This window comes from Nicotiana tabacum, chromosome 4 (genome assembly GCF_000715075.1).
Source record: "Nicotiana tabacum cultivar K326 chromosome 4, ASM71507v2, whole genome shotgun sequence".
In the NCBI taxonomy this organism is placed as follows: Eukaryota; Viridiplantae; Streptophyta; class Magnoliopsida; order Solanales; family Solanaceae; genus Nicotiana; species Nicotiana tabacum.
The window spans coordinates 56,205,390-56,277,478 of record NC_134083.1 but is presented as its reverse complement, the minus strand read 5'-3'; the positions used below and the strand labels follow the sequence as shown (position 1 = coordinate 56,277,478).

Genomic DNA, 72,089 nt, shown 5'->3' with positions numbered 1-72,089 from the left:
CATCTCCGCTGACGCAAATTAAGATCCTTGTGCTTTAACAGATAGTGCAGACTCTGGTGATCAGTATAGATATCACAATGAACCGCATACAAATAATGATGCCAAATCTTCAAGGCGTGAACAATGGCTGCTAACTCAAGATCATGGACAGGATAGTTCTTTTCATGGGTCTTCAACTGGCGCGAGGCATATGCAATCACCCTACCCTCCTGCATCAAAACACAACCAATGCCTATCCTCGAGGCATCACAATACACGGTGTAAGAACTTGAAGCTGATGGTAGAACTAACACTGGAGTTGTGGTCAAAGCAGTCTTGAGCTTCTGAAAGCTCTCCTCACATTCATCCGACCACCTGAATGGAGCACCCTTTTGGGTCAATTTGGTCAAGGGCGATGCAATAGATGAAAATCCCTCCACAAAGCGACGGTAGTAACCCGCCAAACCAAGAAATCTCCTAATCTCCGTGGTTGAGGACGGTCTGGGCCAACTCTGCACCGCCTCTATCTTCTTCGGATCTACCTGAATACCCTCACTGGACTCCACGTGCCCCAAGAAGGCTACTGAACTGAGCCAAAACTCGCATTTGGAGAACTTTGCATAAAGCTTCTCCTCCCTCAATCTCTGTAATGCAATCTTTAAATGCTGAGCGTGTTCCTCCTAGCTACGAGAGTACACCAGGATGTCATCAATGAATACAACAACGAATGAGTCCAAATAGGGTTGGAATACACTGTTCATCAAATGCATGAACGCTGCTGGGGCATTGGTCAGCCCAAAAGACATCACCAAGAACTCATAATGGCCATATCGGGTTCTGAAAGCTATTTTGAGAATATCTTAATCCCGAATCTTTAGCTGGTGATAACCGGACCTCAAATCAATCTTTGAGAACACCCTCGCTCCCTGAAGCTGGTCGAATAAATCATCAATGCTAGGTAAAGGATACTTGTTCTTGACTGTGACCTTGTTCAACTACCTGTAATCAATACACATTCTCATGGAACAATCCTTCTTCTTCACAAATAGAACCGGTGCACCCCAAGGTGACACACTAGGCCGAATAAACCCCTTATCAAGGAGTTCCTGAAGCTGTTCTTTCAATTTCTTCAACTCCGCCGGTGCCATACGATACGGTGGAATAGAAATGGGCTGAGTTCCCGGCACCAAATCAATATCAAAGTCAATATCCCTGTCAGGCGGCATGCCCGGTAGGTCTGCAGGAAACACATCCGGAAAATCACATACCACCGGAACAAAATCAATGACAGGAGTCTCTGCACTAACATCCCTCACAAAAGCCAAATAAGATAGGAAACCCTTCCCAACCATGCGCTGAGCCTTCAAATATGAAATCACCCTACTTGGTACATAATCTACAGAACCGCTCCACTCAACCCTCGGAATTCCTAGCATAGCCAACATTACCGTCTTAGCGTGACAATCTAGAATAGTATGACATGGAGATAACCAATCCATACCCAATATCACATCAAAGTCAACCATACTGAGCAACAATAGATCCACTCGGGTCTCCAGACCCCCAATAGTCACCACACATGACCGATATACGCGGTCCACAATAATAGTATCACCCACAGGAGTAGATACATGTATAGATAAAACTAAGGACTCACGGAGCATATCCAGAAAATGGGCAAAATACTAGGAAACATATGAATACGTAGAACCAGGGTCAAATAATACTGAGTCATCTCTATGGCAAACTGAGACAATACCTGTAATCATAGCATCTGAAGCAATAGCATCTGGTCTGGCAAGGAGAGCATAGAAACGGGCCTGACCACCCCCTGATCTGTCTCCCCCTCTAGGGCGACCCCTAACTGACTGACCTCCACCCCGAACTGACTGGGCGGGTGGTGAGGTAGCTGGTGCTGTAGTTGGAGGCTGACTCCTCTGTTGAGATAGACCTCCATGATGACGAGGACACTGCCTCCACATATGCCCAAGCTCCCCACACTCAAAACAACTCCCCGATGCTGGCGGCGGAAACTAAAGGGAACCCCTAGCACCGGGATGACTGGTAGAAGAACCTGGCATGGAAGAGCCCTAAACAGGTGGAGCACGGGATGAACTCTGAACTGGAAGGGCACTAAGTGATGAGTGGCCTTGATGAGAACTGTGAGAACTATGGCCAGATGATGCACCCCGATGAAATGGCCGAGCTGACTAAGCATGTCTGAAATGATGACCTCTACCGTGCTGAAACTGACCCCCAAAAGGAGCACCGCTGAATCCACCCAGACCATGAGGCCTCTTGGCCTCCCGCTCAACCCTCTCTTGACTGCGAACCATCTCAATCTACCGAGCAATATCGATAACCTCATCAAAGGTAGCACCCGAAACCCGTTCCCTGGTCATGAGCAACTATAGCTGATAAGTGAGGCCATTAATAAACCTCATGATCCTCTCTCTGTCCGTGGGAACCAACCAGATAGCATGACGAGCCAACTCAGAGAACCGCATCTCATACTGCATCACAGACATATCACCCTGGCGAAGCCGCTCAAACTGTCTACGCAGCTCTTCTCTGCGAGATCGAGGCACGAACTTCTCCAAAAAGACCACGGAGAACTGCTGCCAAGTAAGGGGTGCTGCGCCAACAGGCCTACGCCTCTCGTAAGTCTCCCACCATCTGAGAGCAGCCCCAGAAAACTGAAAGGTAGTGAATGAGACCCCACAAGTCTCCAAAATACCAGCAGTACGAAGTATCCTCTAACACCTGTCCAAATAGTCCTGAGCATCCTCTCTCTCTTTGCCACTGAAAGGTGGTGGCTGAAATCTCCCAAACCTCTCCAACTTGCGCTGATCATCCTCAGGCATAGCAGGAACCACATAATCCTGAGCAACAGCAATCGGCTGGGCTGGTGGTAGCTCTGGTGTCTGAAGTCCCTGAATAACCTGCTCAGGTGTGTGAGCGACGAGAGTCTGAGTGCCTCCCCTGGATTGAGAAGTGGTTGCGGCCGTCGAAATAGAGACCACCTGAGCAAGGCCAGTACACGCTGTCAGAATCTGAGCTAGGGCCTCGTGAAGGCCTGGAATCACAATAGGGCACATGTGGTGCCTGAGCTGGTGCATGAACAACTAGAACTTGGTCCTAATCTGGGACAACTGGTGGATCTGTAGGTACTGCCCCAACTGTTGTACGGGCTGCACCTCTGCCCCTACCACGGCCTCTACCGCGGCCTCGGCCTCTCGCGGCCCTGGCTGGTGGTACTAGTAGCTGGCCCTCCTGACCGGTAGCACGAGTCCTCACCATCTGTGAGAGAAGGAAACAGCATATGTTTAGTTACTAGAATCAACAGATTCGCAGGACAAGAATTCAAGAATGTGGAGTTTCCTAAAGGTTTTGCAGCCTCCTGAAGATAAGTACAGACGTCTCCGTACCGATCCGCAAGACTCTACTAAACCCGCTCATGACTCGTGAGACCTATGTAACCTAGGCTCTGATACCAATCTGTCACGACCCAAAACTAACCCCTGTTGTGATGGCGCCTATCGTGGAACTAGGCAAGCCGACTCATTTCCAAAACAAACTGATATTTTCATTTCAAAGATAATTTCAAGTTTATTTAACATAAAGCCTCCATTTAAAGAGTTCAAATTAAAGAAAAATAGAAGTACGGAAAAAAAAGCCCGACATCGGGATGTCACTAGTCATGAGCATCTTCTACAATCTGTCTAACAATATCAAGGCCAATTCAGCCTGGAAAATAGCTAAATACAACTAGAGGAAGATAAGAGGGAGAAGAGCAGGGGCTGCGATCGCCAAACAACTACCTTGCTATCTCCAAGAAAATCTGCAACCAGAACACTCAATAACCGCTACCGTATCCAGCTACACCTGAATCTGCACACAAGGTGCAGGGAGTAACGTGAGTACGCCAACTCAGTAAGTAACAACAATAAATAAAGACTGAGCAGCAGTGATGAGCAATAAAGCATATAACGTTCATATCAGAAAATCTCAGTAAAATACCACATGCTTTTAAAAATCAGGATTTGAATCAAATTATCTAGTTTAAACCGAGTTCCAGTAAAAATCATTTAAAGACGTTTTTCCAATAGTTTTTCAAATAAAGGCTCAATGCAAAGGTGAGCAAAAATGATGAAATCATAAACAGCCCCTCGGGCAAACCTCACAGTCACTCGGGCCACTCGGGCATACCTCACAATCACTCATGCCTCCCAGTCACTCAGCACTCGGCACTCACACTCAGTAGGTACCTGCGCTCACTAGGGTTGTGTACAGACTCCGAAGGGGCTCCTTTACCCCAAGCGCTATAATCTGCATGGAAAACTCACGTGCTGCACGAACAACTCACGTGCTATAATAATAAAGTATGCTGCAGGCGGGCAGCCCTGATCCACACTCTACCTCACGAATCAGGCCCTCGGCCTCACTCAGTCATAAATATGCTACAGGTGGGTAGCCCCGATCCACACTCATCCTCACAAATTAGGCCCTCGGCCTCACTCAGTCATAAATCTCTCAAGCCACTTGGGCATTTCAGTAAAATAGGGCATTCGGCCCAAAACATTTATATGCATCAAAATAGAGTCATACAACTGAGTTATGCGGTAAACAAGTATAAACATGACTGAGTATAGATTTTCAATCGAAAACAGTGAGAGGATGGTAAGAAACAACCCCTAAGGGTCCAAACAGCATTGGCGCAAGGCCCAAACATGGCATTCAACCCAATTTACAGAAATTCTTTCTAAAACATATAAGTATCAAATGGTTTCAACAAAGTATGCAACTTTACAGTTGCTACGGGATGGACCAAGTCACAAGTCCCCAACAGTGCATGCCACACGCCCGTCACCTAGCATGTGCATCACTAAGAATAGTAGAATGATACAAAATCCGGGGTTTCATACCCTCAGGACTAGATTTACAATCGTTACTTACCTCAAACCGGTCAAATCTCTACCCCGCAATGCTCTTGCCTCTGGACTCGGCCTCCAAATGCTCCAAATCTATTCACAATCATTATAATACCATCAATATACGCTAATGGAATGAATTCCACAAGAAAAGCTTCAAAATTAGACCAAAATCCAAAATTGGCTCAAAAATCACATGTGGGACCCACGTCTCGGAACCCGACAAAAGTTACAATATCCGAAATCCCATTCAACCACGAGTCTACCCATACCAATTTTACTAAAAATCCGACCTCAACTCGACCCTCAAATCTACAAATCTTATTTCCAAATTTCTAAGTTACAATCTCCGATTTACACCTCAAGATCATGTAATCTAGTGGGATTATTCGATGATAATTCAATATTATGGAGTAGAAATGATCACAAGGGACTTACCTCAAGTTTTCCTTGAAAATATATCAAAAATAGCCTCTCCTCAAGCTCCAATTTGTCAAAAATGGCAAATGGGACGAAGTCCCTATTTTTATAATTATGCCTAGACAACCTCGGTTCTGCCTCGATCTTGGCCTTCGATCGAGGTCCTCGATCCTGGTCCTTGATCCTGGCCCTCGATCCTGGTTATCGATCCCAGGCCTTCGATCATGGTTCTCGATCCTAGGCCTTCGATCATGGTTCTCGATCCTAGGCCTTCGATCATGACCCTCGACCCTGGGCTCGATCATGGCTTCGATCGTGGCCCTCGATTCTGGGCTCGATCATGGCTTCGATCGTGGCCCTCGTCCCTGGGCTAGATCATGGCTTCGATCGTGGCCCTCGACCCTGGGCTCGATCTGGGCTCGAATCTGGCAGAAGAAATTTCCAACATAAGGAAATTGCAGCAGCTGTTGTAGTTCAATTTTTGATCCGTTAACCATCTGAAACTCACCCGAGGCCCTCGGGACCTCAACCAAATATACCAACAAGTCCTAAAACATCATACAAACTTAGTCGAATCCTCAAATCACCTCAAACAACGCTAAAACCATGAATTACGCCCCAATTCAAGCCTAATGAACTTTGAAATTTCTAATTTCTACAAACAACTCCGGAACCTATCAAATCACGTCTGATTGACCTCACATTTTGCGCACAAGTCCTAATGACATAACAGAGTTATTACAATTTTCAAAATCGGATTCCGACCCCGATATCAAAAAGTCAACCCCCCGGTCAAACTTCTCAAAAATAAAACTTTCGGCATTTCAAGCCTAATTCCTCTACGGACTTCCAAATAATATTTCGGACATGCTCCTAAGCCCAAAATCACCATACGGAGCTATTGAAATCATAAAAATTCAAATCCGAGGTCGTTTACACTTAGGTCCATATCCGGTCCACTTTTCTAACTTAAAATCTTCAATTATGAGACATAGTGTCTCATTTCACTCCGAGTTCCTTCCGGACTCGAACCAAATAACCCGATATAACATAATATAGCTGAATAACACAAAAAGAAGTAGGAATAGAGAAAACGAGGTTATAACTCTCGAAACGACCGGTCGGGTCGTTACAACTCCCTTTCCTCGTCTAACACACCCTCAATCTTCCTTGCAATCTCCACTACTTGTTGAAATGGAGTATCAGTTTACAACTCTCGAGCCATGCATATTTTAATATCATAATAGAGCTCCTCAATGAATCTGCGGACCCATTCTCTAACTGTAGGAACAAAGATAGGTACATGACGGGCTAATTCAATGAACCTGATAGCATATTCTATCACTGTCATAGTGCCCTGATGCAACCGTTTAAACTTTGGTGGTGTTACATCGGCTGATCTATCTTCTTCATAGATTTGCCACAATCGATACGCTGCGCCTAGCAGTTGAAATATAGTAAAGGAAACTCTGCTCACTTCCACAATACCCATGGTGCGGAGAATACGGTGACAATTTTCTAGAAATCCTTGGGCATCCTCTGTAGTTGTGCCACTGAAAGTAGGTGGACTATACCTCTTAAACCTTTCAAGTCTCTTTTGTTCTTCTTTTGATGCCTCTGGCCTGAGCTCAGGCCAAACCGGAATAACAGGTTGTACCGGTATTGTACCCGAAGCCTGACCAACATGAACCTGCTACTCTAGAGTTGTGGTAGGAGTCTAAGCTACTCCCCCAATCTGCGAAATATTTGGTACAACATAGATCAATCCTGCCTGAGTTAATGTACCAAACATACTCAGGAACTGTGCATAAGTCTCCTGAAGTCCGGGGGTAACAACAGGTACTTCTGGTACCTGTCCACCAACTGGAGCTACTGGTGGCTCCTCAACAGTTGTTCTGACAGGTGCTCTAGTCGCGGCACGTGCCCTTCCTCGACCTCTACCTCGGCCCCCGCCTCTTGCAGCCCTAGCAGTATGTGCGGATGCCTGGAATAGAAATACAAAGGCTCAAATTCCAAATTCAACAAATTCGCACGACAGGAATGAAAGATGTGAAAATTTCCTAACAGTTCAATAGCCTCTCGAAAATAAGTACAAACGTCTCCGTACCGATCCACAAGACTCTACTGGACTCGTTCGTGACTCGTAGAACCTATGAACCTAGAGCTCTGATACCGACTTGTCATGACCCAAAATCTCACCACATGCGTCGTGATGGCACCTAGTCTCTAAGACTAGGTAAGCCGATTTCTATTACTTTTTGAAGCCATTTGTTTTTGAATTAAATAAGTAACCAAAACTAACAGCGGAATAAATATGAATATACAACCTCCCAAGGCTGGTAGTACTGAGTCATGAACTCTAACTGAATACATGAAATGATCACGAAGACCGAATATACAATACTGTTTGATTAAAAATTAATAGTACAATGAAATGAAAAGACTCCAAGGGACTGCGACGACCAAGCAGCTCTACCTTGAATCCTTACGATCCCGCTTTAACTTTGCTCAAGTCCGAAATCTCCAATATCTGGCTCTGCACAAAAATGTTCAGAAGTGTAGTATGCGTACACCACGGTCGGTACCCAGTAAGTATCAAGACTAACCCCAGTGGAGTAGAGACGAGGTACAATCAAGACACTAACAAGTCTAATAGCCTGTGCAATATAATATACAAAATAATAGGAAATAAATAATAATAAGGGCAACATAAAACAACCAGTGATATGCACAGCAGACAACAAGAACACCATTAATATCGCTCAACAATTGATACCCAGATAAATCAAGTTCTTCAATTAAATATCTTTCACATATAATTCTTATGAATAAAATTCTTTTTCAAATATAATTTCCTCAAATAAACATCTTTTAAATAAAAACTTCTTTCACTAAATCTCTTCAAATATAATTTCCTCAAATAAATATCTTTCAAATACAATTCTTTCATATAATATTTTCTAAATAAAAGTCCTTCCAAATAAATATTTTGAATATAATTCTTTCAATTAAAAAGTCATCCTGTGATACCTCATTTCATAATCTTAAAAATGCGTGTCTCAGCCCATTTTCATATATTTCCATGGCACTTCGTGCCCATAATTAAATCATCATATTTCCCCGCTACCTCGTGCCCTCAGTTCATATCACAACTGCACGGACAACTCACGTGCCAAATATCATTATCATTTACTCACAGCACTTTGTGCCCACATTTCATATCACAACCGCACGGACAATTCACGTGCCAATATCCTCATTATTTACTCACGGCACCTCGTGCCAACATTTCATTTTATAATCTGTATGGCAATAGCCACAGGCTCTCAATTTCAACATAAATCAGAATTTTTATCAATTTACCAACAACAAGACAAATTGCACGAGGTATAAAAATAAACACAAGAATATCACAACATCACATGAAAATCACCAACACCACAACTCCACATCATCACATATCGTCCCTGACAATAGCCACCCTTATCTCTCCTATAGCCACCCTTATCTCTCCAATAGCCACCCTTATCTCTCCTATAGCCACCCTTATCCCTCTGCCATGACAATATCAATAGTCACCATTATCGCTTTTATAGCCACCCTTATTGCTCCTATAGCCGCCCTTATCGCTCCGCCTAAACAATATTCCAACAAACACAATAACAATGAAATGCCACCCTTATACCCACATAATATCAACAGTGAAATGCCGCCCTTATCTCCTCAAAATAATAACTAACACAACACAATAATTTACACGGAAAATTATCACGGCAACATAACAAAATCGATTCATATCACAATTTGCCCAATTGCCACAACCAAAAATTTCAAAGATACAACCAATCAATTAATTTCACAACAAATAGCCGAAGGCTCCACACAATGTGTATAACACTCCAAAAGCAATCAAGAGAGATAGAAATTACTCAACATAAAGCAAAGCCTTCATTGATCCAAATTTAGATAATTATATTAACACTTCTTTTAAACTTTCTTAATTAATTATTTGCATAGGAAAAATTCATATTGGAATTAATTTTCAAGAAATATTAAACCAACAATACTCACAAAATTTCATAAATATTTCAAGTAACAATCATATCTAATTGTCATATAAAAATAAATTCAACAATAAGGATTTAGGCATGGCAAACAGAAGATTCAATAAATGTCCACAATTACCCAATTTAATACACAATAATGCCTAATACTTTAATCCAATAAAATTTGCACATATAAGCCCGAGTACGTACCTGTCACCTCGCGCACACAGCTTTTCACATTTCACAAATTGCACATAAGACTCAATGCCTAAGAAGTAATTCCCCCACTCGAGGTTAAGCAAGACACTTGCCTTTTTGAAGTTATGCCGATATTCCAAAAGCGCCTTCTTGCTTGAATTGACCTCCGGACCGCTCAAATCTATCCAAATTAATTGTATAACTTCATTAAAATTCATCGGAAATAATTACGGATAATAAAACATCGACTTAAAAAGTTATTCCAAAAAGACAACAAAAGTCAACTCGGACTCGCCTTTCGGAATCTGGCATAATTTTCACGAAATCCGATCACCCATTCCGATACGAGTTCAACCATACTAAAATTATCAAATTCCGATGTCAAATGGACCTTCAAATCTTAAATTCGTGGTTTATAAAGTTTCTACAATTTTTCCCAAATTTCCATCTCAAAGTACTAATTAAATGATGAAATCAGTTATAATCGCTTACCCCCGATGAATTTCTTGAAAAACCCACGAAAAACCGTCTCAAACCGAGCTCTCAAAGTCCAAAAATGAAATAATAACCTAAACCTCAGATATATAGAACATCCTCTGAACTTCCAATGTGCGGTCCGCACAAAAATGGGGCGGCCGCACATCCCCAGCTTCTGCGGTCGTATAAAAATGATGCGGCCGCACTCTCTTGGAACTGCACTGCCAGGCTTTAGTATTTTGGCCATAACTTTCTCTACCGATGTCCAAATTCTAACTTCTTTACGTTTCTGAAAACTAAACACGAAGGGCTACAACTTTTGTTTTTTAATTATCTCACAATTCCTTGTGTATCAAAAGATATAAGCTTTCGAATTTGGGCCATCAAATCTGAGAGTTCTTGAGTGCGGCCGCACACCAAACTGTACGGTCCGCACACTCCTCTGCGGACATGAGTGCGGCCGCACCAAAATTGTGCGGTCCGTACAACTCCCTTGAGGTCCGCACTTCCCTTTTTGCCTCAGCACTCCTGAAACTCATCCGGAACCTTCCGGACACAAACCGTATATGAATTTCAATCATAAAACACGCTACAGACCTGCTCGCGCACTCAAAACACTGAAAAGAGGTCGTCTTGACCCGATATTGACCATGGCCAAACTCTCAAATTTCTTAACTTTACTAATCTCTCAATCAATAATCCAAAAATACACCCAAGCCCCTCGGGACCTCAACCAAATATACCAATACGTCCCAAAATACAATACAATACAAACTTACTGGAGGCTTCAAATCTCGTCAACAACGTCAAAATTACGAATCGTGCCTCGAATCGAATTATGAGTTTTTGAATCTCCCAACTTCTATATTTTGCACCTAAACATATCAAATCAATCCGGAATGACTTTAAATTTTGCACACAAGTCAAAATTGACGTAATGGAGCTATTCCCATCATCGAAATTCCATTTCAGTCGTTTGCTCAAAAGTCAACTCTCTGGTCAACTCTTTCCATTTAAGCTTCTAAATAAGAATTGTTCTTTTAATTAAATTCCGAATCTTTCGAAAAGCAAACTCGACCACACCCTTGGGTCATAATACTTATTACGAAGTTGCTCGAGACCTTAAGTCATTGAACGGTATGTTAATTTTTAAAATGACAAGTCGGGTCATTACACACACAACGTAGTATTTAACCGCGCTATGCTTCGCGCGTTAAAGATTCTTTCGGGTACAATACAACTTTTGCAGGCAGACAGCTTTTCAGGTCGACAAGACAACACACAGAACATAGTATTTAACCGCGCTATGCTTCGCGTGTTAAAAATTCTTTCGGGTACAATATATCTTTTGCAGGCGGGCAGCTTTTCAGGTCGACAAGACAACACACATAACATAGTATTTACCTGCGCTATCCAATTATATACGGGAATAGGACTAATCATATATATTCACATAATTATCAAACATCTTCCTCCTCCGACAGTGTAGTTTTCTAATAATTTTATATTGAAATTCGAAAGTCAACGTAATAAGTTTGGTTTTCTAATCCAATACTATTTTTGATAACATGAACGGGAGGGAGAAATTCATTAATTTACTCCACTGATAGTGTTAAATATCAATAAGATTTAACAATAATGGAAACATAATTTTATTTGATACATTTTGCAACATAAACAAGTACATACACTTATTACAACCACATTATGGAAACAAAACACTACGTGTACCCTGGATAGTTAGGCACATTAGATGAACTTCCACCAGGAATTGGATTACCACCGCCACCCAAACCAGCTAAAGGACACATTTACGACGGTCGTGTCCTATTTGTGAGCATATACCATATTTGCGCGCATAAACGGTATCACCAACATCTATTTGGTTCCGTATACGCGTTCTTTTTTGCACATGTCGCTGATGCAAAAACTCCTTGTTACATACCATTTTAAATGGTTCCGGTGGCCAATAATACGCAGCACCCACTGGCTGCAACTGCCCACTATAGGTGTTTAAGTATGCAGCAACACTATATTGTTTATAAACGTAGTTGGTTGGCCCTAAACCTGTATGTTGAAAGCACTTGATGGCTTGTGAGCACGACATGTGGTAGATGGACTATTTCTCACAAGAGCATAACCTTCTAGATTTATTTATGGTGTGAACACTATTCCCCTGGTTTTGATGGATAGCGGTGCGAACTTCAAAACTATTTCGGTCGTGATCATACTTTAAAAATGAGTGCCAATGTGCTCGTTGCCTGTATTTCTCAAATCTTTTCATTAGTAGTGGCATAAATTCAACACCCTTTTCCATCAATGATGTTGCAGCTGCAGCCCTTTAAAAAAACCTCTCCGCCATCTGCTTGAATGACATTCGCACCATGGCAGTGACATGCAATCCTCGTGCAGACTTCAATAACCCGTTGAAAGACTCTGATACATTTGTAGTCAGAATTCCCCATCTTCTGCCACTATCCACGTGCAAAGTTCACTTTTCAGGCTTATGTCGCATCAACCAATGATAGGCTGCCTCGTCTTCCTGCCTGATAAATTCCATGTGCCTTCGGAATTTATGCTCTTGGTGATCTGTTGTTGTCATCCATATTAAATCATGCAAATCCTTGTTGGGATGTGCCTTCTGGAAATTGGCCTTCAGGCGCCTCACACAGTAACGGTGGTAGGCATACGATTCTTGCCATGCGGGCAAATTCTCTACAGAATTTATAATACCACCATGCCGATCAGATATTAGACAAACACCTGAACGCTGTTTGACAACGTGCTCTTTCAAGCGGTTCAAAAACAGTGTCCACGTCTCTTGGCTTTCATTGGCACAAATAGCAAAAGCTAAATGAAATATACTTCCATTAGCATCTACTACAACGGCGATCAACAGCTTAATATCATACTTTCCATAGACATGAGTGCCGTCTATGGATATTACCTGTCGGCAATGCAGAAAACCATCAATTGCTGGTTTAAATGCCCAGAACACATATTTGAATATATATTCTGGTATTCCCGGACTCCGCTCAAGTTTCCATTCAACAACAGTCCCGAGGTTCAAATGTTGCAATGCGGCCATGTACTTGGGTAGAGCTGCAAATGACTTATCCTAGTTACCATAAACAATTTCAAATGCACGTTTGCGCCCGAGAAATGCCTTTCTTTTAGTAATGGTACAACCATATTCCTGGTGGACGGATGTAATGCACTCTTTGATCTTGTACCTTATGGACGCTTCAATGTGTGGAATCAGGACAAGAGAAATCAAGTCAACATCCAAGTTGAAGTGATTCCTACTGAATGTATCCATTTCATAAGTGTGGGTACCAATGTATTTACCCACTTTCCACATACCGATTTTCTTCTTGCTCGCACGCAGCATCCAATGACAACCCGTAAACCATCTACGACAAACAACCTTGTATACATCCGGAGTTGACTCCCATACCGTCATCTCACGATATTTTTTTATGCTGTACATTTTCGCCACCCTGCTTAGGCGCATTTTATCAGGAAAACGCATGCCCTTTGCCAACACCGTTGGTCTAGACTCATCCCACATTGATGTCCAAATTTCATCAGTATCCCTTGTGAGGGCATCCACATCCGGCATACTTGGAAAATGATCAAGGTAGGGAATCTCCCTTGAATGAAACGACACTTGAGACTCGTACACTCTTGGTCTAACGGGGGGTGGAGCATGCTCTCTCATCAAATCAGGTCCAGCATTCTCTTCCTCCTCATCACCATCCTCATCAGGGAAGGGTGTGTCATCTCCGGACTCATCAGCATTGTTGTCATAATCACTGTTCTCTTCCTAACTCTGTGCATCTGCCAGATCCCGATTAAATATGTAGTCTTCGAGAAATTGATTCAGGGCAGGAGGTTTAACTTGCTCGTTTTCACTGCACAAACAATAAAATAATGAGCTACTCAAATTGATAAATACTTTACATATAGCTATATCACTTCACTTACAAGTCGTAATGTGTCGACATCCCATGATGGATATTATCCTATTGGTGATGACTCCCGGATGGACCACCATGATCCAACACACCAGAACTACGCATATTCCAACTGGGCATGGGTTCATAACTTGTAAAATTCATATCTGGCCGGTACCCCCTGTGGAATATATGAGTGCTAATATAAATTCAATACAACAAAAATAAACATCGTAACACAAAGAAAAATTGAAGTTTACCACTCGTCTTGTGGATTATGTAAAGTAAGAGAGAAATTATTTCCTCGCTCCTCATTCGCCCGTGGAGATAAGTTTAAATCAGGCCAAACTCTTTCAGCTGGAACCTGTTCGGCAAAAACTGCTCCAGAATAACCACCTGATGAATGAGGGTTATCCCCACTTTGCGCAACCTCATTATTGTGAACGTCTTCAACCTTCACGTACATTTCCAACATTTTTATCAAAATAAATTCCCGGTATTCATCCGAAGTCCTCAAAAAATAACTCAAAGTTTTATCATCCTCGATGTTAAACTCAGCGTAACAAGAAACCCCTTGCGGAGTGACAGAATACGGATATCTTCTGGTTACTTTAAGGTTCGCCGAATGTTTGCTCACACTCATTTTGTTACACAACAACGATACCAGTCTATCGTACTCTATTGTAAGTAGCAACTTAACATGACATTGTGGAGATAAACTATAGCTCACTGAGTTATTCTCCACCACAATCTCATCTCCCCCCCCTCCCCCCAATATAATGAAACCCTTACTTTTCGCTTTTCAGACATTATGATGAAATGCTTGAGAATTTAACAAGAAGAAAAATTTAACAGGAGTTGAGAATATTTCTGAATGGATTTTTGTAAAATCCTTAACGCCTTCAAATAAGGCAATGCCCAATCTGGGGGGTCAAATATTTTGAGGTATAGTGCCCTTTTAAAGGGCGCTATACCCATTTGAATTATTGTTATGTCAGTTAAGCGCAGAAGAGTTATTAGTGGGCCCACAAAATATGTATTGAGCCGTTTATAAAGGCGCTATACCTCGCAGTCTTGTTAAAGTCAGGCCATAGCACCTTTATAAAAGGCGTTATACATATAGCGCCCTTTAAAGGGCGCTATATATAGTTTGGTCACAATGTTTTGTTTTCACTCATTTCGGTTATTTGAGTCCAAAAAGATCACATTTAGGTTCCGGACTCCGCATAAACATCTTCCTAACTTAGATCCTAATCTCCATCATTCAAGAGATCTTACTAACCTTTCCTCGGTAGCCTTTGCTAGGATAAGCCAAACTAAAACATTCCTATTCTATATTCTCTTTTCTTTGGTGATTATCTTAGACAATATCGGATATACATCAAATTGTCAATAAAAAATAATAGAGCAAAACAATAAAAAAATAAAGAGAACAACATGGTACAATATAGTCATTAGTGCGAACATATACATTGAAGTCACATAATGAATTATAGAAATAAAATCTTACTTGACTTTAAATTCTTAATTATTAGGGTTCTCTACCTAATTCAAATAAGAAAATATTTAATGGTCAAACTTTAGTTAGTTTCAAAATTCTAAAATTAAGAAAGCAATAAAATTTTAATTAATGTTGCAATTGACGTCTTGCGATTAGTACAATTTGTTTTAAAGGAAACAATTGTTTTTAATGAATTTGATGATTGACGCTAAAATTCCTAAAAGTTAGGAGATTATACACAGTTCAAATAAGGAAAATATCAAATAGTCAAAACTCTAATTTTAATGTCCTAAATATTAGGAAAATAATTTAAATTTATAGTTTTATCCAATGTGAAATCTATTTTTAACGGGTAAAAAAGGTGAACGATATTTTGCTAAGAAGTTTCGTTCTTTTACTATAGTATAGATAGATATAAATAGATAGATAGATATAGATGAAGTTTTCACGTGGATACCTATAATCACCGAAATGTAGTAAGGCCTCCTTGTTATAAATAGAATTGTATTTAAGGTGAATGTCTATATTTTAGAGAGACTTTAGGGATTATTACTTGGTGGCTAGGTCACTCTTTCCATATAAATAGAGGGGTTCCATTCCATTGTAAATCATCCCAAATCAATAAGAATTCTCTCTCCCTACTTTTCTCTACAATATTCTTCTTCTTCTTTTATTGTTTTATAACACGTTATCAGCACGAGACTCTAATCAATTGAGTAGAGGACGGTTGTTTTAATTTGTAGATATACTATTAATTAGTTGTCTAGCGTTTGAGAAATTAAACCCCGTGGAGAGAAGATATAGGAATTTGTGTGAGACTCTAGGGTGAATACATTGATATTCCTATACTAGAAATCTGCTTCGGTCACTAGGCTTTGGGATACGTGCATGGTGCTCAACCTGTACATAATATTGAGCATAATGATTGACGATTGTTCCATAAATTTCCTTCAGGAATAAATTCTGAACTTAAGGTAAGTATTTTGCCTTATTTTTCTCTTTTAAATTCTTGAAATTCTATAATTTATTTTTAATTACAAGCAAAGACAATAAATTTTGCTTATAACTCTAATAGAGTTTGTAATAAATTATAACCACATGAAGTGGTAAAAGTTTTATGCCTTGCCATGATCAAATTCATGTATAATTGTGGGCAAAAGAGGTGGAAACATGTCACATTGAATTTGCTTCATTCTCATTCCCTTAAGATAATGTGATAGCAATATGTAATAAGTCTGAAAGAAGATAAAATTATTATCGTGAAGGTACAAATGGATGTGGACGTGTCAATAGACGAAATTATAATCGTCATCATTGTGGTAATGAGAACAATAAGGATTCTCAAAATAATCCTTCACTCTGTGAAAGTAATATTTTACATCGATTTGACATGAGATTTTGTAAAGCACACATATAGATGGTTATGGCTCATTCATGATGTGAAATTGACAACATGTGATTTATGAATACATGTTCATTTTTGGAAGAATACGAACGTGCTAGTGGTAGTGAATATACCACACTCACCTCTAGAAGGAGGTTTGAGATGAAATAAGAAAATAATATCATTATTATGGTATGAATGGTCATTGGTTAAGTACCTATTGTATGCCAAAATATTTTGGCAATGTGATAATTAAAGGACAACAGTAATGCAAGAAAATTCTTGCATATAATTTTCACCATAACCATAATGGTACAATTTTATCTTTGAAAGAGATATTCACCATATGGATGTTGATGAATATGTGGTAGTACAAAATTAATTGAGAGCTCTGGAAGAGACAATTATCACTATTTTGGAGAAATAAAATTGATTATCAATAAGGTATTGTGTGATAGTGTAACGACCCGGCCGGTCGTTTCGAGAGTTATAGCCCTGTTTTTCTCATTTCTGCTTCTTTTTGTGTTACTCAGCTATATTGTGTTATACCAGGTTAGTCGGTTTGTGTCCGGAGTGATTTTGGAGTGAATTGAGACACATAGTCTCTTAATTGAAAGCTTAAGTTGGAAAAGTTGACCGGAAGTTGACTTATGTATAAACAATCTCGGATTTGAATTTTGATGATTCCGTTAGCTCTGTTAGGTGATTTTGGACTTGGGAGCACGTCCGGAATGTGATTTGGAGATCCCTGGTAGAATTAAGCTTGAATTGGCGAAAGTTAGAATTTTGGTGATTTTGGCCGGCAGTGAAAATTTTGATATCGGGGTTGGATTAGATTTCCGGAAGTTGGGGTAGGTTTGTGGTGTCATTTCTGACTTGTGTGCAAAATTGGAGGTCATTCGGACGTGGTTTGGTAGGTTTCGGCGTCGCTTGTGGAATTCGAAAATTTCTAAGTTCATTAGGCTTGAATCCGTGTGTAATTTGGTGTTTTGATGTTGTTTTGAGTGATTTTAAGGTTCGACTAAGTTCGTATGATATTATGGGATGTGTTGGTATGTTTGGTTGAAGTCCCGAGGGTCTCGGGTGGTTAACGGAAAAATTATAGCCTTTGAGAGTTAGTTGATCTGTTGGTTTTTGCTGTTGCTGGTTTCCTCTTATGCATTCGCGAGGTAGGTCTCGCATTTGCGAAGACTATCTTGAGATTGAGGAAGAATTGTTCTTCACATTCGCGAAGTAAGGGATGCGTTCACGAAGGTTTAGGAGTAGAGTGCATCGCGGACGCGAGATGAGTAACGCATTCGCGAAGAAGAGAAGAGACAGTGGGGACCCCATTCATTTGGTCTATGCGTTCGCGAAGAGAAGGTTCAGTAAAGGTTTCGTTCGCGTAGAAGGGATTTCTGCGCAAAGGCAGTTGTGCTTCGCGAACGCGAGGGTACTTCCACGTTCGCGAAGAAGGAAATCTGGGCAGTAGTGTTAAATTTCAAAATCGAGAGTTTGAACCCATTTTTTATATTTTGAGCTAGAGACCACGGATTTAGGCAATTTTTGAAGGGATTTTCAGGGATTTAATTGGGATAAGTGTTTCTCACTTGGTTTTGGTTAAATTCCTTTATTATATCTTGATTTTTATCATCTAAATTATGATTTGGGGTGAAAATTTGGGGAAATAGTGGAAGAGTTCTTGAGATGGAATTTTGAGGTTTTGAAGGGGATTTTGTTGTCGAATTTGATGAATTTCATATGATTAGACTCGTGAGTGAATGGGCTTTCGGGTTTTGTGACTTTTGTCGGATTCCGGGACGTAGGCCTGGGGGCCGGGTTTGAGCCAATTTCGGGTTTTGAGTCTAATTTAGTAGTTTACTTGTGGAATTGACTTCGTTAGCATATATTAATGGTATTGTACTGCTTGTGGCTAGATTCGAGACGCTCGGAGGCCGATTCTAAAGGCAAGGGCATTGTAGAGTAGAGATTTGCTCGGATTAAGGTAAGTAACGGTTGTACATCTAGTCATGAGGGTATGAAACCCCGGTGTTTTATGTCATGTGACTATTTGGAGGTGACACACATGCTAGGTGATGGGCGTGTGGGCGTGTACCATTGGGGATTCATGACTTGGTCTGTCCCGTAGCAATTGTAAAGTTGAATAACATGTTGTAGCTATATGATCTTTATGTGCTTTAGAAAGATTTACTGTAAATCATGCTAGATACCATGTCTAGGCCTTATGCCGTATTGCTTGGACCCTTAGAGGTCGTTTCTTGATGTCCTCTCACTGCTTTAGTTGATATCCCGTACTCAGTCATATTCATGCATTCTTACATCATAACTCAGTCTCTGTTATTCTATTTGTTGCATCATGTTAATATTATTTGGGCTGATTTCTGAGAGCCCGAGAGACTGGAGAGGTTTATGACTGAGTGAGACCGAGGGCCTGTTTGTGAGGTATTGTACCTTAGCACGTGAGTTGTCTGTGCGGATTCTAATATGATATTATAGCACGTGAGTTGTCCGTGCAGCACGTGAGTTATCCGTGCAGATTAAAGCGCTTGGGTTGTAGGAGCCCCTCCGGAGTCTGAACACCCCCAGTGAGCGCAGGTACCTACTGAGTGCGAGTGCCGAGTGCTGAGCGATTGTGAGGCATGAGTGATTGTGTGGCTTGAGTGATTGTGAGGCTTGAGTGATTGTGAGGTTGGAGTGATTGGGAGAACTGAGTGATGTTAGCCCGAGGGGCAGTACATGTTTTAATCATCCATGCTCATAGTTGCTTTGTGTCCTTGTTTGAGAACTGTTGAAATATATTTCTGATTGTCTTACTTGAACTTGATTTAAACAAACTGATTCGACTTAAACTCTGGTTGCATAGCATGTCGTACTTTACTAAATTCTTGTGATATGAACGGTACCTGCATTTAACTCGTCACTACTTCTCAGCCTTTATTTACTTATGTTGCTTACTCAGTTGGTGTACTCACGTTACTCCTTGCACCTTGTGTGCAGATCCAGGCATTTTTGGTCACAGTAGCGGCTGTTGATATTCCTGTAGCTGATCATTGGAGTTAGCAAGGTAGCTGTCTGGCGATCGCAGCCTTGTTTTCTTCTTCTTTATCTTCCCATTAGTTGTATTTTGGATTTTTCCCAGACTATGTTAGTCTTGTTGTCGGACCAGTTTTTAGTAGTTGCTAATGAATCAGTGACACCCTGATGTTTGAGGCTTTTCATTCCGCATTTATATTTTTTTGAGTTCAACCCTTGTTTTTTTTATGAAATTCTGCTATACAAGACGCCTTTTGGCATATCTTTGAATGAATTATTGTAGTATTGTGGGAGTCGATTATCCTACTACCATCGATAGGCGCCATCACGACAGGTTTGAGTTTAGGGTCGTGACAAGTTGGTATCAAAGCCTAGGTAACATAGGTCTTATGAGTCATGAGCGGGTTTAGTAGAGTCTTGCGGATCGATACGGAGGCGTCTGTACTTATCTTCGAGAGGCTGCAGAACCTTTAGGAAATCTCACATTCTTGAATTCTTGTCGTGCGAATCTGTTAATACGGTAACTAAACTTCTGTTGTTTCATTCTCTCACAGATGGTGAGGACTTGTACTATCGGTCAGGATGGACAGCCACCAGTACAACCAGCCAGGGCCGTGAGAGGCCGAGGTCGTGGTAGAGGCTGTGGTGGGGGCAGATGTGCAGCCCGCACAGCAGTTGGGGAAGTACTTGCAGACCCACCAGTTTTCCTAGATCATGATCAGATTCCAGTTGTTGATGCACCAGCTCAGGCACCACATGTGCCTATTGTGATTTCAGGCCTTCAGGAGGCCCTAGCTTAGATTTTGGCAGCGTGTATCGGCCTTGCTTAGGCGTTCTCTATCTCGACGGCCACAGCCACTTCTCAGGCCGGGGGAGGCACTCAAACTCCCACCGCTCGTACACCCGTGCAGGTTGTTCAGGGACTTCAGACATCGGGGGCACCACCAGCCTAGCCGGTTGCAGATGCTCAGTACTATGTGGTTCCTGCTATGCCTGAGGATGATCAGCTTAGGTTGGAGAAGTTTGGGAGACTCCAGCCTCCACCTTTCAGTGGCACAGCGAGAGAGGATGTCCAGGACTTCTTGGATAGGTATTAGAGGATACTCCGTACAACTGGTATTCTGGAGACTTGTGTTGTGGGGTCTCATTCACTACTTTTCAGTTTTCTGGGGCTGCACTCAGATGGTGGGAGACTTACGAGAGGCGTAGGCCTGTTGGCGCAGCACCCCTTACGTAGCAGCAGTTCTACGTGGTTTTTTTGGAGAAGTTCGTGCCTCAGTCCTGTAGAGAGGAGCTACGCAGACAGTTTGAGCAGCTTCGTCAAGGTGATATGTTTGTGATGCAGTATGAGATGCGATTCTCGGAGTTGGCCCGTCATGCTATCTGGTTGGTTCCCACAGACAGAGAGAGGATCATGAGGTTTATAGATGGTCTCACTTTTCAGCTACGGTTGCTTATGACCAGAGAGAGGGTGTCTCGTGCTACCTTTTATGAGATTGTCGACATTGCTCGGCAGATTGAGATGGTTCGCGGTCAGGAGAGGATTGAGAGGGAGGACAAAAGGCCTCGAGGACAGGGAGGATTCAGTGGTGCTCCTTTTAGGGGTCAATTCCAGCACGGTAGAGGTCGTCATTTCAGACATGCTCAGTCAACTCGGCCATTTCACGGTGGTGCGTCATCTGGCCATGGTTCTCACAGTTCTCATCAGGGCCACTCATCACTCAATGCCCTTCCAGCCCAGAGTTTGTCCCATGCTCCATCAGTTCAGGGCTCCTCTATGCCACGTTCTTCTACCAGTTATCCCGGTGCTTGGGGCTCCCTTCAGCCCCCGCCAACAGCACCAAGGAGTTGTTTTGAGTGTGGGGAGTTTGGGCATATGTGGAGGCAATGTCCTCATCGCCATGGAGGTCTATATCAGTAGAGGAGTCAGCCTTCAACTTCTGCACCAGTTACTTCACCACCCGCTCAGTCAGCTCGGGTGGAGGTCAGTCAGCTAGGGGTCGCCCTAGAGGGGGAGACAGATCAGGGGGTGGCTAGGCCCGTTTCTATGCCCTCCCTGCTAGACCAAATGCTATTGCTTCAGATGCTGTGATTACAGGTATTGTCTTAGTTTATCACAGAGATGCCTCTATACTATTTGACCATAGTTCCACTTATTCATATGTTTCCTCGTATTTTGCTCATTTTCTGGATATGCCCCGTGAGTCTCTAGTCTCGTCTGTTCATGTATCTACTCTGGTAGGCAATACTATTGTTGTGGGCCACGTGTATCAGTCATGTGTGGTGTCTATTGGGGGTCTGGAGAACCGAGTGGACCTTTTGCTAGTCAGTATGGTTGACTTTGATGTGATATGGGCATGGATTGGTTATCTCGATGTCATATTGTTCTAGATTATAACGCTAAGACCGTGAAGTTGGCGATGTCGGGATTTTTGAGTGTTGAGTGGAGCGGTTCTATAGATTATGTACCCAGTAGGGTAATTTCATATTTGAAGGCTCGGCGTATGGTTGAGAAGGGTTGCCTATCTTATTTGGCATTTTGAGGGATTTTAGTGCAGAGAATCCTGCCATTGATTCTGTTCCGGTGGTATGTGATTTTCCGGATGTGTTTCCTGCAGACCTGTCGGGCATGCCGCCTGACAGAGATAGTGACTTTGGTATTGATTTGGTGCTGGGCACTCAACCCATTTCTATTCCACCATATCGTATGGCACCGGCGGAGTTGAAGGAGCTGAAGGAACAGCTTCAGGAACTCCTTGATAAGGGGTTTATTCGGCCTAGTATGTCACCTTGGGGTGCACCGGTTCTATTTGTAAAGAAGAAGGATGGTTTCATAAGGATGTGCATTGATTATAGGAAGTTGAACAAGGTCACAGTCAAGAACATGTATCCTTTGCCTCGTATTGATGATTTAGTCGACCAGCTTCATGGAGCGAGGGTGTTCACCAAGATTGATTTGAGGTCCGGTTATCACTAGCTAAAGATTCGGGATTCGGACATTCTTAAGACAGCTTTCAGGACCCGATATGGTCATTATGAGTTCTTGGTGATGTCTTTTGGGCTAACCAATGCCCCAGCGGCGTTCATGCATTTGATGAACAATGTACTCCAGTCCTATTTGGACTCATTCGTTATTGTATTCATTGATGACATTATGGTGTACTCTCGTAGCCAGGAGGAGCATGCCCAGCACTTGAGGATTGTATTGCAGAGATTGAGGGAGCAGAAGCTTTATGCAAAGTTCTCCAAGTGTGAGTTTTGGCTCGGTTCCGTAGCATTCTTAGGGCACGTGGTGCCTAGTGAGGGCATTCAGGTGGATCCAAAAAAAATAGAGGCGGTTCAGAGTTGGCCTAGACAGTTCTCAGCTACAGAGATTCAGAGCTTTCTTGGTTTGGCTGGTTATTACTGTCAGTTCGTTTAGGGTTTTTCGTCTATTGCATCGCCCTTGACCAAATTGACCCAAAAGGGTGCTCCATTCAGGTGGTCGGATGAGTGTGAGGAGAGCTTTCAGAAGCTCAAGAATGCTTTTACCACAGCTCCAGTGTTGGTTCTGCCATCAGCTTTAGGTTCTTACACCGTGTATTGTGATGCCTCAAGGGTAGGTATTGAATGTGTTCTGATGCAGGAGGGTAGGGTGATTGTCTATGCCTCACGCCAGTTGAAGACCCATGAGAAGAACTATCCTGTCCACGATCTTGAGTTAGCAACCATTGTTCACGCCTTGAAGATTTGGTGTCATTATTTGCATGGGGTTCATTGTGAGATCTATACTGATCACCGGAGTTTGCAGCATCTGTTTAAGCAGAAGGATCTTAATTTGCGTCAGCGGAGATGGTTAGAGCTTCTCAAGGACTATGATATCACTACTTTGTACCATCCGGGGAAGGCCAATGTGGTGGCTGATGCTTTGAGTGGCCAGGTAGAGAGTTTGGGAAGTTTAGCATATCTCCCAGCAACAGAGAGACCCTTGGCATTGGATGTTCAGGCCCTAGCGGGCTAGCTTGTCAGATTGGATATTTCGGAGTCGAGTCGGGTATTGGCTTGTGTGGTCTCCAGGTCTTCTCCTTATGACCGTGTCAGGGAGCGTCAATATGATGGCCCCCACCTGCTCTTTCTTCAGGACAGGGTTCAGCGAGGTGATGCAAGAGATGTGACTATTAGTGATGATGGCGTGTTGAGGATACAAGGCCGGATATATGTACCTAACATGGATGGGCTTCGGGAGTTGATTCTTGAGGAGGCCCACAGCTCACGGTACTCCATCCATCAGGGTGCTGCGAAGATGTACCAGGATTTGAGACAGCACTATTGGTGGAGGCGGATGAAGAAGGATATAGTTGGGTTTGTGGCTCGGTGTCTCAACTATCAGCAGGGTAAGTATGAATATCAGAAATCAGGTGGCTTGCTTTAGAGGTTAGAGATCCCAGAGTGGAAGTGGGAGCAGATCACCATGGACTTCATAGTTGGGCTCCCACGAACTTCGAGGAAGTTCGATGTTATTTGGGTTATTGTGGATCGGTTGACTAAGTCCGTGCACTTCATTCCAGTTGGCACTACTTACTCTTCAGAGCGGTTGGCTGAGATTTTCATCCGAGAGATTGTTCGCCTGCATGGCGTCCCAGTTTCCATCATTTCAGATAGGGGCACTCAGTTTACATTGCAATTTTGGAGGGCCGTGCAGCGAGAGTTAGGTACTCAGGTTGAGTTGAGCACAACTTCTCACCCTAAAATGGACGGGCAGTCCGAGCGCACTATTCAGATATTGGAGGACATGTTACGCGCTTGTGTCATTCACTTTGGGGGTTCATGGGATCCGTTTCTGCAGCTCGCGGAGTTTGCATATAAAAACAGTTATCAGTCGAGCATTCAGATGGCTCCGTACGAGCTTTATATGGGAGGAGGTGTAGATCTCCATTAGGATGGTTTGAGCCGGGTGAGGCTAGGCTCTTGGGTACAGACTTGGTCCAGATGCATTAGTTAAGGTGAAATTGATTCAGGAGCGGCTTCGCATGGCGCAGTCTAGGCAGAAGAGCTACGCGGGCAGGAAGACCTGTGATGTGTCTTTTATGGTTGGGGAGAAGGTTTTGCTAAAGGTATCACCCATGAATGGTGTTATGAGGTTTGGAAAGAGGGGTAAGTTGAGCCCCCGGTTCATTGGGCCTTTTGAGGTGCTTCAGAGGATAGGAGAAGTGACTTATAAGCTTTCCTTGCCACCCAGCTTGTCGAGTGTGCATCCAGTGTTTCATGTTTCCATGCTCTGGAAGTATGTTGGCGATCCATCCCATGTTTTAGACTTCAGCAGGGTTCAGTTGGAGGGTGATATGACTTATGATGTGGAGCCGGTGGCCATTTTGGATCGCCAGGTGCGAAAGTTGAGGTCAAAGGATATAGCTTCGGTGAAGGTGCAGTGGAGAGGTCAGCCTATGGAGGAGGCCACCTGGGAGACCGAGCGGGAGATGCAGAGCAGATATCCACACCTATTTGAGACTCCAGGTATGTTTCTAGACCCGTTCGGGGACGAACGGTTGTTTAAGAGGAGGAGGATGTAACGACCCGGCCGGTCGTTTCGAGAGTTATAGCCCTGTTTTCCCCATTTCTGCTTCTTTTTATGTTACTCATCTATATTGTGTTATACCGGGTTAGTCGGTTCGGGCTCGGAGTGGTGTCGGAATGAATTGAGACACATAGTCTCTTAATTGAAAGGTTAAGTTGGAAATGTTGACCGGAAGTTGACTTATGTGTAAACGACCTCAGATTTGAATTTTGATAGTTCTGTTAGCTTCGTTAGGTGATTTCGGACTTAGGATCGCATCTGGAATGTGATTTGGAGGTCCCTGGTAGAATTAGGCTTAAATTGGCGAAAGTTAGAATTTTGGCGACATTGGCCGGCAGTGAAAATTTTGATATCAGGGTCGGATTGGATTTTCGAAAGTTGGGGTAGGTTCGTGGTGTCATTTCTGACTTGTGTGCAAAATTTGAGGTCATTCGGACATGGTTTGGTAGGTTTCAGCGTCGTTTGTGGAATTCGAAAATTTCTAAGTTCATTAGGCTTGAATTCGTGTGTAATTTAGTGTTTTGATGTTGTTTTGAGTGATTCGAAGGTTCGCCTAAGTTCGTATGATGTTATGGGACATGTTGGTATATTTGGTTGAGGTCTCGAGGGTCTCGTGTGGTTAACGGACCAATTATGGCCTTTGAGAGATAGTTGATCTGCTGGTTTTTGTTGTTGCTGGTTTCCTCTTACGCATTCGCGAGGTAGGTCTCGCGTTCACAAAGAGTATCTGGAGATTGAGGAAGAATTGTTCTTCGCGTTCGCGAAATAAGGGACGCGTTCGCGAAGGTTTAGGAGTAGAGTGCATCGCGGACGCGAGATGAGTAATGCGCTCGCGAAGAAGAGAAGAGACAGCTGGGGACCCCATTCATTTGGTCTACACGTTCGCAAGGGTGAGGTCGCGTTCACAAAGAGAAGGTTCAGTAAAGGTTCGCGTTCGCGAGTGGTAGATCGCGTTCGCGTAGAAGGGATTTCTGGGCAAAGGCAGTTGTGCTTCGCTAACGCGAGGGTACTTCCGCGTTCGCGAAGAAGGAAATCTGGGCAACAGTGTTAAATTTCAAAATCGGGGGTTTGAACTCATTTTTCATATTTTGAGCTAGAGACCACGGATTTAGGGGATTTCTAAAGGAATTTTCAGGGAGTTGATTGGGGTAAGTGTTTCTCACTTGGTTTTGGTTAAATTACATGATTATATCTTGATTTGTATCATCTAAATTGTGATTTGGGGTAAAACAAATGGGGAAAAAATGGAAGAGTTCTTGAGATGGAATTTTGAGGTTTTGAAGGGAATTTTGTTGTCGGATTTTGATGAATTTTGTATGGTTAGACTCGTAAGTGAATGGGCTTTCGGGTTTTGTGACTTTTGTTGGATTCTGAGACGTGGGCCCAGGGGCCGGGTTTGAGCCAATTTCGGGTTTTGAGTCTAATTTAGTAGTTTTCTAGTGGAATTGACTCTTTTAGCATATATTAATGGTATTGTACTGCTTGTGGCTTGATTCGGGACGCTCGGAAGCCGATTCGAGAGGCAAGGGCCTTGCAGAGTAGAGATTTGCTCGGATTGAGGTAAGTAACGGTTGTACATCTAGTCTTGAGGGTATGAAACCCCGGTTTTTTGTGTCATGTGACTATTTGGAGGTGACGCACATGCTAGGTGATGGGCGTGCACCATTGGGGATTCGTGACTTGATCCGTCCTGTAGCAACTGTAAAGTTGAACAACCTTTTGTAGCTATATGCTCTTTATGTTCTTTAGAAAGATTTACTGTAAATCATGCTAGATACCATGTCTAGGCCTTATGCCAGTATTTCTTGGACCCTTAGAGGTCGTTTCTTGCTGTCCTCTCACTGCTTTAGTTGATATCCCGTACTCAGTCATGTTCATGCATTCCTACATCATAGCTCAGTCTCTGTTATTCTATTTGTTGCATCATGTTAATGTTGTTTGGGCTGATTTCTTTGATTTCTGAGAGCCCGAGAGACTGGAGAGGTTTATGACTGAGTGAGGTCGAGGGCCTGTTTGTGAGGTATGGTACCTTAGCACGTGAGTTATCTGTGCTGATTCTGATATGATATTATAGCACGTGAGTTGTCCGTGCAGCACGTGAGTTGTCCATGCAGATTATAGCGCTTGGGCTGTAGGATCCCCTCCGGAGTATGAACACCCCTAGTGAGCGCAGGTACCTACTGAGTGCGAGTGTCGAGTGCCGAGTGCTGAGCAATTGTGAGGCATGAGTGATTGTGAGGCTTGAGTGATTGTGAGGTTGGAGTGATTGGGAGGACTGAGTGATGTTAGCCCGAGTGGCAGTACATGTTTTAATCATCCATGCTCATAGTTGCTTTGAGTCCTTGTTTGAAAACTGTTGAAAGATATTTCTGATTGTCTTACTTGAACTTGATTTAAACAAACTGATTCGACTTAAACTCCGGTTGCATAGCATGCCGCACTTTACTAAATTCTTGTGATATGAGTGGTACCTGCATTTAGCTCGTCACTACTTCACAGCCTTTATTTACTTCTGTTGCTTACTGAGTTGGTGTACTCACGTTACTCCCTGCATCTTGTGTGCAGATCCAGGCATTTTCGTCACGATAGCGGCTGTTGATATTCCTGTAGCTAATCATTGGAGATAGCAAGGTAGCTGCCCAGCGATCGCAGCCTTGTTTTCTTCTTCTTTATCTTCCCATTAGTTTTATTTTGGATTTTTCCCAGACTATGTTAGTCTTGTTGTTATCGGACCAATTTTTAGTAGTTGCTCATGACTCAGTGACACCCCGATGTTTGGGGCTTTTCATTCCGCATTTCTATTTTTTTGAGTTCAACCCTTGTTTCTTTTATGAAATTCTGCTATACAAGACGCCTTTTGGCATATCTTTGAATGAATTGTAGTAGTATTGTGGGAGTCGGCTGGCCTAGTACCATCGATAGGTGCCATCACGACAGGTTTGAGTTTAGGGTCGTGACATGTAGTAAGTCTCAAAGAAACTTGTAGAAACTTATTTAGTTTCTAAAATATTCGCGAAAGCGGTTAGTCATATTGAGACTATAAATAAAGGAAAGATTTAATATCTTCTATTACTACAATTTGTAGCGGGGTAATATTTAGGTGAAAAGTTACCCGCTTTATTCTTCAGTTTGTACTACACACATAAAAGAATGCCACAATAAAGTAGAAGTTTATTGATATAAAAACCCGTATCATAATAAATTTGAAGTTTATTGATAATTGTACACGTCATGGTGTAAACCTAAAGTTTATCAATATTGATAATTTATCCAGTTGGCATAATTGATTTAGCTGTGTTAATTTAAGTATGCATGCAAAAATAAAAGAGAATTCACATGGGTAAATATTAAAGAACTGGAAAGTTTTTTTACGAATTCTCTTATGTTGTTTGTTCTTATTAATTAATAGACCAACTAAAATTGGGATTGAATCCCATGAATGCTGGAAATATCAAAGGTGAATATGAGTTCATTCACCTGTCATGTATACCACATAAGATGCATCAATGAGAAGATTACATGTGCTCTTATTATTAACCCGCAATCTGATATTTGCAACTTACTCAATAATTTAATTTAGAGCATAATTTTCAGATTTTCTATTCAACACAGTTCATCTTGATAAGTTGGTATATATCACAGTTAATTTAGCAAAATAATTTTTTGAGTGCCTCCACTTAATAGCTAAACTACTGCTCATGAGAACAAAGTTATTTGTATGAGTTTGATAAACATTATATATGAAAGTATATTATACTCTCCCCTCACAAATGGTTCAGGGTCATGAACCAAATAATTTCATCTTATTGTTATTGATGTGCGGTGTATATTTTGATTAACACCATAACGCACAAAATTTAGTTTTTCTAACATGAGGGGGAGACATGAATGAATTATCGTTTGTACATCTAGATCCTCGAATAAGGTAATATGAACTTGAAGTTCATAAAAGATAATTCATCTGCAATATGTTACAAAGCATGCCATACGCATTTGCTGACCCAAAGAAAGTAACTATGTTCTCACTGTAAATCCTCCCATTAGAATAAGTCCTAGAAGGATAAAGTCTTTGGTATGCTTAAAGCATATAGACAAATCAGTTTCAAATAAAATTCTTGATAAAGAAGATGAGCAAATGATCTAAATAATCATAATAAGGAGGCAAGTGATCTAGGATCACATGACATAATACTTCATAAAATCTCAGGAGAAGTTTAGGTACCTAAAAATGTAAATGAAGAGATTTCTATGCTATGTCTTTATGGAAAAACGTGGTTGGAACCGATATAAAATATTTGCCGATTACATCTATGATAACGCTAAATATATATGAGGATCTTAAGTCTGGAGAAACAATTCAAATAGAATTGATTCCATATGAAAGACATGAAGTTTTGGACCTACGGTTCAAACACTTGCAAGTATAAAGTCAATAGAGTGTGCAATCACTTTTATCTATCTTATATGTCTAGCATGACATGAAAACTTGATATGCATCTAAAGTCCATTCATATGGCTTATATGACTTAACTTATATGACAATCCCTAAAAGATTTAAATTGCTTAAAGCATATAGAATCTTGGTCCTGAAGTACCATATCTTAAGTGCAATTTTTGCACTTATGTATCTTGCTATAACTATAAGCATGATAATATGATAGCGAGAATCTCTATAGAGATATTGAAAAGGCCATTCCACGACATTATATGAAGATATTATATATCTATCAAGAATGATGATTTCAAGGTACATCATATTTATTCAAGTTAATATGGCTGATTTGTTTATCAAATCTCTACAAGTTAATATGGCTGATTTGTATATCAAATCTCTACCAACGATATTTTGAAGATGCCGCACAAGATTGAAATGTGAAGGCTCAAAAATGTGAATTGATTGTCTCATCATGGGGAGTTAATACGTGTTGTACTCTTTTTTTTCTTACATGGTTTTGTCCCTCTGGGTTTTCCTTGCAAGGTTTTTAACGAGACAACCAAAAGGCGTATTTCTAAGCATGTGTACTCTTTTCCCTTCTCTAGAATTTTTTTTCCACTGGGTTTTATTTTAGTTAAGGTTTTAACGAGGCACATTATTTGTTGAATAGACATTCAGGGGGGAGGGGGGTGTTATAAATAGAATTATATTTAAGGTGAATGTCTATATTTTAGAGAGATTTTAGGGATTATTACTTGGTGGCTAAGTCACTCTTTCCCTATAAATAGATGGGTTATATTCCATTGTAAATCATCCCAAATCAATAAAAATTCACTCTCCCTACTTTTCTCTGCAATATTCTTTTTCTTCTTTAATTGTTTTACAACACTCCTTTTGTTTTTGAGTACAAAATAAGGAGTTATGCCACCTATATTAAAAGTTGCTTGTATGGTGACTTTGAAAATGATTATGGTTTTCATTTATATTTTTTCTAGCAAACCAAGTGAGATTTTTTTATTTATAACTAACTATATTAGTTAACCTTACTGCAACACAGAAAATGTTATAAAAAGAATAAACCTGTAGCCTAGTCCGAGTAGGGAGAGGTATAAATTAGTCTCGATGAGGATTTTTCCCTCTTATCTGGAATTCATCAAGCATCCAACTGATAATGCTGGAAACTAATAATTCTTTCACACAGTTAAGTGATTATTCGCCTAAATGATTACATGCCCCTTCAAAATCATATTCCATTTATTCTTCTAAATATAAATTGAATGTATCCTTAACCAGAAAATCAAAGTTGTTTTGACAATCACAGACATACTTGTAATTGAATATTTGGACCTCTTTGATCAAGAAAAATCTAAGAAAGGTTGTTCCTCTTTCACCCCAATCTTCCAAAGTTGTAAGTTATGATATTACCAAAATATAGTACTGATGACTACACAACCAATCTAGAAATAAACAATGTGCAGAACCGAATAAGCATTGCAGTACACTAGAAAGTCGGCATAAGCAGTTCCATCAGGTCCACACTACAATATATACAGTGCAATCACATTGAGCATACAAAAGCATCAAATATCTTTGATGCAACTTTCATCTCATCGTTTGATACATGCTCCCAATCTGAAGAAGAATGATAATACAATCCTGAAGACTGTTGATTTCCCAGTCTGGTCTTCCTATTCGAATGGACAACTGGATCTTCCGCCACAGAGAGAAAAAACTGTATCTTGGAGTCATATCCAGAACACCATCCACATAAGACCCAAAGTTACCTTCGCTCACATTAACACTGTGACAATAAACGTAAGGTTCTATGACCACATTGGCTCTTTGATCTTCTGATTCTCCCTTTAACAATCCAAGTTTCTCCATGCCTGCAAAACTAGCAGCAACCATATGTGGATCTTTTTTCACCTCAATAAATGGTGAAGTCAGGCATCCAACTACAATGCTGGAACTTAGGACCCTATTTCCAGCTACCAAAGAGACACTTAAAGCAACTTCTAACTTAACTTATCAACCATAGAAGAAGGTATGAATTATTGAGAAATTATGCAAATACAATTTCAGCAGAAATTTCAGTGCATAAAGTTAAACCAAAAGGGGGTGAAAAAAGGAAGTAGAAACTAAAAGAAAATGAAGCAAATGAAAAAAAGAACATGGATATAACAATGCCAGCACTAATCCCCATCCATGGGACATCTGCTCTAAATGGTTCAAAGAAATTAAACAAGAGACAGTTAATTCTTATTGTACTCTCAATTTCTTATTGTACTCGCAAAGAATCAGGAGTTATCTGTAACATTGTAACACAAAGAAATATGAGGCATTGGCTTAAAGAAATAACAGAAAGAATGGCTGTAGAAATCATCAACTTTCCACTGAAGTTGAAGCGCTTAAACTAGTAACTTCATTCAACCGCTTTGATATACTAATATACTACATGTTCATCCCAGAAAATAACTACTTACATCAGCAAAATATCTACAAAAATCCAGCTTAATTTTGAGAGACAATTGAATACAGACCTCGCATTCAACTGAAACTCAGATCATAACTAGGTAGTTAACTATACCACAATTTTCCAACAAAGAAGCACAAAAATTATAAGTCTAATGAAGACATATGGTAGAAAATGTAGAATGCTAATTCATCAGATCAGCTACTTCCTAGTGGCCTTTCTCTGATTCTTCCAAGCCTCATTATCCATGGCATGGCAATGAGCTGAAACCCCAGTCCAGTATTTGCAAGGAGCAGCCACATCACAGACATAGCAATAACACTGCATCAATACCCAAAGCCATACAATATAATTAATCTAATGACATCAAAAGTTTGACACAATTAAAAATTTAAAAATCGAACAAATATTACCCATTCACAGTAATTCTCGTGGGGTGTTTTGTCAAACGGATGTTTCACACAAACATGCCTTGAATGCGGGTAATCTCTACATGCCACCTATTCATCATCAAGATCAATTTCTTATTAAATTGCAGAATTAGCCATTTAACAGTAAAAGGTTTATTCAAGGACAAAAACTTTCTACAATGGTAGACCCATTTTGCAAAATACTAGAAATTAACTATACCTGGCCTTTTTCAGCGACAACCGAGAGGTCAAAAGCATCAAGATTCTTAGAGACAGAGAGCTTTGAGATATCGACGGGGTCATAAGGATCAAAATCAAGGATAAAGCAATCCTCTTTCTCTTCAAATTCCTTCAATTGCTCTCTCTTTTTGAGGCAAAATACAGGCCTCAATGGCGTTCCCTGCTCAGACGGGGGTGAAGAAGATAAATCAATTATCAATGGGGTCATACAATCAGAACTTCCGAGTTTTTTTACCATTTTTCAGAATGTATAGTAAATGCTAATAGAAGATAAGATTTACTACCATCAAACCCTAGGACAACGAGAGCGTTTCTGTACTCTAATGGGGGGAAGTGATTGTTCAAATTTCGAATTATGGGGAAGAGGAGTAGCCGTTCTGTGACATTTCAATTCTCCCCACAGTGGGCTTTGTATGGGCTAAACGTTAAACGTAGAAATGGCGTGGTATACACACTTTTTTTAGTGGTATTTTTTTTTTAGCCAGTATTTTTAATGTTGACCAAAAATAGTCATTACTTTATTAAAATTAATACGAAAAATCTTTTTTACCCTTTCTTCATGAGTGATGTGTAAATATTAAGGATATGATGTCTTTAACTTCATGAGTGATGCGTAAAATATTAAGAATACTATGTCCTTAACATTTACATTGCACACATAAAGTTAAAGACACCATGTCCTTTACATTTACAATGCACAAATGAAGTTAAATAACATGATGTCCTAAAGTTTAACAACAGAAGTTGCAAATACAAGTTAATGATATTATGTCCTTAACTTTTACATTGCACACATGAAGTTAAGGACACCATGTCCTTAACATTTACACTGCACATATAAAGTTAAGGACACCATGTCCTTAATATTTATATTGCACATATGAAGTTAAGGACATGATGTCCTAAAGTTTAACAACAGAAGTTGCAAATACAAGTTAATGATATTATGTCCTTAACATTTACATTGCACACATGAAGTTAAGGACATCATGTCCTTAACATTTATACAGCACATATGAAGTTAAGGACACCATGTCCTTAATATTTACATTGCACACATTAAGTTAAGTACACCATGTCCTTAATAATTATACATCACTCATGAAATTAAGGGCACCATGTCCATAACATTTACATTATAATATGAAGTTAAGGACATGGTGTCCTAAAGTTTAATAACAGAAGTTGCAAATACAAGTTAATGATATTATGTCCTTAATATTTATATTATACACATGAAGTTAAGGACACCATGTCCTTAACATTTACACTGCACATATGAAGTTAAGGACATGATGTCCTAAAGTTTATCACCAGAAGGTGCAAATATAGGATACTTTGTCCTTAATATTTACACATCACTCATGAAGTTAAGGACACTATGTCCTTAACATTTACAATGAACACATGAAGTTAAGGACACGACGTCCTTAACATTTACACTGCACATATGAAGTTAAGGACATGATGTCCTAAAGTTTAACAACAGGAGGTGCAAATACAAATTAAGAACATTATGTCTTTAACATTTACATTGCATACATGAAGTTAAGGACACCATGTCCTTAACATTTACACTATACATATGAAGTTAAGGACATGATGTCCTAAAGTTTAACAACAGAAGTTGCAAATACAAGTTAATGATATTATGTCCTTAACATTTACATTACACACATAAAGTTAAGTACACCATGTCCTTAATATTTACACTGCCCATATGAAGTTAAGGACACCATGTCCTTAATATTTATATTGCACATATGAAGTTAAGGACATGATATACTAACGTTTAACAACAGAAGTTGCAAATAAAAGTTAATGATATTATGTCCTTAGCATTTACATTGTACACATGAAGTTAATGACATCATGTCTTTAACATTTACACAACACATATGAAGTTAAGGATACCATGTCCTTAATATTTACATATCACTCATAAAGTTAAGGACACTATGTCCTTAACATTTACACATCACTCATGAAGTTAAGGACACTATGTCCTTAATATTTATACATCACTTATGAAGTTAAGGACATCATGTCCTTAACATTTACACTATACATATGAAGTTAAGGACATGATGTCCTAAAGTTTAACAACAGAAGTTGCAAATACAAGTTAATGATATTATGTTCTTTAACATTTACATTACACATATGAAGTTAAGGACACAATGTCCTTAACATTTACACTGCACATATGAAGTTAAGGACATGATGTCCTAAAGTATATTAGGAGAAGGTGAAAATATAGGACATTTTGTCCTTAATATTTACACATCACTCACGAAGTTAAGGACACTATGTCCTTAACATTTACAATGAATACATGAAGTTAAGGACACCACGTCCTTAACATTTACACTGCACATATGAAGTTAAGGACATGATGTCCTAAAGTTTAACAACAGGAGGTGCAAATACAAGTTAAGGACATTATGTCTTTAACATTTACATTGCATATATGAAGTTAAGGACACCATGTCCTTAACATTTACACTATACATATGAAGTTAAGGACATGATGTCCTAAAGTTTAACAACAGAAGTTGTAAATACAAGTTAATGATATTATGTTCTTAACATTTACATTACACACATGAAGTTAAGGACACCATGTCCTTAATATTTACACTGCCCATATGAAGTTAAGGACACCATGTCCTTAATATTTATATTGCACATATGAAGTTAAGGACATGATGTACTCACGTTTAACAACAGAAGTTGCAAATACAATTTAATGATATTATGTCCTTAACATTTACATTGCACACATGAAGTTAAGGACACCATGTCCTTAACATTTACACTGCACATATGAAGTTAAGGACATGATGTCCTAAAGTTTAGCAGCAGAAGGTGCAAATACAGGACACTTTGTCCTAAATATTTACACAACATTCATGAAGTTAAGGACACCATTTCCTTAATATTTACACAACACCTATGTCTAGCACATGGTATTTTTGTCGGGCGGCTAAAAATTTATTAAGCACTGGCTAAAAAGTAAATACATTTAAAACAATGGCTAAAAAGTAAAGACATCTCTAATCAGTGGCTATCTATGCACTTCCCCCACGTTAAACAAGGGGCTATTGGGCCTGGTTCCAATTCGGTACTGAATATCGGGAAAAAATCAAAAATATCTTACAACTGATAATTGAAAAATAGCCACAATTTTAAAAGTAATCGAAATTTAGCCATTTTTTCATGTAAAGATAAAATCTGAATAAAAACACTCTTAAAAATTCAGAAATATTCCAGCATAATATGTTGGAGTTTGAATCTTTTACATATGAGCTTCCAGCATAATGTGTTGGAGTTCCAACATAATATGCGGGAAGTTTATATGCAAGAGTTCTATCATCCGGCATATTATGCTAGAACTTTCCGTATACTGGAGTTCCAACATAATATGCTGGATGTTTATACACAGGAGCTCCATAATCCCGCATATTATGCTGGAACTTTTCCTGTTTCAGTAAAATAATAGTTATTTTTTAATGACCTTACAAACGATAATTATTTTTCTATTACTAGTCTGAAAGCTGACTAGCCCGTGCTATTTACTCCTATCTTCTTCTGATGCTAAAACATTTTAATTTAAACATTGATTATTAATACTCTTTTTATCTCATGTAGTTATTTTATGTCACAATTTAGGTAATATTTGGAGCTGTAAAGTGGGAATATGTTACAGAGCGTAATCCATTCAAAGGTTTATATATAAGTTGACCCTTGAGAAATTATTGTACTTGGTAGTATGATGAAATGAAAATATAATTTCTTCACAATTTCTCACGACTCACGTTCCTATTCAGAAATTCTTAAAAGTGATAATGCGGTGATGTTATCTATGTAATTTTGGTTAATTCCATAAATTTGGTGCTGATTTGGAAGCGTAAACTGGACCAAGTTTGATAAATTCTGACCGAGTTAGTGCTACAAAGCTGATTAACTTTGATTAGTTCTTTAATATTGCTTGCTTATTCGTTAGCGTAAATTGAACCAAGTTTGCCAATTTTCTAAACTAGTTGTCACATACCTGTTTTTTAGGCTTAAGGAATAGATTAAGAGTTTGCTTATAAATATCTGCTGTAAATGCTTCTTCTTTTTCCCATCATTAGTGAAATACAATCAGTTTAGTTTGATGTTGTCTCATTCTCAAAATTTTGACAATGAAGTTATTTAATTTCCTTAAACTTTAAAAGCTTCCGCACTTCCCCTCACCTTCATAAACTAGTAGAATATTGAATTTCTAAGTGATCATATAAATATAATAAAATGCTAAATAGAATGAAGTTCCCCAACTTGATATTGTTTGCTATTTCAAGAAGGAAGTTATGAATTGAACTAGTTAATTAATTGGCGTTTCAGGACGAGGGGGAACTTACAAGTTTGGCTAGTACTTCAAATGAAAATGATTTTCATCTCTAATATTTCCAGTAGGATTTACAAAATACTCATGTGTTTGTTTTCTAAAAATGAGTGTTTGAATTACCATTAGCGTTAACACAAAATGACATGATCATGACTGATGAGCATTTGTCATGCTATAGCATAGTGAAGCATTAAGAAAATAGTTATTGGGGTATCATGTGTTGCCGTTAATCATTAGTTACTAATACAGTATTAATATTTTCAAATCAGGTTTAGCTGCGTACTAAGTGATGATACATTAATTTGTAGAAGAACTCCGTGTGAAGACCGATTAAGCCAACATTTTAGGCATTTAGCCCCTCGAAAAGTGTGGCATAAACTATCAAAAAATGTGGTGTTTGATCCTTTCGAGGCGACGCTATTCTGGGTTGGTTTAAAATAGTGTAACCTTTTTCTTGAGGTCGCACTTTATAAGTGTTGCTTTAAAAATGCCACGCTTTTGGTACCTCATATAGTAACGATTTTCTTTTTCTAAGCTACATGTTTGAAGTGTATCCTTTATTATCTTATAAGCTACACTTTTTAAGCGTGATAATTTTGTTTGGCTATAATTTTTTTATATATTTATACGAACCACAGTTTGTGGTTTATTAGTTAAAAATTTTTTTTACCTCCTATAATCACATTTATTTCAAGCATATACTATTATCTCATTTTGATTATTTCAAGCATTAAATTAGCTAAGAAATCATCAAAAATAATATTTCATATGCATATATTTGAAACTTTGATAAAAAATATATTTCTTGTATTACACATACTAATAAAGCAATAATTCAAGTTGTGCACTAGTAATAAATTTTATACAAAATCGAATATATTCAAAGATCACAATTGCTTAAAAAGTCTTCAAAAATCAGTCTAATAGATCAAATTGACTTGTGGCCGCCATCAAATTACATCACACGCATTTTTCTACATATTCAAGATAAAATTAAAATTAGAAAGAATATATACTATGTATTCATATAATATCATGAATATACAAGACCATGGATTGAAGGAACTTGACTAACTAGCATAGTGCACCGCCCCGCCGTCATACCTATTAATTTTCCGCAATTCTAGCGACGGCGTGGCTTGCTCGAGCCCAAATCTCGGACAACCATCAGTGGAAAAATACTTGGGGCCTCACAGAAATCATGAGATGCCATCAAAAGGCACCTTTGGTAGAAAATAAGCAGACCAAGGGACAAGCAGCCGAAAGTGAGAGAGCATCTTTGACATTCTGGGCCATGGTTGACAGCAGGATCCCTCTAGGCTGCCTTTCCAGTTTTGCCATGCTGGAATGCCCCAGGCAGCTTTCCAAGCTGGAATGCACCAGGCTGCTGGACAGCCTTGCCAGCCCTGTCAACCACCCCCTTTGTATAGCCATTTTAATTTCTATAAATAGGCTGTAGACTCATTCTTTATAATTATCAGATATTTGATAAGACAACAGAGAAGGGCATTTGCCTCCCAAATCTTGGTCTCTTTCTTTCCTAGCTTTCTTGCTTGTTTCGTGTGATTGCCATCGTTTAGCACGATTGTGCTGTTTATTGTCTAAGGGCTGAAGCTAAGTAGCAGTCAAGCTAACTTCGCTGCCCTACCGAACCCTCAGAAAAATAGTTCTGTGACAATTGGTATCAGAGCCTAGGTTCTTGCATGGCTAAGAACTCACATCGCAACATAGAAGAAACCCACATTGAAGAGAACCCAGAACCACAGAGAGGTATGGGCCGAAAGCGCGACAAAAGTAGGCCAGAGACGCATCTCCACCTGATAGCGAGTTGCTACCCTACGTGGAACCTGAAATTTCCGAAGCCAGAACTCTCGATGAGAGAGTTGACATGGTAGAAAAGGGTCTGACGGCCTTTCACCATCGTATTGCCGCCGTCGAAAATAATATATGTTCCCTTGAGTCAGTTGCCCTTGATAGACTTGGCGAAGTCAAAGGGAACATTCAGGAGCAAGACGAAGGGCTAACCAACCTTGAACTCAAGCTCACTGAGGCTTTGTCTGCCTTACAGGCAGAAGTTGAAACTTTAAAACTGCGTGGGGTGAAAGAAGCGCTCAAGACGTGGAAAACTTCTTGTGGCAACTAGAAGCTTATTTTGAACATATGAGCATAGCCAGCGATGCTACCAAAATTCGAACGACAGCCATGTACCTAGCTGAACCGCCATACTTTGGTGGCACAAGAAGAAGACAGATATGGAGAAAGGAACGTGCTCCATTGACACATGGAAGCAGTTCAAAGAAGAGCTAAAATGGAAGTTTTACCCTCAAAACATTGTGCACGAGGCTCGCCGAAAGTTAAGGGAGCTCAGGCAAACATCCTCCATCCGTGAGTACGTGAAGGAGTTCACCACACTCACCCTTCATATCCCCAACTTGACCAGTGAGGATCTATCGTTCAGTTTCTTGGATGGCCTGCAGTATTGGACCAAACAAGAATTGCAAAGGCGATAGATCGACATAGTCGATGAGGCTATTGTAATAGCCGAAGCATTGTCATATTTTTGGACCGGAGCGTCTAAGGGAAATAACAACCGGAGCCAAGCTGCTGCTACTCCAAAGACAGATACCCACCGAGGTAAAGGCAAATTTGTTCCCAACCGAAACAACGATAACAGAGGCAACCTCAACCACTCTTCCCACTTCCGCAAGAATTATGATGAGAAGAGGAAAGGAGGCGCGCAAATGGATGCTCATCGGGATGTTTGCTACTTTTACGGAGACCCTTCTCATGTTTCTCAATTTTTCCCTACACTGAACAAACTAGGAGCAATTGTTGCAGCCCACCAGCAGCAAGGACAAACTGTTGCGCCTACCGACAAGTAATCCGAGGAGCGTGGAGCACTAGCTAATGGTGCAGGACAGGGGAAGAACAAGGTTGTAGGCTTGTTCAATCATATGGCCTTGATAAACCACATGACCCTTGCCGCTGTTGCCGCCCATCCGCCTAGTGTGAGGCCCTATGAATCATTATTTGTCGATGCCAAGTTAAACGGCAAAGACGTGCGCATCATGGTTGACACATGTGCGACACATAATTTTGTGACAGAGGAATGATCTAGGGATCTTGGACTTGTCTTTGTATCCAGCGACACGCTTATGAAGACCGTCAATGCCCTTCCCACTACCGTTCATGGCTTTGCTCCTAACGTGCACATTGTTTTAGGAGGCTGGCAGGGATTGGTGGACTTCACCATTGCCCCCATGGACATCTTTGACATCATACTGGGATTGGATTTTTGGTACGAGATCAACGCACTTATCACGCCGCGTATCAACGAGCTTCACATAAGCGATCCCGGAGGCTCGTGCATTGTGCCCCTTGTTCGGGTGCCATAAAATGGAATGCATCTATACGTGATGCAACTTGTGAAAGGTTTCAAGAAAGGGGAACCAACATTTCTTGCAACCTTGACGGGAATCGTTGAGAATTCCCTTGAGGCAGTAGCATTGCCTCCCTGCATTGAGCAAGTCCTTGAAGATAATAAGGACGTGATGTCGGAAGAACTTCCCAAATAATTGCTACCACGAAGGGAAGTTGATCATCATATCGAGCTTGTTCCAGGGGGGAAGCCACCCGTCATGTCGCCTTATCGCATGGCGCCCCGGAATTAGAGGAATTGAGGAAGCAACTCAAGGAGTTGCTAGAGGCTGGCCACATACGACCATCCAAGGCACCTAACGGAGCACTTGTTTTATTCTAAAAGAAGAAGGAGGGTACTATGCGCTTATGTATTGATTATCGGGCCATTAACAAGGTCACTATGAAGAACAAGTACCCCATCCCTCTCATTGCTGATTTATTTGACCGCTTGGGGCAGGCCAAGGTATTCACCAAGATGGACTTGAGGAAAGGCTACTATCAAGTGCGGATTGTAGACGGAGATGAGCCCAAAAAAACTTTTGTTACATGCTATGGGGATTTTGAATGGTTGGTAATGCCATTTGGGTTGACCAACGCTCCCGCAACATTCTGCACCTTGATGAACAAATTATTCCATCCTTTCTTGGATCAGTTTGTTGTCATCTATTTAGATGATATTGTGGTTTACAGCAACAATATGGAAGACCATGCGGAACAGCTTCACAAGGGATTCAAGGTACTAAGGGAAAATGATCTATGCGTAAAACATGAAAAATGCAGCTTCGCACAGCCCATAGTACAGTTCCTCGGGCATACAATCAGCCATGGGGAAATCTGGATGGATAGGGACAAGGTGGATGCTATCCAGAACTGGGAAGCTCCAACGAAGGTACCGGAACTTCGGTCCTTCCTAGGCTTAGCCAACTATTATCGGAGATTCATCTTCAGTTACTCGTCTATTGCATCCCCACTCACCGACTTGCTAAAGAAAGATAGGGAGTGGGAATGTAGCGAAATATGCTAGGAGGCATTTGAGAAACTCAAGGCAGCAATCACCAAGGAACCTGTATTGGCCCGTCCTGATTTATTGAAAAATTTTGAAGTCTAGACTGATGCGTCTGACTTTGATATATGAGGTGTACTGATGCAAGAGGGTCATCCTATAGCCTTTGAGAGTCGAAAACTGAACGACGCCAAGAGGCGTTACACTGTCCAGGAGAAAGAAATGATGGTTGTAGTCCACTACCTAAGGACATGGCGTCATTACTTGTTGGAGGCTCATTTTGTTGTCAAGACTGACAACGTTGCAACAAGCTACTTCCAGACCTAGAAGAAGCTGTCCTCCAAGCAGGCCCGTTGGCAAGATTTCCTGGCCGAATTCGACTACACCCTGGAATACAAACCGGGGAAAACTAACGTAGTTGTCGATGATTTAAGTCGCAAGACAGTACTGGCAACCATTGTTAGCTCAGCAAGCAGTGGCATCATCAAGACCATCAAAGAGGGCATGCAACATGACCCCATGGCAAAAGAGTATATGTGCCCAAATGGGCAAATCTCAGGTGTACTCTACTGAAAGAAGGTCATGACACTGTTTGGGTAGGTCATCCAGGGCAAAAACGCACTTTAGCCCTGATTGAGTCTTCTTACTACTGGCTTCGGATGCGGGACGACATCGAGGTATACGTGCACACTTGTCTAGTTTGTCAACAAGACAAGGTGGAATCCAAACTCACTAGGGGTTTACTTGAGCCGTTGCCTGTTGCAGAGAAGCCATGGGATAGCATCACCATGAACTTCATTACGCGTCTGTCAAATTCAGAAGGATTTGGCACCATTATGGTGGTTGTCGATAGATTCACCAAGTATGCAACCTTTTCGGCCATCACTGCCGGTTACAAAGCTAAAGATGCATCACATATATTCTTAAGGGACATCGTAAAATATTGGGGTGTGCCTAAGCACATCATTAGAGATCGAGACCCTCGATTTACCGGCACATTCTAGAAGGAATTATTCAGCTTGTTAGGAATTGAACTGCACTTCTCAACAAGTTTCCATCCGTAAACTGACGGAAAGGATTAATGCACTCCTCGAGTGCTATCTGAGGCATTATGTCAGGGCTAATCAAAGATACTGGGCTAAGCTATTGGATATAGCCCAATTCTCTTACAATTTGCAATGCAGCGAAGCGACCAGGAAGAGTCCCTTTGTGCTTGCAACTGGGCAACAACCCAACACTCCTCAATCATTGAATGTCAATGTCGGATTGAAAAATCCGGGCGCTTATCACATGGCCAAATTTTGGGAGGAACAAGCCGATCTAGTCAGGTCGTATTTTGACAAGGCTGCCCGCAAAATGAAGAAATTTGCGGACCGGAAGTGTCGTTCAGTCAACTACAGGATTGGAGACAAGGTCATGGTAAAATTGAATCCACGACAGTTCAAATCACTGCGAAGCGTACATCACAGTCAGATTCACCGATATGAGAGCCCATTAGAGATTGTTGCCGAGGTGGGTATAATCTCTTACCAACTAGACATGCCGTGTTATCTGAAAATCTATCATGTCTTCCATGCTAGCCAACTGAAACCATATTTCGAAGACATGGAAGACAAGGATCGGGCGCAGTCCAGCCGAAGTCAAATTTTTACTACTCCACCAGCAACGGACAAGCAAGTGGAGGCCATCATAGATCATCAGTTGGCCCGTGGGAAAGGATGGGGCAATTCAAGCGCACAATTCCTTGTTCACTAAAAAGGAACTTCGCCAGAGGAGGCATCATGGGAGAAGTACGAAGATTTGTGGCAGTTCAGGGAACAAGTCCACAATGATCTTCAGTTGTGCGGCGCCGGGGTCGTCGCCATTTCAAGTGGGGGAGAGTGCACCGCCCCGCCGTCACACTTATTAATTTTCCGCAATTCCAAATCTTGGACAGCCATCAGTGGGAAAACACTTGGGGCCTCACAGAAATCATGAGATGCCTTCAAAAGGCACATTTGGCATAAAGTCAGCAGACCAAGGGACAAGCAGCCGAAAGTGGGAGAGCATCTTTGACATTCTGGGCCATGGTTGACAGCAAGATCCCTCTAGGCTGCCTTTCCAGCTTTGCCATGCTGGAATGCCCCAGGCAGCTTTCCAAGCTGGAATGCACCAGGCTGCTGGACAGCCTTGCCAGCCTTGTCAACCACCCCCTTTGTATAGCCATTTTAATTTCTATACATAGGCTTTAGACTCGTTCTTTGTAATCATCAGATATTTGACAATACAACAGAAAAGGGCACTTACCTCCCAAATCTTGGTCTCTTTCTTTCATAGCTTTCTTGCTTGTTTCATGTGATTGCCATCGCTTTAGCACGATTGTATTGTTTATTATCTAAGGGCTGAAGCTAAGTAGCAGTCGAGCTAACTTCGCTGCCCTCACCGAACCTTCAGAAAAACGGTTCTGTGACAATAGGCTTTCATTGGTTCTATTACAATTTAACAAATAGTGCACAACTTTTGTAACACTTGGATCGTATCACTAATGCTCAATAATTAGCCCATTAACATCAATTATCTAGTCTAGATGTGAAAGGAAAAGAAGATAATTTCATTCAGTTGTATTTTTGGTATTGTCATCAGCACTTCCTTTGGTGCTTTTGTGAAAAATACATATCAGAAAACAAAAGGAAGAAAAGAAAGATGCTTTCAAATTTCTATAAGTCATGTCTATTACAGGAAGAAAAATATATATTCTTACTTTACGTGATGGGTTACCTCTTCATTTCTCCCAATTCAACTTGACCACTTTCCCATCTCAACATTAGTTGATAGTAATACTACTCTATGCTCTCTTAACATATTTTTCCTTAGCTACTCAATTTTTTAACATTTTAAACTATATTATAGATTCTCCTTTTTCTCTATAGAATTCTAAACAATTGGTGTCTAACCCTTTATGCAAATAAGAAAAAGGATCAAGTTTGTCATTGCTATCTAAAATTGACCTAAATTAAACTAATGTAATCTGTCATTCTAACTCTAGAAAATAACTTGAAATAATAAAAAAAATACTTTTTCAAGAATCAGACATAAATTGAACCAGAGAAATGTAGAAGATTTTGGCCTCACATAGCCTGTGCATTACTCATATCGACCTGAGAAGGTAGGTTAGATTAGACACACCCTGCTATATCATGTTTAGTCCAGCAAGCAATAGAAACTGCTAAACCAAAGAAATGCACCAGCTAGGCCACCCTTACAAAAGCGTTCCCAAAGCTTTTCAAGCACAGTCTAAAGTAAGTGTTGTAGTGAAAAAAAAAAAATACTAGTATATTCACTTAGTGGTCGAAGTTCTCCTTTTACTCGGTGGCTTTTTATGGTTCTATTTAATAGTGACGGATTCAAATTTTAAATGTTATGCTCTCTTGTCCACTTTAAGTGACTTTTTAGATATTTTCACACATATTAATGTATACGGTCAAAATCGAGTTTGCCCTTCAAGTGACTAATCAAGATTGGAGCATGATGGACCGATGTTCGTCATTATAATATCGAGCTGTGATGTGAAGTTGGAAGGTCGAGCTCGAGACCTAGAGACAGATCAGTACCGAGATCGAGTCAAGGTCGAACTCGAGATCCAGAGACCGATCAGTACCGAGATCGAGTCAAGGTCGAGCTCGAGATTCAGAGACCGATCAGTACCGAGACCGAGTCAAGGTCGAACTCAAAAAACAGAGACCGATCAGATACCGATATCGAGTCGAGCTCTAGAACCAGAGACCGACCATATCGAGACCGAGCCAAGGAACAACAAAGTCGTTATAGCCGCATTTGGGGAGAGAATCTCTGCTGAAATCACGGCTTGAATCAAGAAAAAGCCAATTAATTAATATATCATGTGATCCTCACTATGTATTTTTAATTATATCCAAAGTAGGATTCCTTCAGTATATTAGGAGTGGCTAACATTTGTAAAGGGGATGAATTCATTGATTCATACATTCTCACGTTCAGATTTTATTGAGATTTACATAACATCTAGCAAATATTATCCTTTTTGGGCTTTTGATATTGATTCATCCTATTCACTTATCAGTTATTTCTCTACTTAATTTGGGTTTGTGTTCACTCCTTCTTTTACATTCAATATTCAATATATCTCTACTCATTTTTTTAATTTGTACCAAGTTATACCACATATCCTTAGAACTACGTATAAATTCAACTCTATCCGTTTTTTGGGTAAACAGTTTGGCGCCACCATGGGGATAAGAATAACAGTGGTTATTTGGTACGAATTTCTACAAAATACACAATTTTACACTTGCTCTTGGAAGTGTCTTTGATTTCAGGTTAAAACGACGAACTCTCAATTAATAGCCCTACCTATCGACAATGAAGTTGGCCTTCAAGATGAGAATAACAACCTGACAATCGGGGATGAAAGGACACTCGTCGATCCCGTTGGAACTCGGGCCGTATATCCAATTGACGTCAATTCACATGTGGCCATTGAGGCGAACTAACGTTCTGACCCCGAAAACATCATTCATGGTGGAACTCTATCTGCAGTTCGAAATACCCAAAATGTTGGAGAAGATGGGATCGGCCTGCGTATGATTTTTGAAATGTTGCAAACTCAACAAGTAGCGATAGCCCAGTTGTAGAGCCAAACCCAAGCACCGAGTAGGGCCGAGCCCGGTCCACCCCGAGAAGTCACCCACAAAATAGGGCCAATTGTAGTAAAATCAAATGAACAAGAATCGGGGACTAGTACCTGAAATTATTAGGATGATCGAGGAACTGACAAAATGAATTGAGTCAGGAGAAAAGAGGATTGAAGCAACGACAAAAAAGTAGAAACTTATAACTCCATGGTTGATAAGATCCCGGGGGCACCACCGGTATTGAAGGGCTTGGATTCCAAAACAATCATACAAAAGCCTGTCCCCCCAAGCCCGGCTCCTAAAACAATCCCCAAGAAGTTCCGCATGCCCGAAATTCCTAAATATAATAGGAAGACCGGCCCCAATGAACATGTCACCTCTTACACATGTGCCATTAAAGGGAACGATCTAGAAGACGACGAGATCGAACCTGTATTATTGAAGAAGTTCGGGGAAACCCTGTCAAAGGGGGCAATGATATGGTATCATAATTTACCGCCTAACTATATCGATTATTTGCTATGCTTGCATATTCTTTCGTAAAAGCACATGCTAGAGCCATATAGGTCGAGACCAGGAAGTCGGACCTTTTCAAGGTAAAACAAAAAGATTACGAGATGTTAAGAGAGTTCGTATCTTGTTCCAAATAGAACGAATGGATCTGCCACCGGTCACAGACGATTGGGTTGTTCAAGATTTCATTCAAGAACTGAACGAACGAAGCTCGATGGCTTCACGACAGTTGAAGCGGAACTTGATCGAGTACCCGGCTGTTACCTGGGTTGATGTACACAATCGATAGCAATCGAAGATTAGTGTTGAAGACGACCAGTTGGATTCTAGGTCCGTTATTAAAAGGGACATCGACCAAGAACCAAGGTCGAACAAGGACCAGTATCGGCCGTATAACGGAGATCATAGGGGTAGCGAACCTTCACACAACTCCGTACGAGGCAAAAGGATAAGTGATCGAGGCCAAGGTTCTCGAGGGTTGATGGATAAGAATGGGTTCGACAGGCATACCGGACCTAAGGAAGCACCACGATTATCAAAATATATCTTCAACATCGATGCATCTGCCATCGTGTCGGCTATCAGACGCATCAAAGATACTAAGTGGCCTTGACCTCTGCAGTCCGATCCAACCCAGAGAAATCCTAATCAAATGTTCAAGTATCATGGCACCCATGGCCACAGAACTGAATACTGCAGGCAGTTGAGAGAGGAGGTAGCTCAGTTATTCAATGAAGGGCACCTTCGAGAATTTTTAAGTGACCGGGCCAAAAACCATTTCAAAAATAGAGATTTCAATAGACAAAATGAACAAGAAGAGCCACAACACATCATCCACACGATCATCGGAGGGATCGATGTCCCCCAGTGCCGGCTCGGAACATGACAACCAAGGGCTGAAGATCGATCTCGAGTCCCACCGAGCTAGGTCTTGGGCTCAGAACGCCTGCCTTCGAGAACATTGAGTCAGTGATCCCGGAGTCGACCTTAGCCCCAATCGAGCTCGAAGAAACATTGTTAGCATGACCAACAGAAGACCAAAATATCCGTGACCGGTCGAATATTACGGCAAGAATCTCGGCGCGTATCAATAAGGAACTGACAATCAGCTAATTAAGGGATTTTTACCTTTTATAAAATTGTACCTTAAATAGAATTCCTCTACTATATAAAAGGGGGTATGGTAATTCATTGGGGACATTGTAACATGCATCCCAAGGTAATACATTGTTATTATTTTTCTTTAAGCTCTTGTTTTTCTGTATCCTGACACTGATTAAAGCGTACCGGCTCGAGGGTGGCTAACCTTCCAAGGCTGATACTACTCAATTCATGTGGTTTGCATTTACTTTGTCATTATTTATTTCAATTGCGATCTAATTTATCATTTTGTATTAAGTTAGTCCATGTATCCTTAAAACCACTTACAAATTCAATTGTTATTCGATTTTGAGGGTAAATAACACTTCACTTTTCTAAGTTGTGGTATCATCTGGATCACAACTCACAAAGGAGGTGAATTGGTTTTTCCTTCGCCTTCTAATCCATTATTTATCTGGCCTATATAATTTCTAGTTTCAATTATCTTAAACCTTTGCCTACTTTTTTAAAAAGAGTTTCCCCATACTATTTAATACTATATTTTTTATCCCATCATCAAGAAGTTGTCATTGGACCCACTTTTGCCTCTAGGAAAGTTAGCATAAGAAGTTCGGAAAATTTTTCTACAAAGTTTTATGAAATAATATCTTGAAAAAAAATAAAGTTATGTGTATACACCGTGCATAACTACAAAGGTGAAACTAGAATGCAAAACTGAATAGCCTACTCTAAATTTGCAAAGAGAACATCCTCGTTGTTGATGTTATGACTAGAGGTGGTTTGGTAGGGTGCATTAGAAGTAATAATGCATGTATTAACTTTGTGTTTTAGTAATACCTTACTATACTTGTTTAATCAAGTATCATTAATATAAGCATTAGTTATACACCTTTGTATACGGTCAAAATCAGGCCTACCCGATTTTGCTGTTTGATCGAGACAAGGAAATTGCATCAGGGGGTAGCCTCGTAATAAATCGGACCGGGGCTCGAAGATAAAATATCAAACCTAGAGATCGAAGTATACGTTGAGACCGAGTCCAGCAACAATCGAGATCAAGTATGACCGACTTTGAGGGGAGCATAATAACGGAATGGCGAGATATCGGTAACCGGTCGAGGATCATGGCATGAATCTCGGAACGGATATCCGTGATTAGTCGAGGATCATGGCGTGAATCTTGGAACAGACCAAATCAAAAGCAGATAACTAGCTGTTTATACGGTTTCCTTCTGTAATGAGAGACATACCATAATTAGGTCTCATCTACTATATAAAGAGGAGGTCCAATCATTTGTAGGCATCATTATTCACTGAGAAGAATACACATATACGCTGCTTTTTTTTTTGGTCTTATTTACTGTTCATCATCACTTTTTCTATCCTACATTGTTCGTAGTAACTAACCTCGAGACTATCTTGAATCAAGGTCGAGGCATCGTTTTGAAGCCGCCCATAGGTAGCACTATTAGGCAATCTATCAAAACTTCTAAGTTGACTAACAATGAGGCTGAGTACGAGGCCATGATTGCAGGTCTCGATCTAGCTAAAAGCTTGGGAGCAGAAGTTATTGAAGCCAAGTGTGACTCTTTACTAGTAGTGAACAAGTAAACAAAACCTTCGAAATTCAAGAGGATAGAATGCAAAGGTATTTGGACAAGTTGCAGGTAACCTTGCACCGTTTCAAGGAATGGACTTTACAGCATGTACCTCGAGAACAAAACAGTGAGGCCGATGCACTTGCAAATCTAGGGTCATCGGTCGAAGAAGATGAGATCAGCTCGGGGACCGTCGTTCAACTCTCAAGATCCGTGATCGAGAAAGGTCATGCTGAGATAAAATCTACAAGCTTAACCTGGGATTGGAGGAATAAATATATTGAATACTTGAAGAACGAAAAGCTCTCATCGGACCCTAAAGAGTCGAGGTCCCTACGTACCAAAGTTGCTCGATTCACATTGGCTGAAGATGGAACATTATACAGAAGGACATTCGATGGACCATTGGCAGTGTGCTTAGGACCAGGGGACACCGATTATGTTCTACGAGAAGTCCATGAAGGCACTTGTGGGAACCACTCTGGCGCCGAATCACTGATTCACAAAATCATTAGAGCAGGATACTACTGGGATAGCATGGAAAATGACACTAAGGAGTTTGTTCGAAAATGTGATAAATGTCAAAGGTTTGCACCGATGATCCATCATCCCAGAGAACAACTTCACTCCGTCCTATCCCCATGGTCATTCATGAAATGGGGAATGGATATCGTCGGCCCTTTGTCGTCGGCCCCAGGTAAAGCTAAGTTCATTTTATTTATGACTGACTATTTCTCTAAATGGATTGAAGCACAGGCGTTCGAGAAAGTGAGAGAGAAAGAGGTCATACACTTCATCTGGGATTATATCATATGTTGATTTGGGATACCCGCCGAAATAGTGTGTGACAATGGAAAATAATTTATTGGCAGCAAAGTGACGAAATTCCTCGAAGACCACAAAATAAAAAGGATGCTATCAACACCATATCACCCTAGTAGGAACGGACAAGCCGAATCGACGAACAAGACTATCATTCAAAACCTAAAGAAAAGGTTGAACGACACTAAGAGGAAATGGAGAGAAATTCCACCCGAAGTTCTCTGGGCATATCGAACAACATCAAAGTTTAGTACGGGGGCAACCCCATTCTCCTTAGTATATAGCTCCGAAGCATTGATTCCGGTTGAAGTCGGGGAACCTAGCACCAGGTTTCAACATACAACGGAAGAGTCAAATCATGAGGCTATAAATACTAGCCTCGAATTATTAGATAAAAAATGAGAAGCCGCATTCGTTCGAATGGCTACACAAAAGCAACGGATCAAAAGATATTACACCACTTCAGAGTCGGGGACTTAATCCTGAGAAAAGTCACCATCAACACTCAGGATCCTAATGAAGGGAAGTTCGGCCTAAATTGGGAAGGACCCTACCAAGTCCTCGACATCGTCGGAAAGGGATCTTATAAGCTTGGCACGATGGACGACGAACAACTGCCAAATAATTGGAACATATCGCTTCTCAAACGGTATTATTGCTAAGGTATGACTTTATTCCCTTTTTTCATTAATATATTCGACACTAACTCACTGCAGATGATCGATCGAAGATATCGAGACCTTAGGTTTTAAAACACGCATTGCACTCTTTTTTCTTAGATCGATTTTTGTCCCAAGTGGGTTTTTCCGGCGAGGTTTTTAACGAGGCAACAATTATGTGATACCTGAGGACAATTCAACAGTATCCAAGGCTTCTTAACAATCAACCTCGAATACTGGGGGGCATCACCCTAGGATGTTACACTTTCGAGGAAGATACTTCGTGTCAAAGGGTCTCGATATAGAAACTTTGTAATGGGCCAAACGGTCGAATGAACCGTGTCCGTATAGATTAGTCGAGCCCCGATGGTGAAACATATACGCATGTATAAATTATACAAAGAAACATTCTTTTTATATTAAACATCTTGTGTCTCGAAAACAAATTTCTACTATACAAGCTCCATACTTATGATGTTTTGAGAAATGACTCAAAGGCCAAGTGCAAATATACCTTGTACACTCGGGGACTGCTGTTGACAATCGACAAATTCGAGTAATCTAAACTCGAATTCATAAGGCCTCAAAGAGGCACCCCTCGATCTATAGGCCAAGGCCATCATTCTCAGGGACTAACACTTCAAACAAGTTAGAAGTGTTATTGGGAAATAAGCCCAAGAGGCATACCCAAAGGCTACGGCCAAATTAAGGCAACTCGGAGACGTCCGAATCCCGTAATAAAAATAGACCTTCGAATTTCTTGAAAAACCGGTTAAAAAAGGGCTACCCTCGGCAAGTAATCAAAAGGGTTTCGATAAAATTATCCCTCGAAAAACCTTAAGAGGTATCAAATTATCTTAACACAAATGAGCTAAGGCACAAAAAGCAAAGGGGTTTCAATCGACATCGAACCCTCAAAAAATCCAATGGGTGAAGAATACGTGTTAAGGCATAAAGAATTTTTTTACTAAGTTTTCTAAGCCGAAAAAGGGAAACAATAGCCATATTTTAGAGGCCATATTGGCCCAATCTAAAGAGCCTAAGGGCCAATACACTTAGAGTTCGAGATTTTGTTCTCACTCAATTCGGACCTAAGGGTTCCACTATTCCGAGCTCAAACAAAATTGACTTGAACATAGCTCGAGGATTCATCATTATTTGATATAAAACCTTAAGGGGTCTGTTACTGTGAGTTCAAAACTTACTCGAACTAGGCTATAAAAAAAGTATAATTACGAGTCCGATCAAGCCGTTCGAAATCAAAACCCCGAACATATTGTTGAGCTCGGGGACTCGCCCTCGCTTAACTAAAAAACCCAAGGGTTTGTTCTACTCTGAGTTCGAGTTATCGCTCACTCGATTGTGGAGGCTACAACAATCGATTGCAATAAAGTATTTATAAGGCAAAGGCAAAACAGAATTTATCATAAGTCAAAAATCGGAAAGAAAATGAATCTTTTATATATGCAAAGTATTTATAAAGACCACACATGGTCTTATACAAAAAACAAAAGAAGAAAAATCCTAAATGCTTAGTCCACCTCGGGAGCAGCATCTTCGGGAGCATCATCTTCATATCCTCCGCTCTCACATCCAGTCACAGAGTCTTCATCATCGGAAAGCAAAGCCCCGGCCTCATCCTCCAAAACCTTCGCATTCTCGATATCAGCCGTGAGGTCGAAGCCACGAGCATGTACCTTCTCAAGATTCTCTCTTCGAGACTGGCGCCTAGCGTGCTCGGCAATACGGGACAATCTAACCTTAGCAGCGTCAGAAATTTCCTTTGTCCGAGTGTTAGCGGCTTCAGCGTCGGCTCGGTAGGAGGCCACGAGCGCCTCTGCCTCGGATGTGGCCCTTGCAAGTTCAGCGGCCAATCGAGTCTCGAGCGCTTTGACCTTCTGGGCTCGGGCCAAACTCTCCCCCTTCACACTTTGGAGTTGACGCTCAACCGAAGACAGTTGGGCCCGAACCGCATCTTTCTCCGAGGCGAGACGGTCCATGCTATGCTTCCACCCCAAATTTTCTACCTCTTTCATCTTGGCCTCCTAACGAAGCTGCTCAACCAATTCGGCCTTCTCCTGAACCTGCAGATACAAGGTGTTAATCGCCAATATCAAATTGATACATAACAAGCTCCCAAAATTTTACATTACCCGTTCGATGAGCTTAGTCTGGTCTTGATGAGCTCTTGTCAGCTCGGCTCGAATACTCATGATCTTCTCTTCTTTTTGCACATAGAGGAGTTTGAGGGCATCTCTCTCTCCGTAAGCTTTTTGAGATCAGCCTCACTTCAGGCCAGCTCAACTCGGTATTTGGAGGAAGCTTCTCGATGGAGCGTCGTAGCCTGTACAGGAAAGAAGAGAATCAGACTTAGAGAAATAAGAACAAACACAAGCATGGTAACATGGCAAAAGCTTACCTGGTTCAGAAGCCGCTGAGCTTCATAAAAAATGAGTTATGCATCAAGGTCGGAAACATCATCGAACCCCGCGAAATAGCCACGAAATATGTCATCCCTTTCGGGGGTCGTCCCCACATCGGGGGTCCCCATGGATCGGGCATCCCGTAACTGCCCCTCAGAAAACGTGGGGCCGGGCGGCGAATCGTCGATATTAATTGCCTCGAACGAGTCACTTGGGGAATTCTCTTCTTTTTGAAAGGCCTCAGAACTAAACCCTTCAGGCACACCTGCCGGTTGCTCATTACGGCAGAAGGCATCATCAATATCCAATGATTCGGGGACTCCGCTCGGACCTTCCCCCGAGATCACCTCGATCTATGGCTGAACCCCCTCGACTGTCACCGGCTCAACAACTTTCGAAGCTTTGATGCTTCCCCTCTTCCAAGCCACCAGCAGGCAGTCGATATCTTCTCCCTCCTCGTCTTCATCTCGTAGCTTTTGGACTACATCGACAGGCAGAACGGCATGATCAGTCCTCGACTTTCGAGCCCTGCTTTTCTTAGGCCTTGGGGTATCTGGCGGCGAGGCCCTTCTCTTTTTCTTATCTTTGGTCGGCTTCGGGACCTCATCTTCCACGAGGGGAGGCGACCTCATAATGACACTATCTCAAAGGCCTATATGAAAAGAAATCAAGTTAAAAGGAAGTATTTCTTAGGAAAGCATCAAACTCGGACAGGGGAACTTACCATAATTTTTGGCCTCCCATCGACCCTTGGCCAAATCACGCCACGAGCGCTCAGCATACGAATAGGTCGAAACCAGTTGTCGAACCCAACCTGCAAGGTCCGGGACTGCACCAGGAAACTAGGGGGAAGCTGCACCATAAAGAAGAATATAGATGAAAAGATGTAAAGAAAATATAACAAGTGACCGAACGATATCGGTGAAGTTCTACTTACGCTTCATGTTCCATTCTTCGGGGAATGACATCTTATCGGCGGGGATTCAATCAGAGGTCCTGACTCGTACAAACCGGCACATCCATCCTCGGTCCTTGTCCTCGTCTATATTCGAGAATAGCACCTTCGTGGTCTGGCGCTGAAGCCTTATCAGTCCGCGCCGATAAAGACTGGGGCTGTATAGCCTAATGAGATGATCGAGGGTGAAGTACATCCCCTCGATCTTGCTCGAGAAGAATCTGAGCAAATTGACGATGCGCCAAAAAGAGGGGTAAATCTGGCCTAGGGTTACCAGGTATTAGCGGCAGAAGTTGATTATGACAGGATCGACGGGGCCCAGTGTGAAAGGGTAAGTATACACATTTAAGAACCTTTTTACATGAGTGGTAATGTCCTCTTCGGAGGTAGGAATCACCACCTCTTTATTCTCCCAGTAGCAGTCCTTTTTCACTTGCTCGAGATCGCATTCGGATATCGAACAGATGTATCTAGACATGGGCTCGCATCGGCCGGGAACCGAAGAGGGTTTTTCAACTTTAAAGTCGGAAGTAAGTTCACATGGCCCGGGAATGCACTTTTCGATACGTGGCTCCACCGGTGTTTTGTTACCAGCCGGTCGCGATGAGGAGGCTTTTTTTTCTTAAAGAACGGTCTTTGATATTTTTGCCATTGCTATATGAGGTTTAAGGAAGAAGAAGGCGGGATTTGTGTTTTAATAAGAGATTGGTAAACGGAAACCGTTGAAATTGATAAACTTAAAGAAGATAGAAGAAGCTTTTGAAGATTAGAAGAAGTTTGAAAGCAAAGTTTGAGAAGATTATGAAGGTGTTCTATTTATAATAGCCATTTTGATGGTTTGAAAGCACTAATGGCCGACCATCAACGGGCGTTAATTAATAACTTTGGAAACTGTGCAGACGCAACGCTTTAGTCGCTTCTGTCGCTTACGTCATAATGTTGACGTCATTAAATCGAAGTCTCAAATTCGCTTCTTCTCGTTACACTTCAAGTAACAAGGGGACTATCTGTATACGGTCAAAATCGGGCCTACCCCGATTTTACTGTTTGATCGAGACAAGGGAGTTGCATCAGGGGGTAGCCTCGTAATAAATCGGACCAGGGCTCGAAGATAAGACATCAAGCCTAGAGATCGAAGTGTACGTTGAAACCGAGGCCAGCAACAATCGAGATCAAGTATGACCGATTTCGAGGGGAGCATAATAATGGAACAGCGAGATATCGGTAACCGGTCGAGGATCATGGCGTGAATCTCGGAACGGATATCCGTGATCGGTCGAGGATCATGGCGTGAATCTCGGAACGGACCAAATCAGAAGCTGATAACTAGCTGTTTATACGGTTTCCTTCTGTAACGAGAGACATACCATAATTAGGTCTCCTCTACTAAATAAAGAGGAGGTCCAATCATTTGTAGGCATCATTATTCACTGAGTAGAATACACATATACACTGCTTTTTTTGTCTTATTTACTGTTCATCATCGCTTGTTCTATCCTACATTGTTCGTAGTAACTAACCTCGAGACTATCTTGAATCAAGGTTGAGGCATCATTTGCAAACTGGTTTATTTTATTTTATTGTCTAAGTTATCTATTTAATTAGTTATTTATCAATTGGTGATGGTCTAAATCACATATCCTTAAAACCACAATACAAGTTTAATTGTTACTCAATTTTTAGGGTAAACAGCCTTATTTGGTATCATCCCCCTGTATAGCTAATATATAAAAAATTATGGTATTAGCAACACCAAAATTATTAATACATATATAAGCTTAGTTAAAGATATAATTGCCCCTCAAATCCGTCAAACCTATTCCAAATACTTTTTGCCATGTTTCGTATATATTTATATTGTGATATTTTAATTAATTTTTTCCGTTTAGCATTCTACTATAATAAAAATAAATATCATATTTAATACTAAATTTGATTTTGAATTCGTTCAAAGTATAAAGTGAAGTTTTCTTTATTTGTTAAAAAGCTACCTATTTTTTTAATAATTGATATTTTATATTATGTCATAGAAATTAAATTTTTACTTTAATATTTCAATTAATTTTCTTTTTTAATTTTGCTCTCTTCTAAAAAAAAGTTGGCTTTAGATACAGTAGAGAATGTGGAGGATAATAAAATTGTTACAATAAAAATAGTGTACAAAATAAAAGAATATGAAGGATATTTTTGTAAATAACTATTTCTTTTAAAGAAATTATGCAATGCTTTAATACACCAAACTAAACAGCGAATACGAAATAATCTCAGCATAACTAATGTCATCATAACTAATCCCAACATTACTAATACATCTTATTTAGCACTATTCTTATACCTCCTACGAAACGACCCTTACCTCGGTTAGAGGCAGCATATTGATTTGCCTTACCTCTGTCAACATCCTCGTTTTCATTTCAATTCTTCTTCCACTTTTCCTTTCTATTTGCATTGCCACACGACCACTTGGGTCTTAGCATTCCACTTTTAATTTGAGATCAACCACAATAGTTTGTCAACTAACAATTAATGTGACTCATAAATTTCAAATTCAATATTGAAGATATGAATTCAAAAACTTTAACAATAGATTTTTCAATATTTTCTCCTCCAATCCGATTCGGAATACAAAAACAAGAATCATTCGCTGCTTGTATGCAAAAAAAGAAAAAAAAAAGAAAAAGAGAGGATGAATTCGCAAAAGAATTGGGCGAAACAACTCTAAGAGGAAGAGAAATCAAGAGAAAATGAGTAATAGTTAATGCAATGTTTGTTTACCCTCAAAATTGTATAATAATTAAATTTGTAATTGATTTTAAGGATACGTGGATTTATTTGAAACAAAGCAGTAAATAAAGTTAAATTAAATAAATAAGGATGAAGTAAGCTCAAACCACACGAGGAAGACGATTTAAGCCTTAGCGAAATATTTGCCCTCGATTCTCGTAACAACAAACACTGACGAACGAAAGCAAAAGAACTAATAACAGAAAAAATAATGATATTACTTTAGGTACAATTCTATAAAAGGTAAAGAATCTCTTGATTCACTGATTGCCGGTTCCTTACTGATACGTGCCGAGATCCCCGCCGTAATATCCGGCCGGTCACGGATACTTCGGTCTCCTGTTGACTATGCGGATAACGTTTCTTCGAAGTCGTTCGAGGTTAGGACCGATTCTGGGACCATGGCTTCGATATTCTCGAAAACAGGCGTTCTGCCCCCGGGTTCTAGCCCGGTGAGACTTGGGGTCGATCTTCAGTCCTTTATTGCCATATCTCGAGCCTGACTCACCATGTCGGAGGTTAGGATACACCACGAGCTCAATTTCACCTTAATGAATGGAAGTATTTAAATCATATACAAAATTGGTCAAATGGGATAATATCTAAAATTATGAATCAGCTTTGGTTATAAGCGTGGGCCAAGTGATATAGAGAGTAAAAATTTCTTAATTTATTGAATGTGAAAATTAAGTATCATGAGAGAAATATCATTTTCTTGGCGTCGTTTCTCCAAGCAAGCACTAAAGCACATCAATACAAATGTTAAATTAAGTGTACTTAAACATAAGTGTGAGATTAGTTGTGCTTCATGATTCTGACATGATAAACAATTAATGATAAAGAGTTCAAATTCATTTATCTGGAATTTGACTAATGACCATGAAGGACAATGTAGTACGAAATATTTGTTATCCAAATTAATGGATGAACGAAAATACGGAAATGTGTCATATCTAAAGATTGAGTCTTTTTTGACATCGTTGTTTCTTTCTTTTGGCAAGTATACTTCCATATCGAGAAATAAAAACGATATTGACATCTTATACAACACCTAACGACAATTGATGGATTTCATGCTTGAAAGATGAATCCCTTCATAATAGTAACGTATTTAGTTGCCAAATATATACAAAAATGCAAAAGCTCTATTTTTCAGAAAAATCAAAGGGGGTGAATTGGATTCAACAATTAAAGTCCTTACAAAAATTGTGCAAGCCGAATATCAATTTACAGATTTTGGAATCAATAATTATAAAAGTTTCGTCTAGCTTTATTTTTATAAAACTTGCGTCCCAACAAAATCTATTCAAGAAGATTTTTAATATCACGATTTCAGAAGATTCTATAGCAAGTGCATTGTGTATACACGTTTCATATCAGTGTATATGACACAGAAATTTTCATTGATATGCATGATATACATGAGATCAGTGGATACATAGAGTAATATATAAAGATATATAAGCTGATATACACAGATATACTGGACGAGATATACAAATAAAATCTTCCTCGACCTCGAGTTTTCAATTTGATAATCATCTCAAACCAAAGAAACACAATATCATCTAATCGAAAGTTATGGTATTTCAGCTCTAAAACTCTGGAAAAAACTCAGAAAGAAGATCACAACCTAAAAGATAGTTTATTGGACAAGTATAATGAGAGAGACATTTGGGAAAAAAGATTGTAAGATTTAAAAGAAAGATTTGGGGAGAAAATAAAAAAAGTTGTTTGGAGAGAGAGAGAGTAGGCAATGCTTTCAACTTATTGGGGGATATGTGATAACCTAATTTGGCAATAAAATATTAATTTATTAAATTGAAATATAAATGTGGGTTACCAGTAGGGCTGCTTATCGGGCGGATTGGGCGGTTAATTACTCTTAACGGTTTGGCTTAACGGCTATCGGTTTTTAAATGTATTAATCCGCTAGCCACCCGATAAGATATCGGGCGGATTGGTATCGGTTTAGCTCTTATCGGGCGGTTTATCGGCCTAATTCAATCTATATTGCGTGCGTTAATTGTTTGCTGACCGCCTAGCATACAAATTCAGAATAGGAAATTACACATTGAGTCCAGACATACATATCTGTTAACGCCTACATAAGAATGATGTAGTGTGTGATATGGTGTAGAGTGAAAAAACAGAACACATTGTAGTCTACATTACATCCCAAAGCAGACTATGATATGATGTAATTAAGGAAAAAGTAGTTCTAATGGATATGCCACTGTAACTCTTGCTAGCTATAACATGGATCATACAAGGATATCAAATTTCATTGAGATAACTATGTGATTGCCTGGGTTTAGATGCAAAGGAACAATTTCAGTAGTTTAGCTCATTAAATATAATGGTATCTAAGCTTTTATTAATATATTCATAGCACAAACGAAGCAAAATTATAATAAATGTGCTGTCCTTCCCATTGTTTCTTGTTCATTTCTCTTATAAAGGTAACAATATATTAATAATTAACACAAAGGCTGTGCTGGAGCCATATTTACAATTTTAAAAAGCAAAAATATGAGCTTGCTCTTCATACTAGGGCACTAACATAGAGTGCTGGAAGTCGACGAGATAGAGTATTGCGGGTGGCTGCTGGAGTGCTGGTTGAATTTCTACTGAAGTTGGTTGAATTATGGTCGAATAAAGAGAACTATAATTCTGCTGGTGGCTGCTGGCTGGAGTTTAGGCATTAGGGTTCTGATTATTTAGGAATTAGGCGTTAGAACTTAGAGATAGAGTATTGGAAGAGTGGAAGACTGAAGTGGAAGGGTTTTTGATATTTAATATATATATATATATATATATATATATATATATATATATATATATATATATATATATATTCTTAACGGGTTAACGGATTATCCGTTAAGAAAATTGAATAATCCGCCCCCAAACCGATAAGCCGTTAATAAAAAAAATTCAATCCGTTCCCCATCCGTTAAACCGTTAACCCGATACCAATAAGCCATTAAGCTTCGATTTCGATTCGGTTTTCGGTTTCGGTTCGGTTTTGAACACCCTAGTTACCAGCTAACAATAGTTTGAGCTTTTTATGTCATTTACTGGGCAAGATTTGCATGCAGTGCCAAATTCACTTACATAACTTCGTCTGGTCTCTCTCTTTCTACTGCCTACCATTATTAATCATCACTTAGACCCACAAATAAAATATGAACTTTACCTTGCCCATTCAACTTCTACACTGATGCCACCAATGATCCAAACATAATGAAGCCCAATAAGACTCATAACCAACTCTAGAGGAAGAAAAGATCTTTTCTCCCATTAGTGTTGCAACTTTTCAACTATTTGGAATTTAATGTTGTAACATACTTTAAATGAGAAAATACTTGATCAGCACTCTATAAAATTTGATTGTTATGGAGCATAGGAAGTGGCTTGGTCTTTCCTACTCCCTTTTTCCAATCATTTTTGAGGAAGAAAAGATCTTTTTTAATTTTCTCCACTCAAATATTTGGACAACTCATGTAAGCTGCTGAAACAATGAATCTGCCTCGCGTCACCACTAATTTTATGTCATGACCCAGCGAAGGTCATGATCGGTGCTAAATGTAATGATCCGACCGGTCGTTTTGAGTGTTGTAGCCCCGTTCCCCTATTTACTTCCTATTATGTGCTCAATTTTTTATATATGACTTGTCGGGGTAGTTGGTTTGGTTTCGGGGATGTTTCGGAATGAGTTGGGACACTTAGTCCCAAAGTTGGAAGCTTAAGTTGAAAAGGTTGACCGGATGTTGACTTTTTTGTAAACGACTTCGGAATGGAATTTTGATGGTTCCGATAGCTCCGTATGGTAATTTTGGACATAAGAGTGTGTCCAGATAGTGATTTGGAAGTCCGTAGTTGATTTTGGCTTGAAATGGCGAAAGTTTGAAAATTATAAGTTTTGAAAATTGAGAAGTTTGACCGAGAGTTGACTTTGTGGTTACCGGGCTCGAATTTTTGTTTCGGAACTTGGAATATATACGCTGTGTCATTTATGACTTGTGTGCAAAATTTGAGGTCAATTAGACTTGCTTTGATAGGTTTCAACATCGAATGTAGAAGTTAGAAGTTCATAAGTTCATTAGACTTGAATCGATGTGCGATTCGTGGTTTTAGTATTCATAAGTTAATGTATCGCGAACGCGTGGGCGCAGTCGCATTCGCGAAGAGGAAATGAGGAGACTGGGTTCACGCGTGGTTGTTATTCGCGATCGCGTAGCAGTGTCTGCGATCGCATAGGTCAGTGATGGTTAGCCATCGCATTCGTGTGGGGCTTTTCGCGATCGCGTAGGGTTAATTTTTGGGCAACTTAGTTTTGTGTTTCACGATCGCGATTGAGGACTTATGGGCATAATTTAAAGTCTCAAAAATGCGAGTTTGAGTTTATTTCATAATTTGATTTTGGGAGCTCGGATTGAGGCGATTCTCGGAGAGATTTTCAAGGGAGTGATTGAGGTAAGTGATTCTAACTCGATTTTGGTTAAATTACATGAATATATTATTATTTTCATCATTTAATTAGTATTTTGGGTTAAACAATTTGGAAAAAATGGAGAAAGTTTCTTAGGCCGAATTTTGGGGATTTGAGTAATTTTGGTATGGTTGGATTCATGATTAAATGGGTATTCGAATTTTGTAACTTTTATCGGATTCCGAGACGTGGGCCTGGGGTTGACTTTTGTCACGACCCCAATTTTCCTCCGTAGGATGTCGTGACTACACCTAATCTCTAAAACTAGGTAATCCTAACAAACATGCGGAAGTAAATGAAAACAATAATATAAAATCTCAAAACTCAACAACATATATATAAAGAGAAATCTCTACAGCTCAAAGTGTATACAATAGCCCAAAAACCGGCGTAATACAAGTCACAAGCTCATGACAATGCCAAATCATTCCTATACAATTGTGTCTAATAAGGAAGAAAAATATAAGAAGGGATAGAAGGGGAATCCGTGGCCTGCGAACGCGGGCAGGTGTACCTTGAAGTCTCCAAATGCAAACTCAGCTCACTAGTGCCGGGACCGATAAGATGTACCTGGATCTGCACAAAAAGATGTACAGAAGCATATATGAGTACACCACAACGGTACCCAATAAGTGTCAAGCCTAACCTCGATAGAGTAGTGACGAGGTCAGGTCAAGGCCCTACTGGAGATAAGAAGAAACAAAATGAAAGATATAATGATATACTGGTAATGACAATGGAAATGAAACAATAAGGAATTTACCAAAAGTTAATAATATAGAATCAAGGCAGTAATACAATACGGAAGGAAATAAGGATTTACACATTAAGGAAACAGACAACCAAGACAAATACAACAAAGAGAGAAAGATCAACAAGGGCCACTATCGAGGTACCACCTCGTAGTCCCAAATCATAAAAGTAACTCACAGTCTTTTCTTATATCACCGCGGGAGCCTTTACATTTAGTTTTGAAAATTATTTTTTCTGAAATAGCATCCCGCGTTTTAGCCCACCTTATCACACCGTATGACTTCTAGTAGTACCCCTACTAGCCACGCGTATCAAGCCCACCTTATCTCACCGCATGCGTTTTAACACCTAGACCTTATACCACCGCATGCGTATCAATATCACAATGTATCACAATTTGCACCTCAAGTGCCCAATATCACAACTTGCCAGAAGCCAAACAATAATAGAATTTCACAATAAGGAGCCCACGGCTCAACCACAATGTACACAAAGTCTCAACAATAACAACCGGAGAGTAACTCAATAAAATAATATTTCACAATTCACTTTGCCTCAATAGAAACTACGACCTTTGCAACTCAATACCAAATTCAACAGCAAGATATTCCAAGAATAGCAATTTCAAGTAAAGAATTCAACAGTAAAATGATGAATACGGAATAAAGAAAACAAGTACTTCAACTAAACATGTAGGACAATTTGTAAATAAGAGATAAGACAAGTAGACATGTGAAATTAGACTAAATATGATGACTATAACATATTAAAGTAACTCAATTAAAGCATGAAAGGAAACTACATAGCTAAAAATTGGGAATTTCAACATTTAGCCCATGTACACACTCGTCATCTTGCGTATACGGCTTTCATATAAAACAATTATCAAAACAATACCAAATCCTAAGGGGAAATTCTTCCACACAAGGTTAGACAAGTCACTTACCTCAAACCATGCTAAATCAATCAACTAGAAGGCCTTTCCCTCGATTTTCCAACTCCGAACGGCTTGAATCTAGTCAAACAAATTTCATACTGTAAATATAACTATAGGAAACTAATTCAAACAATGAAATTACGATCTTTGAAAAGAATTGAAAAATCGACCCAAAAAGTCACCCCGGACCCGCGTCTCGGAACCCGACCAAAATTACAAAATCCGAATACCCATTCGATATCGAATCCAACCATACAAGAATTAATCAAATCCGACCTCAATTCTCCTTTCAAAACTCAAAATCTTAGCCTAAGGAGCTTCTACCAATTTTTCCCAATATCCAACTCCAAAGCACTAATTAAATGGTGAAATCATCAATAGATTCATGTAGATTAATCAAAAACGAGTTAGAATTCTTTACCCCAAGGTTCTCTCGGAAAATCCCTCGAAATCTTGCCTCAAACCGAGCTCTCTAAGTCCCAAAATGAATAATAAATCAAATCATCGAATTTCATATTTCTGCCCAGCGACTTCCGCTTCTGCGGCCTTTGGGTGGCTTCTGCGACGCCGCACCTGCGTAAAACTCATCGCAGGTGCGGAAAACACTTAGGTCCACAATTTTTGCTTATGCAGATCATGGCTCGCACCTGCGAGCCTGCTTCTGCGGAGAACCCCTCCGCTTCTACAACTATAGCCCAGGCCAGCCTTGTCCGCATCTGCAATCTCCTCTCCGCACCTACAGACTCGCTGATACAGATAACTTCTCGCACCTGCGCTTCCAGCTGGGCTAAGACAAATTCTCTTTTGCGACCAGTTTCTCGCTTTTGCGAGCCCACACCTGCGGCCAAACCCTCCGCAGGTGCGATGACATCAAAAGTTGGGCACCTTCAGCAAAATTCAACCAGTCCAATTTGTTCGGGATTCGATCCGAATCACACCCGGGACCCCATCCTAGTATGCCAACTAGTTCCAAAACACATAAGGACCTACTCGAGGTCAAAAATCACATCAAACAATATCAATTCTACGAATCGCAACCCAAATTCAAGCCCAAGAAATTATGATCTTCCGAATTCCAAAACTAATCTGATTCATACCAAAATAACTCCGATTGACTCCAAATTTTGCACACAAGTTATAAATGACATTATAGATCTATTCTAAATTATAGAATCGGGATCCGACCCTGATATCAATAAAGTCAACTCCCGGTCAAACTTTTCAAAATCTTCCATTTTCCAACTTTCGTCAATTCACGCCGAAATGGCCTACGGACCTCCAAATCAACATCCAAACACGCGCCTAAGACCAAAATCACCCTACGGAGCTATTGGAACCATCAAAACTCTATTTAGAAGTCATCTTCATACAAGTCAAACTACGGTCAACTTTTACAACCTAAACCTCCAACTTAGGGACTATATGTCCTATTTCACTCCAAAACTTTCCTGATCCCGAAACCAAGTACCCCGGTAAGTCACGTAACTACAATATCACATATAGGAGGCAATAAATAGGGGATCAGGGCTAATACACTCAAAACGACCGCCCGAGTCGTTACAACTTTTGAGTTGACTTTTTGACTTTTGATTAAGAACTTAGCATTTTCATATGGAATTGATTCCTATAGCTTGAATTGATTGTATAAAATTGTTTATGGATAGATTCGAGGCATTTTGGAGGCCGATTCACGAGGCAAGGGCTTGTTGGAGTAGAGATTTGTACGGTTTGAGGTAAGTAACACTTCTAAACTTTGTTCTGAGGGTATGAATCCCTGAAATTTTGTGCTATATAGTTGGGGTTGAGGTGACGCGCATGCTAGGTGACGAGCGTGTGGGCGTGCACCATAGTAATTGTGGTTCAGTCGATTCAGTGGAACTGTGTAGTTATCTTATCTGAATATTATTACTATACTCTATGTGTTAGAGCACTTGAGCTATGATTTATGTTAGAAAGCATGTTTAGGCTATGTACTGGTGCTATTGGGACCCACCGTGGTCATTCTTTGCTATTGAGTTATTTGCTTAATTGTAGTTATGTACTCAGTCGCATTCATTATTGCATATCATATCTTAGCCTCCGTTATCATACATTGTCAAATTATATATCATTGATTTGGGCTGCTTGGCATGAGTGTTGTGAGCCCGAGAGACTGGAGAGATTGATGACTGAGTGAGGCCGATAGTCTGTTTATGAGTGATATTGATAGGAACGGGGTGCACGTCGCAACGGGTTCTATTGACTCATGATGGGATTGGGCTGTGCGCCGCATAAGGTTTTATTAGCGTATGGGCAGGATTCGCCCCTTCGTAGTCTGCACACCCACAGTGAGCGCAGTTGCTAATTATTCATGATGGGATCGGACTGCATGACACAACAGGTACAATACAGTGCTGAGTGATTGAGTGGGATGAGTGAGAATTGAGACAGTCAGGTTGACTACTCTAGGAGTGTGAGTACGCAAGGCTTTCATTGTTTTGCATCACATACGATTTGCATACTGGCATGTAGATATATAGATGTCATATTCCTCATATCATTTAGACTGGCATATTTTATTTGTGTTGGGTTTAACTGTTAAACCTGAAAATATATTTACATTCCTGTACTGGTACATGCCGATTATGAGTTTCTTTAAGATATTATTGTCATATTTCCTGTCAAATTTCCGTATTGTAAAATTCTGTATTTGGACTGTCTTGTTCGAGCTCGTCACTGCTTTGAGCCCAAAAGTTAAATTTGTTACTTATTGAGTTGGTTGTACTCACACTACACTCTATACTTTGTGTGCAGATCCAGGTATATCCGGGCACGGTGGTTGCTGATTTCTGGAGTTTCATCAATAGGAGATTATCGAGGTAGTTGCCTTGGCATCCGCAGACCTTGACTCTCCTCATTTATCTTTTAGTTTTGTTTATACTATTCTACTTTTCTAAACATTGTTTCATTTGTCAGACCATGTTATTATATAGATGCTCATGTACTATGTGACGCCCAAATCTTTTGGAAAATTCTATATTGAGTTGTGGCATTTTCATCCAGTTTTTATGAGATTCTTACTTACTTAAACCTATTTCAGTATATTTTGAATTTAAGATGTTGATATGTGTGAGTTGTCGGCTTGCCTAATATCATGATTGGCGTCATCACGACACTTGTAATTTGGGGTCGTGACACTAAGTGAGTCTTAAGACCACAAAGCAAGCCTAACTCTTTCTTTATGTCAAAACTTTGGCAGAGTCTCATCTGTACCAATAGAAAATTCAAAGTTTTTAAACATGATGTCAAACTCAAACTCGACACACCATAACCATAATAATACTAAAGTACAAAGTTTAGAAAATATCAGCAATGCCAAGCCACATGCTTCAACAACAACTTATAAGTTTCAAGCAACTCTATTACTACACAAGCCTAAAACATAATTTCAAGACCGGCTTAAGGAGGAAAACTCTAGAATTTAAAGAAACGACATGCCAAAGTAGTCTAAGCAAAATGACAACCCACGTGAAGCAAGTGCAGGGCTTACGGGATCTATCGTCAACTCTGTCCATCACTCAACTTGGGTCATAACATCAGCCTCCAGATTACCTGTGGAGGAAGAAAATAAAAGAAGAAAAAAGGCCAGTCGTGTCGCACAGACACAGTGAGTGATAACATCAATTGTAGCCTATATTTGGGACAAGCATATGTAAGAAATCATTAATTTCACAAAGTTTTCAACACTACGTATTTAAACCAGCGTAACAATTTGTTTATGAAAATAATATATTCAGCAAAGTAAATTTATTACATATTTTTCTATATTATATCCTTTTTGGTTTTATAATGGGAGGTACTTAAGCCGGAATCGATATACTTTCTGACACTATAGATCAACCCTGGCCGTCTGACTGCCCCGTCAGCTAGGTTTCCTTCTAGAGGGTGTACGTGTAAAATATATATAAGCGTATAATACAAGATACGTATACACCAGGTCTAACGGTCCCGATGTTAGATAACATCGATCTGGCAAGTTGGTTCCCAAACATTCCTTTTTGTAACAGATGTATACTTTCTTTTCTTTATTTCTTTATTTCTGAAAAGAATTAATTCCCAAATATATGGGAACTCGTGCACAAGCATATATTCAAAACATATCATTAGTAAATTAAACCTCATGTATTAAAGTATCATCCTACATATAACAAGATACAATTCGTACTATTGCTTGCCACTATATAGAGTGAAATATGATGATATATGGTCGTCTAAAAGGGAGGACACGTGGAATCCAAGATAGGAATGACTGAAAACCAAACGTAGTCATTCCATTTGTCACTGGAAAGGATAATGTTCACAAATGTGTATTAAATGCTCTGCGCTCGGTAGCATTTAATAGGAAATATTCTGCAGCATTAAGAGCGACGGTCCGTTACAGAGAATTGGGCATTTATGTCCACCGTTACATCTTCATCAATAACCCTCATAATTGACATTAAAGGAGGACACGATCCTAGGACCTTCTTCCCAAGACATAACTATAAATAGTGAGATCAGTTATTATTGCAAAGGTCATTAATTTTCTAGCTAAACTTACACTCTATTCTATACAAAGCTTTATATAATTTTACTTTTTTGCTTTTTGATCTCATCATCGCTGTGCCCGGAAACACTGTCCCAGAATTGTCATATCCTCTGTTTTCATCAGTATTTCAAGGCTAAGTATTATACATTTATTCAATTATTGTATTATTTTAGGATCAAATTAATTCACTTGTCTAGAAACTACGTATAAATTCAACTGTACCGTTTTACGGGTAAACAGTTTGGCACCCACCGTGTGGCCTAGACAACGGTGCAATTAAATTGATCCTTTCCTTTTTTACTAACGAGATTTGATTATTTTATCTTAGAAAAAATCATAAAAAATGGCAGATAACACTGTTAACGACACGCACAACCCTGAAATTCGAAGGGATGAACCTCATTTCGAGGATTCAATCAGTGACACCCGCAATGAGGAGAATGATGCCACGCCAGTGCATGATAGGCAGTACCCTCGACAGTTTCGGGATACAACTCCCGATGATGCTCATGAGGAACATGTCGTGGATGCGATGAGGGTCCTACGAGAAAAACATGCAATTATTCTAGGCCATCTCACGCGGCAGGACAAGGTTATGACGAAACTGAAATAGGCAATATCAGGGGATTCAAATAATTCAAACAGACGAGATCAAATTCATCACGTTGTTCACGCATACCAAAAATGCAAAGAGTCGATAACAACACTCCCAGGGATGAAGTTGGCTCTGACGGGGCTGGGGGGAGCAAATCCGGTCTCAACAACGAAAATGATCCGCTCAAGAATGAAACTTTTATGGTTCATGAGGGAAGTGAACGCCCGCATGGACCAAATCACGGGCGCGCCATCAGTATTGAAAGTCCCGAACCCAAAGAAGTATGTTCAATTACCGAATAAGCCGAGTGCGACACCCAAACTAATCCCGAAGCGGTTCAAAATACCTGAAATTCTAATGTATGACAGAATTTCAGACCCACATGAGCATATTACTTCCTACACAATGGCGGTGAAAGGAAATAATTTAGCTCCTCACAAAATTAAATCTGTGTTGCTAAAGAAATTAGGAGAAACTCTCACGAGGGGAGCTCTAACATGGTATTTATTGTTACCCGAGCATTCCATAGATTCCTTCTAGATGCTCTCGGATTCATTCATTAAGGCTCATGCCGGATCCAGAAAAGTTCAAGCCCGGAAGGCCGACATATTCAGGATCGCACAGGGAGAATCTGAATTATTACGAGAGTTTGTTACTCGATTCCAGAAAGATAGAATATTGCTCCCGCCCGTCCCGGATGAATGGGCAGCTGAAGCATTCACCAAAGGATTGAATCCAAAAAGTTCAGACGCTTCCCGAAAGGTGAAAGAGAGCCTTCTTGAGTTTCAAAAAACAACTTGGGCAGATGTACACAACCGGTACGAGTCAAAGATAAGGATCGAAGATGACCAGGTCGGTTCTATATCATCGGCCAAAGGACGGGAGAAAAGTAGAGAAAAATCAATGGATGACTACCACACGGATAGACGGACTTCGAGAGGCCGGTTTTTGCCCTACGAGCAAACCGAAGGCCGTGGCAGAAACTTTCGGGCAGCAAACAAGTTCATCGCCGACACAGGGACCGATCGTGGTCAAAACAATAGATCAATCTAGGATAAGGAGACGCCGAGATCTCAGGATCCTTCTTACCCCAAGTTATCGAAATATAACTTTAACGTTAGTATAGTGGAGTTGGTGTCAGCCATGAAAAACATTAAAAATGCACGATTCCCGAGACCTATAAGATCTGATTCTAGCCAGAGAGATCCCAACTTATGGTGTGAGTACCATGGGACGAATAGTCACCGGACAGGGGACTGCCGACACCTCCAAGACGAGATAGCAACATTATTGAAGAATGGTCACCTCAGAGAATTCTTGAGTGACCAAACTAAGAATAATTATGGTCGTAACAGAGACAATGCGGAACTTCCGAAAGTATGAGAAGAACCCCCACGCCAAACGATCAATATGATCTTCGGGGGGAATGAGATTTACGGGGTCACCTTTTCGGCAGCAAAGAAGACGAAAGTATCAATAACTCATAGTAAAAGACCTCAAGAAGACGATATCACTTTCACGGAGGAAGAGGTAGACGGATTGCTGTTACCACACAACGATGCATTGGTAATTTCTTTAAATGTGTTAGATTTTAAGATTAAACGTGTTCTAGTGGATCCAGGAAGTTCGGATAATATCATACAATGGAGAGTACTGGAGCAAAGTAAACTCACCGAAAGCATTATTCCGACAACAAAGCTCCTCGTTAGATTTAACCTTGCAAGTGTGATGACCCGGGGAGAGATTTTATTGCTCACAAACGCTGAAGAAGTAATGAAAACAACTCTCTTCGAAGTAGTAGATGGTGACATGGGATACAACATTATCCTAGGAAGACCATAGTTACACGAAATGAAAGTTGTGCCATTAATATTTAACCAATTGCTGAAGTTTCCAATGCCCAAAGAAATCAAGCAGATAAGAGGTGATCAACCAGCAGCAAGGGAGATTAATGCAATCTCAGTTTCTAGTAGCAAAGGGAAGGAATGCATGGCATAACAATTACAAGAACCATCACCTATTTCCGATCTAGAAGGAGTTAGATCGGTAACAGAGTTGTCAGAACAATATCAGGTGCCAAGATATTTCCAAGTTCCAGAAGAGACGGACGCAACGAAGTCCACGACGGAGGAATTGGAGCAAGTTGCATTGTTCGAGGAATTCCTAGAAAGAAAATTCCATTTGGGGACAGGACCACACCCGGAGCTCAAGTATGGTTTTATTGAATTTCTTAAATTTAATACTAATTGTTTTGCATGATCGCACGAGGATATGACAGGTATCCCGACAGAAATATCCGTGCACAAGCTGAGTTTGGATCCCAACATACCTCCGCTAAGGCTGAAGAAATGCCCTATTGCCGAGGCCAGAAATAAATTCGTCAAAGAAGAGGTAACCTACTTGCTTAAAATCGGTTTGGTCCGAGAGGTGAGATATCCGGACTGGCTAGCCAATGTAGTAGTAGTTCCTAATAAGAACAATAAATTTTGCATGTGTGTAGACTATAAAGATCTTAATAAGGCTTGCCCGAAGCCAAATATCGATCAAATGATTGATGCCACGACCGGGCACGAATTGATAAGTTTCCTTGATGCTTATTTTGGGTATAACCAAATTAAGATGAACCTGGAAGATTAGGAAAAAACTTTATTTATAACGAATTTTGGTACATATTGTTACAATGTAATGCTCTTTGGGTTGAAAAACACCGGAGTCACTTATCAACGGCTCGTAAATATAATTTTTGAAAAGCAAATATGAAAGACCATGGAAGTTTATATAGACGATATGCTCGTTAAGTATTTGAATGCAGGTGACCACCTTAAGCATTTACAAGAAACATTCGACATCCCGAGGAAGCATAACATGAAACTTAACCCCGAGAAGTGCGTGTTCGGGGTCAGTTCTGGTAAGTTCCTGGGGTTTCTGGTCTCACAAAGGGGAATTGAGGTAAACCCTGACAAAATCAAGGCCATAAATGATATCCAGGATCAATTGTCAAACATAAAGGAAGTCCAAAGACTCACGGGAAGGTTAGCAGCATTGAGCAGGTTCATTTCCCGGTCGTTGGAAAAATGTCATCACTTCTTCATGCTGCTAAAAAAGAAAAATAATTTCGAATGGACACCGGAGTGCTAATAGGCTTTGAGGGACCTGAAGAAGTACTTATCAAGTCCTCCACTGCTCTCAAAACTGAGAGAAGGTGAAGCATTGCTAGTCTAACTTGCAGTTTCAGAAGTTGCGAAAAGTGCGATTTTAGTCCGGAAGGACGAAGGTATGCAATTTCCCATTTATTACGTTAGCAAAATTTTAACGCGAGCAGAAACTCGCTACCCAAATTTGGAAAAACTATCCTTAACTCTCGTAGTCGCCGCTCGGAAGCTGAGGC

At 40.3% G+C, this 72,089-nt stretch overlaps 1 protein-coding gene across 2 annotated transcripts; it reads right to left on the bottom strand.

Annotated features, from left to right (window-relative positions):
* Positions 1–32,284: 32,284 nt before the first annotated feature.
* Positions 32,285–33,455, bottom strand: LOC107805543 (RPM1 interacting protein 13-like). 2 transcript variants are annotated; one of them, XM_016629600.2, is made up of 4 exons: positions 33,322–33,455; positions 33,018–33,197; positions 32,801–32,887; positions 32,285–32,708 (listed from the first exon to the last, which is right to left on the bottom strand). In XM_016629600.2, the coding sequence occupies exons 1-4, from the start codon at positions 33,322–33,324 to the stop codon at positions 32,589–32,591; spliced, it is 390 nt and encodes a 129-aa protein (XP_016485086.1). In that variant the 5' UTR covers positions 33,325–33,455; the 3' UTR covers positions 32,285–32,588. The 2 variants fall into 2 exon arrangements, with proteins under 2 accessions (XP_016485086.1, XP_016485083.1); XM_016629597.2 differs by having other exon boundaries at positions 33,018–33,420.
* Between the last annotated feature and the right edge of the window lie 38,634 nt (positions 33,456–72,089).

Excerpts from the sequence above, each read along its gene's own strand:
- LOC107805543 (XM_016629597.2), bottom strand. The coding sequence starts at position 33,275 with ATGGTAAAAAAACTCGGAAGTTCTGATTGTATGACCCCATTGATAATT. Across the intron at positions 32,888-33,017 it reads TTGTCGCTGAAAAAGGCCAG|GTGGCATGTAGAGATTACCC; the intron begins GTATAGTTAATT and ends GATGATGAATAG. Across the intron at positions 32,709-32,800 it reads ACGAGAATTACTGTGAATGG|TGTTATTGCTATGTCTGTGA; the intron begins GTAATATTTGTT and ends GTATTGATGCAG.